General features: G+C 39.0%; 2 pseudogenes; one reads left to right on the plus strand and one right to left on the minus strand.

The window, feature by feature from the left end:
• Nucleotides 1–4,586: 4,586 nt before the first annotated feature.
• On the minus strand, nt 4,587–4,919 carry LOC122217590 (annotated as a pseudogene).
• A 12,533-nt stretch (nt 4,920–17,452) lies between these two features.
• On the plus strand, nt 17,453–39,799 carry LOC122218361 (annotated as a pseudogene).
• Nucleotides 39,800–72,089: the final 32,290 nt, after the last annotated feature.

Here is a 72,089-nt window from a genome sequence, read left to right on the forward strand (position 1 = left end):
TACATCCCTCCAATGATATGAGAGTTCCAGTTGCTCCACATCCACTCTAACATTTAGTGTTATCAGTCGTATAAATTTTGGCTGTTTAATTTTAACATGTAGTGATATCTTGTGGTTTTAACGTGCTTTCCCTTGATGACTAATGATACTGAGCACTTTCTCATGTGCTTATTGCCATTCATATATGTGTTCACATACAGATAAAAAAGTCTGTTAACATCTTTTACTCATATTTTAGGTTGGGTTGTTGTCTTTAGTTGAGTTATTGTTTTTTCTACGTCCTGGTGCTATGGACTCAGTTGTGTCCCTTCAAAACTCATATTGAATCCATAAGCTCCACATGTGATGGTATTTGGAGATGAGGACTATGGAAGGTAATTCAGTTTAGATAAAGTCATGAAGGTGGGGACTTTGTAATGAGGTTAGTGCCTGTAGAGGAGACCCAGAAAGCTCTCTCTTTCTCTCTCTGTCTCCTCTGTCTCTGTCTCTGTCTCCCCCATGTGAGGATGCAGTGAGGAGGCCAGGAAGAGAGCCCTCACCAGGGAACTGAATCAGCCAAAACTGTGATCTTGGACTTCTCAGCCTCCAGAATCATGAATAATAAATTTCTATTGTTAAGCCACCCAGGCAATGGTATTTTGTTATGGCAGCCCGATCTGACTAATATGCCTGGGTACCAGTCCTTGGTCAGATATTTGTTTCGTGAATATTTTCTCCCAGTCTGTGATGACTTGCCTATTTATTTCTTTAACCTGATCTTTGATGAGTAGAAGTTTTAAATTCTGATAAAGTCAACGTAACAGTATTTTCTTTTGTGAGTAGTACTTTCAGTGTCCTAAGAAATCTTTGCCTCTTGTCTTGGAGATATTCTCTCTCTCTTTTCCAAAAGCTTTATGGTTTCAGCTTTTATATTTAGGTGTCTTGTCCATATTGAATTAATTTCTGGGTATAATGTGAGGTAGGAACTGAGGTTTAATTTTTTTTTCCTCATATGAATATCCAGTTATCCCAGGACAATTTATTGAATAGACTTTCCTTTCCTTGTTGCTTTGGCATCTTTGTTGAAAATCAAATGGCTGTATAAGTGTGGTTCTACTTCTAGGAGCTTTATTCTTTTCCATTAATCTATTTGTCAATTCTTATGCCAGTACTTCTCTGTTTTGATTACAGTAACTTTATAATAAATCTTCAAGTAAGGTTGTGTAAGCTCTTGTTCTTCTTTATTTTTTTAAGATGGCTTTGGCTCTTCTAGGCCTCTACATTTCCATGTAAATTAAGAATTAGTTTGCTGACTTCTAAAAAAAATTTTCCTGGAATTATGCTTAGAATTGCATTAAATATATAGATAAATTTAGGGAGAATTGCAAGGTGAAAGCATTCGATTTTCTAATGTTTAAGTGTGGCATATCCCTTATTTACTTAAGTCTTCTTTAATTTCCCTCAGCAACATGTAGTTTTCTTTTCTTTATTTTTTTAAATTTTAGAGAGAGAGAGTGTGAGTAGGGGGAGGGGGCAGAAGGAGAGAGAGAGAGCAAAAGAGAAAGAGAGAGAGAGAGGAAGAGAGAGAGAGAGAGAGAGAGAGAGAGAGAATGTTAAGCAGGATTCATGCTCAGTGTGAAGCCCAATGCGGGGCTCGATCCCATGGCCTTGAGATGATGACCTGAGCTGAAGTCAAGACTCAGATGCTCAACTGATTGACTCACCCAGGTGTCCCAATGTGTAGTTTTCAATGAAGAGGTCTTGCCCATCTTTTGTTAAATTTATTCCCAAGTATTTTATATTTCTTGGTGTGATTATAAATGAAATTTAAAATTAAGAAATTTTCCTATTGATTGATGCTACTATATAAAAATACCATTGTTAGTCAACAGTATATTAAAATGTATCTGGAGTATGTAAGTCTGGGTCCAATCAGGAGAAAGCAACCACACAGTAATTTGAACAGGGACAGTTTAAGATAAAAATTATTAACTATAACAAGGGATTATAACAATGAGGGATTGACTAGTAAGAAATAAAAAGAATTCTAAAGAATATAGGAATGAAAGTTAAAAGCAGCAATCACTAATCCTAGCCCTGACACAGAGCACCTAAAGAAGAGACTCTCTCCCTCCCCAGGGCAGAGATCCAGAACTTGCAGGTTAGGACATAGTTGCAGCTCACTGGATGGCAGAGAATTTGCTGAGAGCAGTGCTGGAAGACTTGCTGGAAATCCACTCTTTAGGGTACCAGGAGAGCTATTCAGTAGGAGGTATCTCATTGGCTACTCACTACAAAACTGCCAAAGGTTCTAGAGAAGCTGTGAGCCCCTCACTAGAGGCATTTTGCTGCAAAACTGTCAGAAGAGGAGTCACAGTGAGGTTGCAGAGGAAGCTGCTGGCTGCTGAGGGCTGCTTGGCCCCTGCAAGAGAAGCTTTGTGTTTTAGCAGCCTGACGCTAGGGAAGCCGTACTCCTGATGAGAACGTGCCCAAGGAGCACACTGGAACCAGAAAACAAAACTCTTCTTCTTCTGTAATGTCTCTCCAGCGCTCTCTATTGACAAAACTTCAGTACCAACCGTCATGGGGAAAAAAATACTTAAAAGGCCCAGATCTATTTTCACAGAGCAGGCTAAAAGGAAGAATTTGGAGATTAGAAGCAATAAACTGATAACAGGCATGCTATGACATTATTAAATTCACTTATTAGTTCTAGTAATTTTATTTTGTAGGTTCCTTAGGATTTTCTACATAAACAATCATGTAATCCATACATAGAGACAATTTTACCTTTTCCTTTCCTTTTTAAGTACACAACATAACATTGTTGATCTGTATAGCAGATCCCTAGACCTAATTCATCTTGAATAACTAAAATTTTATATTTATTAAACAAAAATTTCCCATTTCCTCATACCCCCAGCCCCTGGTAACCACTGTTCTTTCCTCTGTTTCTATGATTTGACTATTTTAGGTACCATATGCAAGTGGAATCATGAAGTATTTGTCTTGTGGTTGGCTAATTTCACTTTGCATAGTGTCATCTGGGTTCATCTGTGTTGTCACAAATGCCAGAATTTTCTTATTTCTTTAAGGCTAAATAATATTTTATTGTATGTATATACCACATTCTCTTTATCCACTCATCTGTTGATGGACATTTGGGTTGTTTTGGTATTTTGGCTGTTATGAATAGGGTTGCCATTAACATAAGAGATTCTGATTTCAATTCTTTTGGGTCTATACCCAGAAATGAGTTTGTTGGAACTTATGGTAGCTCTTTTTTTAATTTTATTGAGGCACCTCAGTACTATTTTCCATGGTGGCTGCACCATTTTACATTCTCACCAACAGTGTAGAAAGGTTCCAATTTCTCCACATCTTCACCAACATTTATTTATGTGTTTTTAATGGTGGCCATCCTAACTAGTGTGAAGTGATATCTAACCGTGGTTTTGATTTGTGTTTCCCCGATGATTAGTGATGTTAATTTAAACATCTTTTCATATACCTGTTGGCCATTTGTATGTCATATTTGGAGAAATACCTATTCAAATCTTTTGCATATTTTTAAGTCTTTTTAAAATGTTTTGCTATTGAGTTGTAGGTGTTTCTTATATATTTTGGATTTTAGCTATCAGATATAGGGTTGAAAATATTTTCTCTCAGTCCATAAATTGCCTTTTTCATCGGTTTATTGTTTCCTTTGCCATGCAGAAGCTTTTTAGTTTGATGTAGTCCCACTTGTCTATTTTTGCTTTTGTTGTTTGTACTTTTGGTATCTATCCAAGTGTCAAAATTTCCCCCTGTTTTCTTCTAGGAATTTTATAGTGTCAAGTTTTACATTTAAGTCTTTAATCCATTTTGAGCTTGTTTTTATGTATCGTGTAAGATAGAGGTCCAATTTTATTTTCTTTTTATATAGATATCCAGTTTTCCCAATGCTCTTTGTTGAATGGACTATATTTTACCCATGTGTATTCTTGGCACCCTTTTGAAGACCAGTAGACTGTACCTGTGTGGGTTTATCTGGGCTCTCTGTTCTGCTGCATTTGTCTACATGTCTGTCTTTATGCCAGTACCAGAGTGTTCTAATTACTTTATCTTTGTAATATATTTTGAGATTAGAAAGTGTGATGCCTCCAGCTTTGTTCTTTTTTTCTCAAGATCACTTTGGCTATTCTGTATCTTTTGTGTTTCCATATGAACTTTAGGATTATTTTTCTTTATTTCTGTAAAAAATCTCATTAGAGTTTTGATAGGGATAGTATTGGATCTGTAGATTGCCTTCAATATTAAGTCTTCTAATCCACAAACATGGATGTCTTTCCATTTATTTGTCTTCTTTAAATTTCTTCCATTGATATATTATAGTTTTCAGTGTACACGTCTTTCACTTGGTTAAATTTATTCCTAAATATTTTTTATGCTATAGTAGAGGGATTATTTCTTTGATTTCCCTTTTGGATGGTTCACATTAGTGTATAGAAATGATTTTTCTATACTGAAAAAAAGTGATAGAAACGGATTTTTTAAAACAAAAATACAAGAAAATAAATCTACACCCTTGTTTATTTATTTATTTGTTTATTTCCTTTTCAGCTAATTTAAATACTTGAGGGGAACAGCATCACACAGGTTCTGTGGCCAATGGCTTTAGTAGGAAAGTTTATTTGTAATTTGGCACAAACTATGCCACTGTTTCCATGAGCATGAGTTACTTTTCCCCAGATGACTCTGGTTTTGTTCAGCTTGCCACCAGTAGTCACCATGTTTTTCTTTGCTTTGTACACATAAGCACATCTCTTGCCTAGATAGAATTCAGTTTCATCTCAAGCATAAACACTGTCAATTTTAAGAAGAGCTGTGTGCTCCCTCTGGTTCCACAGACACTGCATATAGCCAGCAAAAATGGCTTTGGACCACAGCCTTCTAGACATATTTGTCATCATAGGAGTCCTGTTCCCAGCAGGCTTCCACAGGTTCCAAGATGGTGGAAAGAGTGATAGAAACTGATTTTTGAATGTTGATTTTGTATTCCACAACTGTACTGAATTTGTTAATTACTTCTAATATGTGTGTGTGTGTGTGTGTGTGTGTGTGTGTGTGTGAAGTCTTTAGGATTTTTTACATGTGAGATCATGTCATCTGGAAATATAATTTTGTTACTTCCTTTTCAATTTAGATGCCTTTTATTTCTTTTTCTTGCCTAATTGCTGTAGCTAGGACTTCCAGTATTACATTGAATAGAAGTGGCAAGAGTCAGGAGTGGGCATTCTTATCTTGTTTTTGGTCTTTATTTTTATTAAAAAAATTCTTTTTAATGTTTATTTATGTTTTGAGAAGAGAGAGAGAGAGAGAGAGAGAGAGAGAGAGAGAGAGACAGAAAGAGGGAATGAGCAGGGGAGGGGCAGAGAGAGAAGCAGACACAGAATCCGAAGCAGGCTCCGGGCTCTGAGCTGTCAGCATAAAGCCTGACATGGTGCTCAAACTCAGAGACTGCAAGATCATGACCTAAGCCAAAGTCAGATGCTTAACTGACTAAGCCACCCAGGCACCCTTTGTTCTTGGTCTTTAAAGGAAAATCTTTCAGTTTTTCACCTTTGAGTATGATGTAAGCTGTGGGATTTTTATATATGGCCTTTATTATATTGAGATACATTCCTTCCATACCTAGTTGAGAGTTTTTCATGAATAGGTGTTGTCAAATACTTTTTCAACATCTATTGAGGTGAAAACTTTTTCCTTCATTCACATTAATGTGATGTATCACACTGAGTTTTTAATTTAAATTTTAGTTAGTTAACATACAGTGCAATATTGGTTTCAGGAGTAGAATTCAGTGATTCATTACTTACATTCAACACCCAGTGCTCATTACAAGGACCCTCCTTAGTACCCATCACCCATCTAGACCATCCCCCCTCCCTCCCTCAACCCATAGTTTGTTCTCTATCATTAAGAGTCTCTTATGATTGTTTCCCTCTCTTCTCTCCCTCTTACCCTCCCCACATGTTCATCTGTTTTGTTTCTTAAATTACACATACTAGTGAAATCATGGTATTTGTCTTTCTCTGATTACTTATTTTGCTTAGCATAATACATTCTAGCTCCATCCACATTATTGCAAATGGCAAGATTTTGTTCTTTTTGATGACTGGGTAATATTCCATTATATATACATATACCACATCTTCTTTATCCATTCATCAGTCAGTGAACATTTGGGCTCTCTCCATAGTTTGGCTATTTTTGATAATGCTGCTATAAACATTGGGGTGCATGTACCCCTTCAAATCTGTATTTTTGTATCCTTTGGGTAAATACCTAATAGTGCAATTGCTGGATCACAGGGTAGTTCTATTTTTAGTTTCTTGAGGAACTTCCATACTGTTTTCCAGAGTGGCTGCACCAGTTTGCATTCCCACCAACACTGCAAGAGGATTCCCTTTCTCTTCATCCTTGTCAAAACCTGTTGTTAATTTTAGCCATCCTGACAGGTGTGAGGTGGTATCTCATTGTGGTTTTGACTTGTATTTCCATGATGATGAATGAAAATGTGTCTGTTAGCCATCTGGATGTCTTCTTTGGAAAAGTGTTGATTCATGGCTTTTGCCCATGTCTTCATGGGTTTTTTGTTTTTTGAATGTTGGGTTTGATAAGTTCTTTATAGATTTTGGATAATAACCCTTTATCTCATATGTCATTTGCAAATATCTTTTCCTATTATGTAGGCTGCCTTTTAGTTTTGTTGATTGTTTCCTTTGTTGTGCAGCAGCTTTTTATCTTGATGAAATCCCAGTCGTTCATCACTGCTTTTGTTTTCCATGCCTTCAGCAACATGTCTAGTAGGAAGTTGCTCCAGCCAGGGTCAAAGAGGTTGATGCCTGTGTTCTCCTTAGGATTTTGATGGTTTCCTGGCTCATATTTTAGGTCTCTCATTCATTTTGAATGTGCTTTTGTGTTGGTGTAAGAAAGTTGTCCAGTTTCATTCTTTTGTGTGTCCCCATCCCCTTTTCCCAAAACCATTTGTTGAAAAAAACCATCTTTTTTCCATGGGATATTCTTTCCTGTTTTGTCAAAGATGAGTTGACCATATAGTTGTGGGTCCATTTCTGGCTTTTCTATTCTGTTCCATTAATCTATGTGTCTGTTTTTGTGCCAGTACCATACTGTCTTGATGACTACAGCTTTGTAATATAGCTTGGAATCCAGAATCGTGATGCCTCTAATTTGTTTTTCTTTTTCATGGTTGCTTTGGCTATTTGGGGTATTTTGTGGTTCCATACAAATCTTAGCATTATTTGTTCTAGCTCTGCAAAAAATGCTAGTCGTATTTTCATAAGGATTGCATTAAATGTATAGATTGCTTTGGGTGTATGGACATTTTAACAGTGTTTGTTCTTCAAATCAATGAGCATGGGATGCTTTTCCGTTTCTTTGTGTCCTCTTCAATTTCTTTCATAAGCTTCTATAGTTTTCAGAGTATAGACCTTTTACCTCTTTAGCTTAAAAATTTTTTTTTAAAGTTTATTTATTTACTTTGAAAGAGAGAGAAAGAGAGCATGAGTGGGGTAGGGGCAGAAAGACAGGGAGAGAGAATTCTAAACAGGCTCTACACTGTCAGTGCAGAGCTCAACACAGGCTTAAACTCACAAACTGTGAGATCATGACCTGAACCGAGATCAAGAGTCAGCCTCTTAACCAACTATGCCACCCAGGCACCCCTACCTCTTTAGTTAGGTTTATCCCTAGGTATCTTATTGTTTTTGGTGCAATTGCAAATGGGATAGATTCCTTGATTTCTTTTTCTGCTGCTTCATTATTGGTGTATAAAAATGCAACAGATTTCTGTATGTTCATTTTATATCCTGTGACTTTGCTGAATTCATGTATTAGTTCTAGCAATTTTTTTGGTGGAGTCTTTCAGGTTCTCTACCTAGAGTATCATGTTGTCTGCATATTGTGAAAGTTTGACTTCTTCCTTGCTGATTTGGATATTTTTTATTTCCTTTTGTTGTCTGATTGCTGAGGCTAATACTTCCAATATTATGTTAAATAGTAATGGTGAGAATGGACATTCTTGTCTTGTTCCTGACTGTAGGAGAGAGGCTCTCAGTTTTTCCTCATTGAGGATATATTAGATGTGGGTCTTTCACATATGGTATTTATTATGTTCAGGTATGTTTCATCTATCCTTACTCTGTTGAGTGTTTTTTATCAAGATTAGATGCTGTATTTTGTCAAATGCTTTTTCTGCATCTATTGACAGGATCATATGGTTCTCATCCTTTTTTTTTCTTTTCTTTTTTTATTAATGTGGTGTATCACATTGATTGATTTGTGAATATTGAACCAGCCTTGCAACCCAGGAATAAATCCCACTTGATCATGGTGAATAATTCTTTTTATATACTGTTGAATTAGATTTGGTAATATCTTGTTGAGAATTTTTGCTTCCATATTCATCAGGAAAATTGATCTATAGTTCTCCTTTTTAGTGGGATCTTTGTCTGGTTTTGAAATCAAGGTAATGCTGGCTTCATAGAATGAGTTTGGAAGTTTTCCTTCCATTTGTATTTTTTGGAACAGTTTGAGAAGAATAGGTATTACTTCTTTAAATGTCTGGTAGAAGTCCCCTGGGAAGCCATCTGGCCCAGGACTCCTGTTTGTTGGGAGATTTTTGATTACTGATTCAATTTCTTTGCTGGTTTTGACCTGTTCAAATTTTCTATTTCTTTCTGTTTCAGTTTTGGTAGTTCGTGAGGAATTTGTCCATTTCTTCCAGATTGCCTTGTTTGTCGGTATATAATTTTTCATAGTATTTTCTTATAATTGTATTTTGATGGTGTTGGTTGTGATCTCTCTTCTTTCATTCATGATTTTGTCTTTTGGGTCATTTCTTTTTTATTTTTGATAAGTCTGGCTAGGGGCTTATCAATTTTGTTAATTCTTTCAAAGAACCAGCTCTTAGTTTCATTGATCTGTTTTACTGTTTTGTTGTTGTTGTTGTTGTTTTGTTTCTATATCATTTATTTCTGCTCTAATCTTTATTATTTCCCTTCTTCTGGCTCTAGGCTTTATTTGCTGTTCATTTTCTAGCTACTTTAGGTGTAAGGGTAGGTTGTGTCTTTGGGACCTTTCTTGCTTCTTAAGATAGGCCTTAATTGCTATATACTTTCCTCTTAGGACTGCCTTTTCTGCATCCCAAAGGGTTTGGACTGTTGTGTTTTTATTTTCATTTGCTTCCATGTATTTTTTATTTCTTCTTTAATTTCTGGTTAACTCATTCATACTTTACTAGGATATTCTTTAACTTCCATGTATTTGAGGTCTTTCTAAATTTTTTCTTGTGGTTGACTTCAAGTTTCAGTGTTGTGAATTGAAAATATGCATGGTACAATCTTGACTTTTTTATACTTGTGTAGGGTTGATTTGTGACACACTTTGTGATCTATTCTGGAGAATGTTTCATATGCACTCAAAAAAGAATGTGTATTCTGCTGCTTTAGGATGAAATGTTCTGAATATATCTGTTAAGTCCATCTGGTCCACTGTGTCATCCAATCCAAATCCATTTTTTCCTTGATGATATTCTGTTTAGGTGATCTGTCCATTGCTGTAAGTGGGTGTTAAAGTCTTCTACTATTATTGTATTATCAATGAGTTTCTTTATGTTTGTGATTAATTGATTTATATATTTGGGTTATTTCAACTTGGGGGCATAAATATTTACAATTGTTAGCTCTTTTTGATAGCTAAACCCCTTATAATGATATCATGCTCTTCTTCATCTCTTGTTATAGTCTGTGTTTTAAAATCTAGTTTGTCTGATATAAGTAGGGCTACTTCTGCTTTCTTTTGACCTCCATTAGCATGATAGATGGTTTCCCATTCCCTCACTTTATTAGCACCATGCTCTAACCAACTGAGCTCACTGGCCACCTGCTCCATTCCCTCACTTTAATCTGCAGGTGTATTTAGGTCTAAAATCAGTCTCTTATTGGCAGCATATAGATGGGCCTTGTTTTTTTTTATCTTTTGATTGAAGCATTTAGTCCATTTACATTCAGAGTGATTATTGAAAGATATGAATTTAGTGCCATTGTCTTGCCTGTAGAGTTAGTGTTTCTGTTCATGCTCTTTGGTCCTTTCTAGTCTTTGTTGCTTTTGGTCTTTTTTTTTTTTTTTTTCCTTCACTCAGAGAATTCCCCTTAAAACGTCTTGCAGGTTGGCTTATTGGTCACAAACTCCTTTAATTTTTGTTTGTCTGGGAAACTATCTCTGTTTCTATTTTGAATGACAGCCTTCTAGATAGAGTATTCTTGGCTGCATATTTTTCCATTCAGCACGTTGAATATATCTTGCCACTCCTTTCTGGCTTGCCAAGTTTCTGCAGACAGATCTGCTACAAACCTGATCTGTCTTCCCTTGTAGGTTAAGGACATTCCCCCAACCCCCCTGCTGCTTTCATAATTCTTTCCTTGTCTGTGTATTTTGTGAATTTGACTATGATATGTCTTGGTGATGGCTGGCTTTTGCTGAATTTCACAATATTCTCTGTGCTTCTTGGATTTTGATATCTGTGTCCTTACCCAGATTAGGGAAATTCAGCTACAATTTGCTCACATAAGCCTTCTGCCCCCTCTTCTCTCTCTTCATCTTATGAGACTCCTATGATACAAATGTTATTATATTTTAATAAATTGCTGAGTTCCTTAAATCTGCCTTTGTGATACCTGACCTTTGTTTCCCTCTTCTTTTCAGCTTTATTATTTTCCATAATTTATCTTCTGTATCGCTAATTCATTCCTCTGCCTCATCTGTCCTCATTTTTATGGCCTCCATTTGAGTTTGCATCTTGGCTACAGCATTTTTAATTTTCACCTGATTAGATTTTTGGTTCTTGTCTCTCTGCAGAAATGGATCCTGTGGTGTTTTTTTCAAGCTCAGCCAGTAGCCTTATAATCATTGTTTTAAATTCTAGTTCAGACATCTTACTTATATCTGTGTTGACTAAAATCCCTGGCCATCATTTTTTCCTGTTCTTTCTTTTGAGGTGAATTCTTCTGCCTTGTCATTTTGGAGGAAGAAAAAAACAATAAGAATAATAGAATGAAATAAAAATTAAAAAAATTTAAAAAATCAAATAAAGGAAGCTAGATCCTAGGTGTATTTTAGTCTGCTTGTTAAGAGAAGCTAGATATAAAGAAGAGAAAAGAGAAAAGAAGAGAGAAAAAAAATAAAAATTAAAAAATAAAAAAAAAATTTAAAATGGGAAATATTGCTCCCTCTGTATCAAGAAACAAAAGAAAAGAAAAACAACAACAACAAAAACAAAACTAGAAGCAACAAAAATAAAAACAAATGAACAAGCAAACAAAAAACCCAAATGAAGCTAGATCCAGTTTTCCCTAGAGGTGAAACTTTGTAGCAGACACTAAGCTCATGGAAGGGATTTGTTCTGGTCTTCTGGGGGAGGAGCCTGTGGCTCTGATTCTCAGGCTTACTCACTCTAGTGGAGATGTACCCGGAGGGCACAGTGGGGCAGGGCTTGGTGTAACGGCTTCATTCTCCAGTTGGTGGCTCACTGGGGTCCATCAGTGTTGGTGGGCTAATGGTGAAAATGACTTCGCCCCACTCACTACTCCAGAGTGGGAAATTTGTGCCCTCACAAATGAGCAATCAGTCACCCCTCTTGTGTTCCCTGCTTCCAACAGCTCTCTGCATTTCCCATGTCTGTGTCTGAGCTGTCTCCCTACTAGGTGGCACCTTTCTCCAGAGTTTTATCTCAGATGTGGCTGTGTTTCTAAACTCCACAGTTCAGACCCTCACAGTTTGGACCCTCCGTGATCTTCTGGGAGAGGGTCTTGCCACACTGTGACCAGGGCTGGCTTGTCCCAGGAAATGGTTGTGCAACCATGCAGAGGCAACAGCTCAGAATTTATGGTAAATCACAACACACAGCCAGTGTCAGGGTTTGCTGCCCTCAACCAGTGTCTTTTGTTCCTATATGGGTGAACGTGGTTGCTTGATGGTGCCCTCTGTGTCTTTTGCCTGCGGAGAAGCCATATCACCTCTACCAAATGCACTCTAAGTAGGGGAACCACTTCTCCCTGTGCAACCTAGGGGATCCTCACACTGTGTTGCCCCCTACCGGAGCTCCATCTTTATTCCTTACAGGAGCACCACCAGGGCCTGACCTCTGAAACTTCAGACTCTGTGCCCCACTGTTTATAAAAACTGGCAGTATTGAAACCCTCTCCTTTTCCCCCTGTTAATGGTTTTGGGGAACTTCTCTCTTTCCCCTTCTGTCTTTCTTCTCTCCATGAAAATGGCTCCCTCCCCTCTGTTCATCTCCCCCAATTCACCTCTGCTCCACACCACATACCTGCTGTGTTCTCTCCCTCAAATTATGCAGATTGTTCTGTTAATCCTCAGATTGATTTCCTAGATATTCAAAATGGTTTCTTGTTGATCTAGCTGTGTTTGAGGGTCAAGACAAACCCAGGGTCCCTTTACTACTCTGTCATCTTAACTCCTCCTCTCCCTTAATTGATTTTTATGTGTTCAACCATTTTTGCTTTTCAGAGATAAAGTCAACTTGGTCATGGGATATGATCCTTTTAATGTGTGGTTAAGTTTAGTTTGCTAGTATTTTGTTGAGGGGTTTTTATATCTATGTTTATTAGAGATATTGGACTATAGGTGTGTATGTGTGTGTGTATGCATGTGCGTGTGTGTGTGTGTGTGTGAGAGAGAGAGATGTGTCTTTGGCTTTGGTAACAAGGTACTAAAGCCTTCAAAAATTAATTTGGAAGTGTTTTTTCTTCAACATTTGGAACAGTTTAAGAAATATTGGCATTAATTCTTCTTTAAATGTTTGATAGAATTTACCAGTGAAGCCATCTGGTCCTGAGGTTTTCTTTGTTGGGAAATTTTGCATTACTAATTCAATCTCCTTACTGGTTATCGGTCTATTCAGATTTTCTATTTCTTCATGATTCAGTTCTTGTAAATCATGTGGTTCTAGGAATTTATCCATTTCTTCTAGGTTACCCAATTTGTTGTTCATAGTAATGTCTTATGATTCTTTTATTCCTGTGGCATCAGTTTTAATATTTCCTCTTTCATTTCTGATTTTGAGTCTTTACTCCTTTTTCTTAGTCTACCTAACTGTGAATTTTGTTTATCTTTCTAAAAGACCATCTGTCAATTTCATTGATTTTTTTTTAATTGTTTTTCTAGTCTTTTTTTGCTTGTATCTTTATTCCCTTCCTTCTGCTGACTTTGGGCTTAGTGTGTCCCCTTTTTTTCTAGTTTCTTGAGGATAAGTTTAGGCTATTTATTTAAAATCTTTCTTAATGTAATCTTTCTTTTTTTAATGTAAGCATTTATTGCAATAAAATTCTCTTTTAGTACTGCTTTTGTTGCATTCTATAGGTTTTGGTATATTGTATTTTCATTTTGTTTGTTTCAAGGTATTTCCTAATTTCCCTTTTAACTCCTCCTTTGACCTAATGATTGTTCAGGATTGTATTATTATTTAATTTCCACACTTTTGTGAATTTTCCAGTTTTCTTTCTGTTATTGACTTCCTTCCACTGTATTCAGAAAAGATACTGGGTGTGATTTCAAAATTCTTAAATTTGTTGAGACTTTTTGTGTGTCCTAACATGATATCTCATGAAGAATGTTTCATGTTTATTTGAGAAAAATGTGTATTCTGGTTTTTTGTGTTTTTTTGTTTTATTTGTTTTTTTGGAGGGGGTGGAATGTTCTGTATGGGTCTGTTAGGAGCATTCAGTCTGTAGTGTTGTTTGAGTCCTTTGTTTCCTTATTGACATTCTGTCTGGATGGTCTATCCATTGTTGAAAATGTAGTTGAAGTCTTCTACTATTATTGTGTTGCTATCTATTTCTCTCTTCAGATCTGTCAATATGTGCTTTATATGTTGAGGGGCTCTAGTGTTGAGTGCATATATGTTTATAATTGTTATATTTTTGTTATGAATTAGCTTTTTAATTATATATCAACCTTTTTTGTCTCTTGTAACAGTTTTTGATTTAAATTTTATTTTTTTTTCTGATATAAGTACAGCCATCTGTACTCTCTTTTGGTTACCATTTGCATGGATTATCTTTTGCATGGAATATTCACATTCAGTCTACATATGTCTTTAATTCTGAAGTGAATCTCTTGTAGGCAGCATATAGTTGGATCTTGTTTTTATTTTATCTATTTAGCCACTCTATTTCTTTTGATTGGAGAGTTTAATCTATATATTTTTATTTTATTAAATGTTTATTTATTGTTGAGAGAGAGAGAGAAAAAGAGAGAGAGAGAAAGAGAGGCAGAGAGAGAGGGAGAAAAAGATGATTTGAAGTGAGCTTTGCACTGACAGCAGAGAGTCCAGCATGGGGTTTGAATTCATGAACCGTGAAATCATGACCTGAGCTGAAGTCAGATGTTTAACCTGCTGAGCCACCCAGGCGCCCCGATCTATTTATTTTTAAAGCAATTATTGATAGGTAAGAACTTACTATTACCATTTTGTTAATTTTTATTCTCTTTGATTTGGGTTCTTTTGTCCCTTTTTTCCTACTTTACCATTTTCCTTTGTTATGGTGACTATAGTGATATGCTTTGATTCCTTTCTTTTTTTCTTTTATGTATCTACTATAGATATTTTCTTTGTGGTTATCACAAGGCTTACATAAAATATTTTATAGTTAAAACTGTCTATTTGAGCTAATAACAACTTAACTTCAATTGCATACAGAAACTCTACACTTTTACCTCTCTCCTCCAATTTATGTTTTATGGGTATTACAATTTACATATTTGGTATTGTGTATTTGTTAATACATTCTGTATTTATAGTTATTTTAGTACTATTTTCTTTTAACTTTTGTGCAAGAGTTAAAAGTGATTTACACAACCCCACTACAGTATTACATTATTCTGTATTTGTCTGCATATTTACTTTTGTTAATGAATTTTATACTTTTGCATGCCTTCAATGTTTATGTGTAATATATATATATATATATATATATATATATATAGTTTCAACTTAAACAACTTCATTATGTTTATGTGTTATATATATATATATATGTATATATATATATATAGTTTCAACTTGAACAACTTCATTAACTCCATTTAGCATTTCTCATAAAGCAGAGTAGTAATGAACCCCCTCAGATTTTATTGGTCTGGGAAAGTGTTTATTTCTTCTTCATTTCTAAAGGATGGTTTTGTTAGATACAGTTTTCTTGGTTATCAGTTTTTATCTTTCAGTACTTTTAATATACCAGCCCATTCTTTTCTTGCCTGAATTTTTCTCCTGAATAATTTACTGATTATCTTCTGGGGGCTCCCTTGTATATGAGGAGTTGCATTTCTCTTACTGGTTTCAAAATCTTCTCTGTGTCCTTGACTTTTAACAATTTGATGTTAAAGTCTTTTAATGTAATCTTTGGATTCACCCTTTTTGGTTCTTTTAAGCTTTATGAATCTGGATGTCTATCTCCTTCCCAAGATTTAGGAAGTTTTCAGCCATTATTCCTTTAAGCCTTATGCTTCTTTCTTTATCTCTCTCTTTTCCTTCTGGGATTCTCATAACGTGTATCACAGTTTTATTGATAGTATTTCATAATTCTCTTAAGCGTTGTTTTTCAGTTTTTTAAAAATCCTTTTTTCTTTTTTTCTTCTGAATACATAATCTCAAATGATTTGTCTTCAAGTTCTCTGATTCTTTCTTCTGCTTGATCAATTCTGATGTTCAACTTCTTAGTGAATTTTTAAATTCAGTTATTATATTCATCAGCTTTATGATTTCTGTTTGGTACTTTTCAGTATTTTTAAGTCTCTGTTGATATTCTCATTTTGTTAATGTATTGTTTTTCCAATTTTGTTTACTTGTCTATCTTTGTTCTCTGGTAAGTCATTGAACTTCTTTAAGATTTTTTTTCAGGCAATGCATAGGTCTCCATTTCTTTAGAGTCAGTTACTTTCTGGGGGTTTATTTTGTTCTTTGATTATGTTGTGTTTCCTGATGCTTCATGTTTTCATAGTCTTGCATTGGTGTCTGCATATTTGAAGAAACAGCCAACTTTCCCCGTTTTTATAGACTGGTTTGACTGAGAAGACCAGTCTTCTCTGTCATCCTGGCTAGAGATTCTTGGCCTTTGTTTTTAGCTGCCCTAGGTGTCCAATCTTTCTTTTTCTTTCAAGAACCCATAATCTCTTGGTCTCTCTGGTGTCTGAGTATGTCACTTCCTTCAGAGCTCTGTGTGAGGTGAGGCAGAAACCAGCCCTTTGGGAAGTATGGGATGTTGGATTCAAACTCAAATCATCTCTCTCCTCTAGAGAAAAATCCTCTTTCGTGTGCATTTTCTGAACCTCATAGATCTGATATGGCTGCAAGGAAGATGCCTTTTGTTCTAGCTGACCCAGGGGTCTGAACTCTGCCAGTTCTTTCAGCAATCTCTTGTGTGAAGTGAGACAGAAACCAGCTCTTGGAGAGTGCCCTGAAAGTCAGCAGTAATCTGGAAGCCTGGGGAAATTGGATGTTCACCCCAATCTCTCACCCTTTTCCCAGGAAAGAGTAAGATCTCTCTTGGCACTGAGCTGTGCTTATTTAGGAGAAGAGCTGACCTGGGTAGAGTGAAATTTCTCTTGCCTATTAAAGTGTGTCTACTTTCATGTTTTACACATCTACATACTTCAATTTCTTAACTGGATTCTGGACTTCTTATAAAGGTATTTTGTTTCTTATGCAGTTGTTAAATCAGTGTTTCTGGTGGGGTGGGGGTGGGGGTGTGGATGAGAGCTAGGGCTCCTAGGACTCTCAGTTCCATTATTTTGCTGCTGCCACCGTCCCCCCCTTTTATTTCTTGGCTTGTTTCACTGGTTAGCACCTCTACTATAATGTCAAATAAAAGGGGCAAAAATAAGCATCCTTTTCTTATATCCGATCTTAGGGAGAAAACATTAAGTGGAATGTTAGCTGGAGGTTTTTCATGCATGTCCTCTAGAAGTGTGAGGAAGTTCCCTTCTATTCCCAGTTTTCTAATGGTTGGGTTATTCTCCCTCCTCACTAGTCCTTTGACAGCTGAATTTTGGGCTTCTTGCTTTGTATGAAGGTTCATGCTTGACTTTTCATTTAGTACAGACCTTGATTTCTGCCTTTATGTGAGGCTTATTGCATCTGAATTTCTAGGGTTTTGGAGATGGGCAAGTGCTCTGAGGAAAACCTTGAGTTTGAGCACCTTTTTAAAAAAACATTTTTGGCTGGATCCGGGGAAGATGGCGGTGTAGGAGAATGCTGGGCTCACCGTACGGCCTGCTGATCACTTAGATTCCACCTACACCTGCCTAAATAACCCAGAAAACCGCCAGAAGACTAGCAGAACAGAGTCTCCAGAGCCAAGCGCAGACAAGAGGCCCACGGAAGAGGGTAGGAATGGCGGTGAGGCAGTGCGCGGTATACGGGCGGGCGGGAAGGAGCCGGGTGGAGGGGCGGCCCGCCGGCCAAGCAGGGTCCCCGAGTCTAGCTTGTAAAAGTAGAGGGGCTGGACGGAGTGTGTTCCGACAGCAAGCGGGACTTGACATCTGGAAGGTTATAAGCTAACAGCTCTGCTTGGAGAACGGGAGGGCTGAAGGACAACAGGAGGGAGAGTTGTTGAGCCCCGAACGACAGAGCTCAGCTTGGCAGGGAACAAAGGCGCTTGCCAGCACCATCTCCCTCACCCATCCTCCAGCCAAAATCCCAAAGGGAACCAGTTCCTGCCAGGGAACTTGCTTGTACCACGCAAACTCCCAACGCTGTGCTTCTGTGGATCCATCCCTCCGGTGGGTCTGACTCCTTCCTGGTGCCACAGGACCCCTCCCAAAGCGGATCTCCAAAGGAAAAGTGAGCTGAGCCTGCCCCTCCTGCCACCCCATCCCCCCCCCCCCCCCGCACCATGCCAATCCACCCCAGCTAATACGCCAGATCCCCAGCACCACAAGCCTGGCAGTGTGCAAGTAGCCCAGACAGGCCACGCCACCTCACAGTGAATCCTGCCCCTAGGAGAGGGGAAGAGAAGGTACACACCAGTCTGACTGCGGCCCCGCCCACCAACGCAAGTTATTCAAGACAGCACAGGGGAAGTGCCCCGCAGTTCCGCACCACTCCAGGGACTATCCAAAATGACGAAACGGAAGAATTCCCCTCAAAAAAACGTCCAGGAAATAACAACAGCTAACGAACTGATCAAAAACGATTTAAACAATATAACAGAAAGTGAATTTAGAATACTAGTCATAAAATTAATCGGTGGGCTTGAAAACAGTATAAAGGACAGCGGGGAATCTATTGCTACAGAGATCAAGGGACTAAGGAACAGCCAGGAGGAGCTAAAAAATGCTATCAATGAGCTGCAAAATAAAATGGAGACAACCAAGGCTCGGATTGAAGAGGCAGAGGAGAGAATAGGTGAACTAGAAGATAAAATTATGGAAAAAGAAGAAGCTGAGAAAAAGAGAGATAAAAAAATCCAGGAGTATGAGGGGAAAATTAGAGAACTAAGTGATGCACTAAAGAGAAATAATCTACGCATAATTGGTATTCCAGAGGAGGAAGAGAGAGGGAAAGGTGCTGAAGGAGTACTTGAAGAAATAATAGCTGAGAACTTCCCTGATCTGGAGAAGGAAAAAGGCATTGAAATCCAAGAGGCACAGAAAACTCCCTTCAGGCGTAACTTGAATTGATCTTTTGCACGACATATCATAGTGAAACTGGCAAAATACAAGGATAAAGAGAAAATTCTGAAAGCAGCTAGAGATAAACGTGCTCTAACATATAAAGGGAGACCTATAAGACTCGTGACCGATCTCTCTACTGAAACTTGGCAGGCCAGAAAGGAATGGCAGGAGATCTTCAAATGTGATGAACAGAAAAAATATGCAGCCGAGAATCCTTTATCCAGCAAGTCTGTCATTTAGAATAGAAGGAGAGATAAAGGTCTTCCCAAACAAACAAAAACTGAAGGAATTCGTCACCACTAAACCAGCCCTACAAGAGATCCTAAGGGGGATCCTGTGAGACAAAGTACCAGAGACATCGATACAAGCAGGAAACCTATGGACATCACAATGACTCTAAACCCATATCTTTCTATAATGACACTGAATGTAAATGGACTAAATGCGCCAACCAAAAGACATGGGGTATCAGAATGGATAAAAAAATAAGACCCATCTATTTGCTGTCTACAAGAGACTCATTTTAGACCTGAAGACACCTTCAGATTGAGAGTGAGGGGATGGAGAACTATTTATCATGCCACTGGAAGTCAAAAGAAAGCTGGAGTAGCCATACTTATATCAGACAAACTAGACTTTAAATTAAAGGCTGTAACAAGAGATGAAGAAGGGTATTATATAATAATCACAGGGTCTATCCATCAGGAAGAGCTAACAATTATAAATGTCTATGCACCGAATACAGGAGCCCCCAAATATATAAAACAATTACTCACAAACATAAGCAACCTTATTGATAAGAATGTGGTAATTGCAGGGGACTTTAACACTCCACTTACAGAAATGGATAGATCATCTAGACACACGGTCAATAAAGAAACAAGGGCCCTGAATGATACATTGGATCAGATGGACTTGACAGATATATTTAGAACTCTGCATCCCAAAGCAAGTGAATATACTTTCTTCTCGAGTGCACATGGAACATTCTCCAAGATAGATCACATACTGGGTCACAAAACAGCCCTTCATAAGTATACAAGAATTGAAATCATACCATGCATACTTTCAGACCACAATGCTATGAAGCTTGAAATCAACCACAGGAAAAAGTCTGGAAAACCTCCAAAAGCATGGAGGTTAAAGAACACCATACCAAAGAATGAATGGGTCAACCAGGCAATTAGAGAAGAAATTAAAAAATATATGGAAACAAACGAAAATGAAAATACAACAATCCAAACGCTTTGGGATGCAGCGAAGGCAGTCCTGAGAGGAAAATACATTGCAATCCAGGCCTATCTCAAGAAACAAGAAAAATCCCAAATACAAAATCTAACAGCACATCTAAAGGAAATAGAAGCAGAACAGCAAAGACAGCCTAAACCCAGCAGAAGAAAAGAAATAATAAAGATCAGAGCAGAAATAAACAATATAGAATCTAAAAAAACTGTAGAGCAGATCAATGGAACCAAGAGTTGGTTTTTTGAAAAAATAAACTAAATTGATAAACCTCTAGCCAGGCTTCTCAAAAAGAAAAGGAAGATGACCCAAATAGATAAAATCATGAATGAAAATGGAATTATTACAACCAATCCCTCAGAGGTATAAGCAATTGTCAGGGAATACTATGAAAAATTATATGCCAACAAACTGGACAACCTGGAAGAAATGGACAAATTCCTAAACATCCACACACTTCCAAAACTCAATCAGGAGGAAATAGAAAGTTTGAACAGACCCATAACCAACGAAGAAATTGAATCAGTTATCAAAAATTTCCCAACAAATAAAGAGTCCAGGACCAGATGGCTTCCCAGGGGAGTTCTACCAGACATTTAAAGCAGAGATAATACTTATCCTTCTCAAGCTATTCCAAGAAATAGAAAGGGAAGGAAAACTTCCAGACTCCTTCTATGAAGCCAGTATTACTTTGATTCCTAAACCAGACAGAGACCCAGTAAAAAAAGAGAACTACAGGCCAATATCCCTGATGAATATGGATGCAAAAATTCTCAATAAGATACTAGCAAATCGAATTCAACAGCATATAAAAAGAATTATTCACCATGATCAAATGGGATTCATTCCTGGGATGCAGGGCTGGTTCAACATTCGCAAATCAATCAACGCGATACATCACATTAATAAAAGAAAAGATAAGAACCATATGATCCTGTCAATTGATGCAGAAAAGGCCTTTGACAAAATTCAGCAACGTTTCTTAATAAAAACCCTCGAGAAAGTCAGCATAGAAGGAACATACTTAAAGATCATAAAAGCCATTTATGAAAAGCCCACAGCTAACATCATCCTCAATGGGGAAAAGCTGAGAGCTTTTTCCCTAAGATCAGGAACACGACAGGGTGTCTGCTTTCACCGCTGTTGTTTAACATAGTGTTGGAAGTTCTAGCATCAGCACTCAGACAACAAAAGGAAATCAAAGGCATCAAAATTGGCAAAGATGAAGTTAAACTTTCACTTTTTGCAGATGACATATTATACATGGAAAATCCGATAGACTCCACCAAAAGTCTGCTAGAACTGATACATGAATTTAGCAAAGTAGCAGGATACAAAATCAATGTACAGAAATCAGTTGCATTCTTATACACTAATAATGAAGCAACAGAAAGACAAATAAAGAAACTGATCCCATTCACAATTGCACCAAGAAGCATAAAATACCTAGGAATAAATCTAACCAAAGATGTAAAAGATCTGTATGCTGAAAACTATAGAAAGCTTATGAAGGAAATTGAAGAAGATATAAAGAAATGGAAAAACATTCCGTGCTCATGGATTGGAAGAATAAATATTGTCAAAATGTCAATACTACCCAAAGCTATCTACACATTCAATGCAATCCCAATCAAAATTGCACCAGCATTCTTCTCAAAACTAGAACAAGCAATCCTAAAATTCATATGGAACCACAAAAGGCCCCGAATAGCCAAAGTAATTTTGAAGAAGAAGACCAAAGCAGAAGGCATCACAATCCCAGACTTTAGCCTCTACTACAAAGCTGTAATCATCAAGACAGCATGGTATTGGCACAAAAACAGACACATAGACCAATGGAATAGAATAGAAACCCCAGAACTAGACCCACAAACGTATGGCCAACTCATCTTTGACAAAGCAGGAAAGAACATCCAATGGAAAAAAGACAGTCTCTTTAACAAATGGTGCTGGGAGAACTGGGCAGCAACATGCAGAAGGTTGAAACTAGACCACTTTCTCACACCATTCACAAAAATAAACTCAAAATGGATAAAGGACCTGAATGTGAGACAGGAAACCATCAAAACCCTGGAGGAGAAAGCAGGAAAAGACCTCTCTGACCTCAGCCGTAGCAATCTCTTATTTGACACATCCCCAAAGGCAAGGGAATTAAAAGCAAAAATGAACTACTGGGACCTTATGAAGATAAAAAGCTTCTGCGCAGCAAAGGAAACAACCAACAAAACTAAAAGGCAACCAACGGAATGGGAAAAGACATTTGCAAATGACATATCGGACAAAGGGCTAGTATCCTAAATCTATAAAGAGCTCACCAAACTCCACACCCGAAAAACAAATAACCCAGTGAAGAAATGGGCAGAAAACATGAATAGACACTTCTCTAAAGAAGACATCCAGATGGCCAACAGGCACATGAAAAGATGCTCAACGTCGCTCCTCATCAGGGAAATACAAATCAAAACCACACTCAGATATCACCTCACGCCAGTCAGAGTGGCCAAAATGAACAAATCAGGAGACTATAGATGCTGGAAAGGATGTGGAGAAACAGGAACCCTCTTGCACTGTTGGTGGGAATGCAAACTGGTGCAGCCACTCCGGAAAACAGTGTGGAGGTTCCTCAAAAATAGACCTACTCTATGACCCAGCAATAGCACTGCTAGGAATTTACCCAAGGGATACAGGAGTACTGATGCATAGGGGCACTTGTACCCCAATGTTTATAGCAGCACTCTCAACAATAGCAAATTATGGAAAGAGCCTAAATGTCCATCAACTGATGAATGGATAAAGAAATTGTGGTTTATATACACAATGGAGTACTACGTGGCAATGAGAAAGAATGAAATATGGCCCTTTGTAGCAACATGGATGGAACTGGAAAGTGTTATGCTAAGTGAAATAAGCCATACAAAGACAGATACCATATGTTTTCACTCTTATGTGGATCCTGAGAAACTTTACAGAAACCCATGGGGGATGGGAAGGAAAAAAAAAAGAGGTTAGAGTGGGAGAGAGCCAAATCATAAGAGACTCTTAAAAACTGAGAACAAACTGAGGGTTGATGGGGGGTGGGAGGGAGGAGAAGGTGGGTGATGGGTATTGAGGAGGGTACCTTTTGGGATGAGCACTGGGTGTTGTATGGAAACCAATTTGACAATAAACTTCATATATTGAAAAAAAAAAGAAAAAAATTTTTGTGTACTATATGTAATTTACATATATATGCATACATTTCCATATTTTTGAGACATTTTTCATTAAACAATTTATCTTAGCTATGTTTCAGTGTCAGTATAGATCTACATTATCACTTTAAATGCCTTTGTATTATTTAATGTATGAATAAACAATAACTTATAATTTGAATTCCCTCTTTTTGAACATTTAAATTGTTTCAGAAATTTTAGTATTATAGGCAACACTGAAATGAACATTTTTATAATTGTTTTTGATCACTATTATTACTTGTTTTTTGTGGGGCTTGAACTCATGACCCTGAGATCAAGACCTGAGCTGAGATCAAGTCAGATGTGTAACTGACTGAGCCACCCAGGCATCCCACTTACTATCACTCCTTTAAAAAAATTCCTTGAAGATTTGTTGGGTCAAAAAATATGCACATTTTAATGTTTTTATTAAGTATTGCCAAATAATACTCCAGAAAATGTGTACCATTTTACCCTTTCACTTGCAGCATGTGAAAGGGTATTTTCTTCACATTATGGAACAATGATGGGGATTTTTAAATTTTGCCAACCAAACAGGTGAATAGTAGTGTCTCCTTGTTATTTTAATTTTCATCTTTTTTATTAGTAGTGCAAGAGAGCATTTTTATATCTATTAGCCACTATAGGTTTTTAAAGTTGAAATGGCCTTTAAGGTTAATTTAAGCAAATGGTTTATTTTATAGATTAGTAAATCAGGATCCTGAGATTTTATCTGAATTAATTTGATTCATCTGATGTCACGTATTGTACAAGTGACAACAGCAGTTCTCTAAATTGAGTCTTCTGATCCCAAGTCCAGTGTTCTTTTTCCTACCTTAAAGGCCAACAAATTGCAGCAAGAGGCCAATTTGGTTTGCCACCTGTCTTTACATGGTATGTGAGATAAAAATGGCACTTATATTTTTAAATGATTTTTAAAAATTTAAAAAGAACATTTCAGCGTACATAAAAAGTATGCAGAATTAAAATTTCAACATCCATAAATAAGTCTTATTGGATTGCAGCCACACTTATTCATTTATGGTTGTCTGTGGCTGGTTTTGTGCTACAATGGCAGAGTAATTGCAACAGAAATTGTATGACCTTCAAATCCTAAGATATTTGCTATCTGGCCATGCACAGACAAATTGTGGACTCTTTTTCTATACCACACATTGTCTTCACTTTCAGTGAAGCCAAAAGAACAAATTCCTAATTGGGCCTCCAGAGGGAGACATTGAGGAGGGTCTTCAGATAGGGTTCGGTTTGTTTTGAGTCATACCAGACACTAATGATTTTATATACAACTCATGTATATTTCAAAACTTACTCCTATATTCAAAGGCCATATAGCTCAAAATAAAATATCCATGAGAAACATGTGTAATGCTTTAGAAAAGCAGCTTAAAACCCCACTAAGATGATGGAAATCAGGCTGCATTGCTGTTTAACAGATGGAGAAGAGGAAGTGAGTTTGGGGTGTCATTGAGGGATGGTTTGTAGAATGTTATGATCAAGTTTTGGAGGTTGAGAACTTAAAGTCCACGTCTAGAATCAAGCTGATCTGGGTCTAATCCTGACGCTGCCATTTTAATACTTTGTGGTAGTAAATACACAGTTCCATTGAGCCTAATTTTTTCACATCAATAATATTCCATACATTTAAATATATAGGCCATCTGGAACATAAGGTGATTTTCTCATTTTACCAATAAAAAAATTTCTAAAAACTTGAGTATGTTTTTAGGAAAGTAAATGAAATAGTCAAATGTCTACCTGTAATAGTTTATTAATATAGTTTCAGACATTTTAAATCTCCTATATTAGATATATTAATTCAAAAGTAGTACTTCATTAATTCTCACACTTTAAGAAATAATTTTATTCAAAGTTTTCATAAATGGCTTTAATTTAATGGAATTGGCATCAACTAGAGTTATTTTTTGAGTTATTTAACACAGTTTTCAGGAGCATATACTCTTACTTTCATTATGTTGTTTGATATACAGTACCTTTGAATCTTAGTATGAAGCTATTCTTGGAAATTTTTTCCAGGCTACAGTTTCTCATTCACATGCTAGTATGGTAGATGGTCCTTTACACGTTTGTGATTTCCACCATCTAACTACTTGTTAGATTGTTTCCTATTTTTTTTTTTTTAATTTCTGTAGCTGGAGTGGAGGGCTACAACAGCACCTGGCTCAAAGGGACCCAAACCATCTCTGACAAAATCCAAAGGGCAGAGAGATGAGTCAGAAACCAGAAAGGAATGTATTTCTGTGAGGCCAACACCAAGAAGACAGTGAGCTGATGTCTCAAAGACTGTCTCCAAAATGCTGAAAATACTTCCAGGTTTATATAAGAAAAATGTGGGACAAAGCTCAGTGGGTACCAATGTGCAGGTGAGTAGTAAAGGTCAAGTTAATCACTGTCTTGGGGTCAATCACACAGGGTCTTGTTCGCTCCGGCAGTCCTTATTGCTTGAGGTGGCAGTTTGGTTCTCATCACCAGGATGCTCTGCCTGCAGGATATTTTGCCTGAGTTAAGAAACAAACTGGAAAGAAGAACTTACTCAGTTAGGAAGTACAGACAGAGGTCAAAATGGAGGTAGTTGAAATCCTCTTTCATTTAGCAATAATTGTATAGTTGCACACAGTTTTTAAAAATGATACAGAAGGATCCTGTGTCCCTTTACCCAGTTTCCTCCAAAATGGGAACACTTTGCAAAACTATGGTACAATATCATAATAAGAAAATTGACATTGATACAATCTACTGATCTTATTCAGATCTCCCAGTTACACATATACTCATGTGTGTATGTGTGTTTACCTCTATACAATTTTATTACATATAAGTTTGTGTGCCCACCATCACAGTCAAGCTACAGGACTGTTCCATCACCACAAGATTACTTCTGGTTGTTCTTTTATAGCCATGCCCACCTCCAAGCACTCATCAGCTATTCTCTTTGGCAACCAATAATCTGCTATTTCCATAATTTTGTTACTTCAAGAATGTTACATAAATGGAAACATACATATATAAACTTTTGGGGTTGACTTTTTTCCCACTCAACATAATTCCCTTGAGATTCATCAAAATAATTATCTGTATCATTAGTTCATCCCTTTCTACTGTATTTTTTTTTTAATTTTTAAATGTTTTTTTTTATTTTTAAGAGAGAGAGAGAGACAGAGAGCAAATGGGGAAGAGGCAGAGAGAAGGAGACACAGAATCCAAAGCAGGCTCCAGGCTCTGAGCTGTCAGCACAGAGTCTGACGCGGGGCTTGAAATCATGAACCGTGAGATTGTGACCTGAGCCAAAGTTGGCTGCTGAACCGACTAAGCAACCCAGGCACCCCTATTCCTTTTTACCATTGAGTTGCATTCTACAGTATGGATTTATCACAGTTTATTTAACCATTCATCCACTGAAGGACATCTGGGTCGTTTCCAAAATGTAGCTTTTATAAATAAATTTGCTCTGAACATTCATGATCCACTTTTGTCTAAAACAAGTTTTAATTTTAAAATGATCTTTAGGGACTCCTGAGTGGTGCAGTTGGTTAAGCATCTGACTTTGGCTCAGGTCATGATCTTGTGGTTAGTGGGTTCGAGTCCTGCATCGGGCTCCGTGCTGATAGATCAGGGCCTGAAGCTTGCTTCAGATTCGGCGTCTCCCTGTCTCTCTGCCCCTCCCTTGCTTGTGCTCTCTTTCTTTCTAAAAAATGAATAAACATTAAAAAATTAATAAAATGATATTTAGAAGGTTATTGACTACGAACATTTGCAATTTTGAATTCATGTCCCCAAGGAATGTATTCATTAATTTCTCAAATATTTATTATTTTCTATGTGCCAGGTAGTGTTCTAGGTGCAGAATACATAGGTAAACAAAGTTCCTGTTTTCTTGGAGTTTACATTCTAGTGAAAAGTGACAAGCCAAATATATGTATATAATAATTATAATTATAATTATTAAAAGGGTGCTACTTTTTTTGCTTCTTCTTCTCCTCCTCCTTCTCCTTCTTCTTCTTCTTCTTCTTCTTCTTCTTCTTCTTCTTCTTCTTCTTCTTCACCTGATCCTATCAGTTGACTTGTAGCCATCCACAACTAGTATTAGTTGGGTCTCTTCTGGCTCATGTGTCTTCTCTAAGCAGTAGTTTTTTATTCAAAATAAAGTTATTGAGAGAACTCCAGGTAATGTGAGGGACTTCATAAGTTTAGTGAAGGCAACTTCCTTTTTTTTTTCTGAGGGAAGCTTTGAGACAAAGTATTGCCTTATATTTAGGCTGATGCTGTCTTTTCTTGCAATATTACTATGATAGAACCCCATAGAGCTAATGCTGTTTTGGGGGATGAGAGTGTGTGTCTGTTGCTGTTGTCCTCATTTAAAGGAAATTGCTTTTGATCTTCCTTACTGCTAGGGTTTAAAGGATTGCACTTTAAATGCAATTTTTAAAAGTTACCAGAAGCCATGTTAATCTGTTCCAGTAAAGATATCATCAGTAGCTTTAAGTCTACTAATTGGTTAAATTTACAATTTACAGTGTGTTGTCATCTGCTTTAATCCATCTGATTTCTATAGGGCAATATAAGTAAATTACACATGGATATGGCGACAACCACCTTTTTGCATCCTTATGTCTTTGGTGGTGATGCCAATCTCTGCAATTCTTTTTGACATGAAGTTTTGCCTTTGATTTGCCTTCTTGGGAGGGGGACTTTAAGAGTGGGAACAGTTTTAAGAACTTATACTTGGTCCTTCTTAACAAGATGACCCTTACTTTACAGGACAGGGAAGCAGCATGAGGGTCTTGTTAGTTTTGAATATACTCAGTCACATTTATGCACTCAGTGGCCAAAGAACTAATCATAAGTTCCCTGTGAGATGAAACTGGCTGAGTGTTCCATATATCATCTGACATTCATAAGCTCCCACTCTGAATGGGAGGCCATAATGGTATTTTGTGTCCTTGGTATCTGTGCTGGCTCAGATGCTGTATTTAGTAGCCCTCTAAAGATTTGGTTATTCTCCTTTCTCATCTTTTGTGCTGTGGCCTTTTGTGTAACTCTGTTACGTTGGTAATGAAATCCTGGGCTTGTGGTCTGTCCTGCAGCTACGGAAGATAAGGGTATCTTTACACACTGCCAGGACTGCTGTCTGACTTTCACAGGAAGACTTGAGTTGATAGACTAACCTGAACCTAACATTTTTTTCAAGACTTCTGAAGTGTTTATAATAGTAAGCCAACTCTGCAACCATTATGAATACCAATGTCCCCATACCATTTAAAAACTATTGTTTCTGCCTGTGTCAAAGAGTCACTGTCATCTGTGTTTCTTTTCAATCCACCAAAGGTGAAATTGTTAGTTATTGTGATGTTACTGCATGCCAGGCATTATCCACCTCACATTTTGTATCAACTGTCAACCTAGATTCTCTTTAGGTAGAAAGCAGAGCCTGAGACAAGGGTTTGCATGTAGGTCGTTTGTTTTAGGAAGTGATGTCAGGGAGTAGAGTTGGAGGTCTTGGAGGAGGAAAGGAAGCCAATATAAGAGTATGCTATCAACTATCACCTTTATGGATAACTGGGACTCAGTACTGCTGTGACCCATTGATGAACTCTACATTCCTCAGAATTATCCTCCTAAGAGGCAGGGAGGGAGCACTGAATCCTGAATCCCTGCCAGTTAAGGATTGCTCCATGAGGTTATCTCCCTGCATTTGCATGTTTACACTCATGAATTATGGCTTTCCACAGACATCTCAAACATAGCTCAGAGAGGTGAGGGCAGAAAACAAGGATATGAATTTCAGTGGAGACAAGATACTTTTGGATTAGTCATGTGTGAAGGTGGTTGTCACAGCAAAGACTGGGGATAAAGGTGGGCCAAGAGGATATAAGGGGGCAAAAGGTGCCCTTTTCATCACCTTGTCCCTTTTTGTCCTTTTTCCTCATTTTAATTCTTTGTAGGTGCCAAATAATGTTGGATATCTTGCACTGGCCTCCTAACTTTCAAGTGGCTGAACTTTCTACCATTAGATTTACACTGTTTGCTTTAGGTTATAATAGTCAGCATTCAGTAGGAATATTTGAATGTATTGGGAAGGAGATCAAAACACATCAAGAACAGGGGCTTGTATACATGATTGGGCAGATTGGGACCAGACTGTGTAAATGTTTTCACTTATCCTAGGAAAATGAGAAAAATAAAGGCAATAGAGTTATTTATTCATGAAGTGAGAAATGAACAATTTAAAAGACCTGTACTTATCTTGAGATCATATCCTTAAGTATTTTGGGGGAGCCATGTCTGTTTTGAAAGATGAAATGATGTAAGCAAATATTTTCTAAAAAGCATTTTATATGACAAAATAGAAATTTGGAAACTGCAAGTCTGTCTCTTTGTTTTTCTTATCTTTAAAAATGTACTGGTCTGCAAGATCCCTAATTTGGACAATCCCTAATCTAGAGCATGGAGTCCCATCAGAGAGCAGGCCTGGAATTGGTCCCCAGGAAAAGGAAGAACTGGATAATTAGAGGTTGCTCTGGGAACAGTAAAGACTTGGCTATGAGAGAGAGAGAGAGAGAGAGAGAGAGAGAGATCGATCTTGTCCACCTTGTGCCCATGGCTAGCACTGGAGCCAGAATGGTAGATGTACAAGAGAGGATGGGCCTAGAGTAATTCTGATGGCGATAGAGAACACTTCTTTTTCTCTTGGCTCAGCAAAAAAGCTATCAAGGTGCTAAAGAAAATCTCATTTCTTACCCAGCTGGGTGGCTGTGATCAGCAAAAGACTGAGATGGGCTAGAGAAATTGATGTCTATCTATATTTCAGTACCAGCTGGCTTTGTGGTTGAGTGAAAGACCTGGCCCTCAGACTAGGACTTCCAACACTATGTTGAATAACAGTGGTGGGAGTGGGACATCCTTGTGTGTTCCTGACCCTAGGGGGAAAGCTCTCAGTTTTTCCCCATTGAGGATGATATTAACGGTGGGTCTTTTGTATATGGCTTTTATAATCTTGAGGTATGATCCTTCTATCCCTACTTTCTTGAGCGTTTTTATCAAGAAAGGATATATTTTGTCAAATGCTTCCTCTGCATCTGTTGAGAAGATGTTTCTTTTATTTTAACGAAGGAATTTTAATAATCTTTCTTTTGTTAGTGTGATGTATCACATTGATTGATTTGCAGATATTGAACCAACGCAGCATCACAGGTATAAATCCCACTTGATATTTGGTGAATAATTCTTTTAATGTACTGTTGGATCCATTTTGCTAGTACCAGAGAAATTGGTCTGTAGTTCTTCTTTGTAGGGGGGTCTTTGCCTGGTTTTGGAATCAAGGTAATGCTGGCCTCACAGAACGAGTTTGGAAGTTTTCCTTCCATTTCTGTTTTTTGGAACAACTTCAAAAGAATAAACTTTAACTCTTGTTTAAATGGTTAGTCGAGTTCTCCTAGAAAGCCATCCAGCCCTGGATTGTCATTTTTGGGAGAGTTTTGACTACTTATTCAATTTCTTTGCTGGTTACAGGTCTGTTCAAATTTTCTATTTCTTCCCATTTCAGGTTTCTTCCTGTTAAACATAGAAACATAGTTTATATGTTTCTGGGAATTTGTCCATTTATTCCAGATTGTCCAATTTGTTGGCATATAATTGCTCATAATATTCTTTTATTATTGTTTCTATTTCTGTGGTGTTGGTTGTGATCTCTCCTCTTTCATGTGTAATTTTATTCATTTAGGTCCTTTACTTTTTCTTTTTGTCCAATCTGGCTAGGGATTTATCAATTTTGTTAATTCTTCCAAAGAGCCAGCTCCTGGTTTCATTGATCTGTTCTACTGTTTGTTTGTTTTTAATTTCAATACCATTGATTTCTGCTCTAACCTTCTATTCTTTGTTTTTAAAATTTTTAAAAACGTTTTTTATTTATTTTTGAGATACAGAGAGACAGAGCATGAGCAGGGGAGGGGCAGAGAGAGAGGGAGACACAGAATCTGAAGCAGGATCTAGGCTCTGAGCTGTCAGCACTGAGCCCAATGCGGGGCTTGAACTCACAGAGTGTGAGATCATGATCTGAGCCGAAGCTGGACACTCAACTGACGGAGCCACCCAGGTGCCCCTGCTCTAACCTTTATTATTTCCCTTCTTTTGCTGGTTTGGGCTTTTTTTGCTGTTCTTTTCCCAGTTCAATTTGGTGTAAGGTTAGGTTGTGTATTTGAGACCTTTCATCCTTCTTTAGGAAGGCCTGGATTGCTATATACTTGCTTTTTAGTACTGCCTTTGCTGCATCCCAGAGGTTTTTGACTGTTGTGTTTTCATCTTTATTGGCTTCCATGTACTTTTTAATTTCCTCTTTAATTTAGCAGTTAACCCATTCATTCTTTAGTAGGGCATTCTTTAATCTTCCAGTATTCCTGGTCTTTCTAAATTTTTTCTTGTGGTTGATTTTAAGTTTCATAACATTGTGGTCTGAAAATATGCATGGTATGACTTGATCTTTTTGTACTTGTTGAGGGATGATTTTTATGTAATCTATTCTGGAGAATGTTCCAAGTATACTTGAGAAGAATGTGTATTCTGCTGCTTTAGGATTGAATGTTCTGAATATATCTGTTAAGTCCATCTAGTCCAGTGTGTCATTCAAAGCCCTCATTTCCTTGTTAGCATGATAGATGGCTCTCCATCCCCTTTCAATTTGCAGGTGTCTTTAGGTCTCAAATGAGTCTCTCTAACAATAAGCTACATATAGATGGGTCTTGTTTTCTTACCCATTCTGATACCTTATGTCTTTTGATTGGAGTGTTTAGTCCACTGATACTTAGAGTGAATACAGAAAGATATGAATTTAGTGCCATTGTGTTGCCTGAAGGGTTGGTGTTTCTGGTGATGTTCTCTAGTCCTTTCTAGTCTTTGTTGCTTTTGGTCTTTTTTGTTTTGTGTTATCTTTTCTCCACTCAAGGAGTTCCCCTTAAAATTTCTTGCAAGGCTGGTTTAGTGGTCACAAACTCCTTTAGTTTTTGTTTGTCTGGGAAACTATCTCTGCTTCCATTTTGAATAGCAACCTTGCTGGAAAAGTAATCTTGGCTGTATATTTTTCTGACTCAACACATTGAATATACCCTGCCACTCCTTTCTGGCCTGCCTAATTTCTGTGGATAGGTCTGCTGCAAACCTAATCTATCTTCCCTTATCAGTTAAGGAATTTTTTCTCTTGCTGCTTTCATAATTCTTTCCTTGTCTGTGTATTTTGTGAATTTGACCATGCTATGCCTTGGTGATGGTCAGTTTTTGTTGAATCTAATGGGAGTCTCTGTGCTCCTTGGGTTTTGATGTTTGTGTCCTTCCCCAGATTAGGAAAATTTTCTGTTATAGTTTGCTCATGTAAGTCTTCTTCCCTCTTTCCTCTCTCTTCATCTTCTGGGACTCCTATGATTCAGATGTTATTCCTTTTTTAAAAAGTCACTGAGTTCTCTAAGTCTTGTATCATGCTCTTTTGCCTTTGTTTCCCTCTTTTATTCTGCTTCATTATTCTCCATAATTTTATCTTCTAAATTGCTGATTTGTTGCTCTGCTTCATCCGCCCTTGCTGTTGTGGAAATTATTCAAGATTGCATCTCAGTTATAGCATTTTTAATTTTGGTATGACTAGATTTTATTTCTTTTATCTCCACAGAAAGGGATTCTCTGGTGTCTTCTAAGCTTTTATTCAACCCCAGCTAGTAGTATTATTATCGTGGTTCTAGTTCAGATATCTTACTTTTATTTGTGTGAGTTAAGTCCCTGGCTGTCATTTCTTCCTGTTCTTTCTTTTTGGGTGAATTCCTTTGTTTTGTCATTTTGGAGGAAGAAAAAAAAAATAATAAAATAAAAATTAAAATTAAGAAATTAAAATCAAAACAAAAAATCAAATAAAGGAAGCTATATCCTAGGTGTGTTTTGGTGTGCTTGTTGAAAGAAGCTTGATAGAATAGAAAAAAAAAAAAAAAGAGAGAGAGAAAGGAAAGAAATAAAGTTAAGAAAAAATTTAATAATTAAAAACAATTTTTAAAATTTATATAATAAAATTGAATAAAATAAAATAAAGAAAATGAAATAGAAGAGTAAATTTAAAAAAAAGTAAAAAAAAAATGTTTCTCTTTCTGTATCCAAGAAAGAGCAAGAAGAGAAATCAAGAAAAAAGAAAACAATTTAAGTAAAAACAGAAGCAAAGAAAATGAACAAATAAGTGACCAGCAAACAGAATGAAACCTGAATGAAGTTACATCCATTTTCCCCTAGAATTGGAACTATGAAGCCTTCTATAATCTGTACACTAAGCAGGTGGAGTGACTTATGCTCATCTTCTGGGGGATGTGCTTGGAAGGCTCAGTTGGGCAGTCTCCATTCTCCACTAGGTGGCGCTGCTTAGCTTACTGGGGTGGATCAGTGTGTGTGCATGCATGCGGGGAGAGGTGGAAATGGCTTTACCCAGCTCCCTAGTCTCTGGTGCAGGAACTTCACACTCTTACCCGCGATCAAGCATCCCTCCTTTGGCTCAGGCCTCTGTCCACTCCCCACCTCTACCCTGTCTGTGTCCAAGCTGTCCGCCTGCAAAGCAGCACTTCCCTCCAGAGTTTTATCTCAGATGGGGTTGTGTTTCAAAATCCCACACTTCAGAGACCCCTGTGCTGGACCTGTGCTGACTCTCTGGGGGAGGGTCTCACTGAGCAATGGCTGGTGCCAGCTTGCCGAAGAAAAATGGTTTGGTGCTGACCTACCTGCATTTCAGAGATGAGACAAGTTCAGAGTCTCCATGCTACTTTCCCATCTTAACTCCTTCCTCAGAAGTCACACACTTTAGGGGCACCTAGGTAGCTCAGTTGGTTGAGCATCTGAATCTTGATCTCAGCTCAGGTCATTATCTCATGGTTTGTAAGTTCGAGACCCATGCCAGGCTCTGTGCTGACAGTGGGGGCCCTCCTTGGGATTCTTTCTCTCTCTTCCTCTTTCTCTGTCCTTCTCTGGGTGGCTCTCTTTCTCTCTCAAAATAAATAAATAAACTTAAAAAAAAAGAATTCACACATTTTAGGTTAATCATCTTCCCAATGTTTAACATTTTTATTACCAATGGATTTACAGCTTACTGACCTTTAAATTAGCTATACTTTCTTGTTTGCTTTTAATTTTTTAAAATAATATGGATAAATTATTTTTTCTGGCTTAAAAAAAGTTTCCTATAAAAAAGTTTTCCTAAAGATTGCAAAAACAGTTGTTATATTTTGGGAATTTTAGCATTTCTCACAATGTCAAGTACGTTAAGAAAGCTTTCATATTTAGAAAGGGAACTGAAAAAAAAGAGAATCTACCTTATAATTCTTTCTTCTATTTTATTGAGTTTAACTTTTGACACGTTTTATCTGATATGTCTCATTTCTCAGATATCACAATCAGTAGTTTCTCTTCTCTGAAGCTTAGTTTTTATTTTGCCATCAAGCTTCTTCAAACAGATTGGTATGATTTTTCAATTTTTAAAATCCTAGATTATCTGTCTTTATCTCCAAGTTATCTATGAGTATTGCAAACACAGATAAGCTTTTTTTCCCCACACAATTCAGATGATGGAGAAATGCAAAGCCGATGGAAAGATAAGGAAGAGAGAGTATGTGACACACAAAAGGTACAAGGCAGAAAGAACAAGTTTATCAGAATCTCAGCCTTAGATCATTCATGTGAAAATGTTCTCAATTTAAAAATACAGAAGTGTCTTCTCCAACATCAAATTCTTTGTTTTCTGTCGTGTATAGTAGTTTTGATAACAAAATGTTTCTTGGATCGAACAAAAGAAATCCCCATCAAATAATTTTGTTTTCTTTATTAATCTAGTTTTTTGCCTTAAAAAATAATTATAAGTGAAACAACCTTTGGTCTTTGTAGGCAAAGATGCCTCAGACATTGAGAAATTGTAGATACTTTACAATAAAAAGAATTACTGATAATGGACACTTACAGGTTTTGCTTCTATGAAGAACCTTGACTAAGATTTTGGTAATGAAAGAGGTTCTAGAGGAACAGAATTTTAAGAATGGATTTTCTGAATTGGTTCTGGGGTTTATGGAATTGATTCTCCAATCTGATTAGATTTAAAGATGCTAATGATTCTATTTCTAGTAGTAAAGGGAACATAGCATAGTCCATGCTATGATCTGGCTTTTGAGATATACAAAATAGCTCCATTGTCCACTCCTAATCACTCACAATAAACAAGAATCTGGATGCCTGTGTATATGATACTTCCAAACATTTTTGTTAAACTAATGAATATAATGAGATTTGTTGTTTGCTCCTATTGTCACTGGACAAAGTGGGGAAAGAAAAGAATGAGCTCAGAGATTTGAAGCTCAGCTCATGTGCCACATAAGTGACCTGAAAACTTCTATATGTACCCAGAAGGAGACATTTATCTTCTGTAGCTGCAGGGCTGAAATTGCTGAAAGTCAAATCCAGGATCTTATCTTGTAACTGACTGAATTACAAGGAAAATGGAACTCCTAGATTTGCAGTTTGTCTACTGTTAAAGTGATGGCATTGTTAGGGAAGAAATGGGATCTTAAAAGTTGGAATGGGAATATGTGGGAAGACCCTGATAAAGCTGGGGATATTGGGTAAACTCTAGTAAGTTTTATCAGTGGAAGCAGCTTCTCCACTCCCCATAGAAGTGGCCTGTCTACCCATTTGAGGGAATTAAGCTTGCATTGCCTGAGGAAATGGTAATGGACTCCCCTGATACAGTGGCCATTCAAGACAATGCTGTTGCCCTCACTGTTTTTTTGTTTCACAACCTGTAACTAGACCTCAAGTCCCAGCAGGTCTCTAAAGGTGAAGTACAAAGTATGACCTATGAGGAGGTGCACTACACTCCAAAAAAACTACTTGAATTTCCTAATTGGAATGAACAGAAACCTGGAAGACATGTGGGAGAACAGATATGAAGGGTGTGGAATAATGGTGGAAGGAAAAATATGTTGGATCAGGGGAATTTATTGATATGGGTTCACAAACAGATTCTGCATTTAATGTTCTGCAGAACAGGGAATTAGAAGGGGCTCCAACTGTTTGTAAGATTGGCTGGCTGAAACACAAACCAAAAGGTGGCCACAATGAGCAAGTTAGAAATGCTGGGCCTGCCCTTGGTCTTATGTAGAGGAAGGGAATCAAAGGCTTAGGGAAATTGGAATGTTATAGTGGACTTGTCATGTAAGACCTACTCACCCACACAGGGAGGGTCCAGAAGACACATCTTTCTCCCTATGAGAAATGTATTTGTAAGGGAGACCAGAATCCTAATGAGCTCTGTGATCATTCTTCTATGTAGGCCACCTTACAGTGGGAACTGTGGTCACTGAATTGAGATACCTAAATGCAATGGGAATCACTGAATCTCAGGATGCAGGGGCTGGGTGGTGGCATGCAATACCAAAGGCAAGGTGAACATGGCTGTCATCACGGACAACAGCATCAAAGCAGCAATCAGAACAATGTGACTCACACCCAGACCTATGGAATTGCCTAAGTACAACTAGAAGAAGAGGTCTACTAAGTTCCTACTTGGTTTGTATATGCAAACAAGTTATAGGTCAAGTGAACAAAGGTTTAATCTGAATTGTATAAATGGAGTCATGGCCCCTCAATAAATTCTGACTTAAGCCAGCTTACAAACCCAGAACCCCTTGAAGGAGGGAAGGCCAGGTTCCCTTGAGGAAAGATGCTGCTACACTGTCAAAGACTTATATTGTTAATCTTTCTCTTAGTATTTCCAAATGGGACCTATGAGCTTTTACCAGGGTAACTATGAATTAAGGAAAAGTAAAATAATCAGACCTTTCAGGGACTACTGGACACTGGCTCTGAATCAGCACTGATTTCAAGAGACCCAAAAGATCATGGTAGCCTATCAGAGTACGGAGTTATGGAGTTCAGGTAATCAACGGAGTTTTAGCTCAGGTCCACCTCACTGTATGTCCAATGGGTCCCCAAACCCATTGTGGTTATTTCCCCAGTTCCAGAACCATGAATAGAGCAGACATAATCAGCAGCTGGTAGAATCCCTCACTGGTTCCCTGACATATGAAGTGAGGGCCATTATGGTAAAAAGATCAAGTGGAAGCTATAGAACTGCCTCTACCTAGGAAAATAGTAAAGCAAATGCAATATCACATTCATGGAGGGATTGCAGAGATTAGTGCCACCATCAAGGACTTGAAAGTTGCAGGGATGGTTACCCTATCACATCCTCATTCAACTCACTTATTTGGCCTGGGTCTTAGAGAATGACAGTGGAATATCATAAGCTTAACCAGGTGGTGACTCCAGTTGCAGCTGCTGTACCAGATGTGGTTTCATTTCTCTAGCAAGTGAACCACATGTCCTGGTACCTGGTATGCAGCTATTGATATGGCAAATTCTTTTTCCTCTATACCTGATAACATAGACCACCAGGAGCAGTTTGCTTTCAGCTGCCAAGGCCAGTGATACACCTTCCTGAGGGGTGTATCAATTCTCCAGCGTCATGTCATAATTTGCCTTTCTCTTCCACAAGACATCATACTGTTCCATTACATTGATAACATGCTGATTGGAACTAGTGAATAAGTAGCAACTACTCTGTATTTATTGGTGAGATATTTGTGTGTCAAAGAGTAGAAAATAAATCTGACAAAATTTCAGAAGACTTCTACCTCAGTGAAATATCTAGGGTTCAGTGGTGTGGGGCATGTTAAAACATCTTTTCTATGGTGAAGGATAAATTGTTGCATCTGGCCCCTCCTGCAGCCATAAGAGGTACAGTTCTTAGTAAGCATCTTTGGATTTTGGAGACATGTTTCTCATTTGGGTGTGTTACTCTGGCCCACTTACCAAGTGACCTGAAAAGCCTCTGGTTTTGAGCGAGGCCCAGAACAAGAAAAGGCTCTGCAATAAATCCAGGCTGCCATGCAAGCTGCTTTGCTGGTGCAGACAGATGATCCAACAGATCCAGTTGTGCTTGAACTGTCAGTGGCAGATAGGGATGCTGTTTGGAGCCATTGAGAGCTCTCCATAGGTGAATCACAGCACAGATTTTTAGGATTTTTTAAACGAAGGCCTACCATCTTTCTTTTGAGAAAGAGCTCTTGGCTTGCTATCTGGGATTTTATAGAGACTGAACACTGATCTATGAGCTACTGAGTTACCATATGACCTAAGCTTCCAATCATAAACTTGGTGTTATCTGACCCACCATGCTATAAATTTAGGCATGCACAGCAACACTCCATCATCAAGTGAAGATGGTATATACATGATTGGGCCCAAGCTGGTCCTTAAGTGAATGGCCCACTCAAATGCCCATGGCCTGCACTATTGCGACACTGCCTTGTCTCTCCCAGCCTTCACTTATCACCTCATGGGGAAGTTCCTACTTAATTGACAAAGAGAAGACTCAGACCATTTTTATGGGTGATTCTGCATGATAAGCAGACTTTACCCTAAAGTGGACAGCCCTTTTGTGGGACATTTCTGAAGCACCGTGGTGAAGGGAGATCCTCCCAGTGGACAGAACTTTGAGTAGTGCACTGGTTGTACACTTTGCATTGAAGAAGAAATGGCCAGATGTGTAATTACATACCATTTCATCGACTGTGGCTACTGGTTTGGCTGAATGGTCTGGGACTTGAAAGGAACATGATTGGAAAATTGGTGGCGAGGAAATTTGGGGAATAGGTATGTGAATATACCTACCTAAATGGGCAAAAAACTTGAATATATTTATGTCCCATGTGACTGTTTACCAAAGGGTGACTTTAGTAGAGGAGAGTTTTAACAATTAAGTGGATACCAGTCAGTTTTTTCCCAGCTCCCCCTATCATCACCTAATGGGTTCATGAATTATGTGGCCTTGGTGGGAGTGATAGAGGTTATGCATATACTCAGCAACATAGACTCGTATTCACTAGACTGACCTGACTATGGAACTGCTGAGTGCCCAATATGCCAGCAGCAGAGACCAAAACCAAGTCTCCCTACTATGACACTATTCCCTGGAGTGATCAGCTCCTACCTGGGCAGGTTGATTACATTGGACTGCTTCCATCATGGAAGGGCAGCATTTTATTCTTATTGGAGTACACACTTGCTCTGGATATGAATTTTCTTTCCCTGCATAAAATGCTTCTGCCAACTTTATCATCCATGGACTTACAGAATGCTTTATCCACTGTCATGGTATTCCACACAGCATTGTTTCTGATCAAGGAACTCAATTCATAGCAAATGAAGTGTGGCAATGGGCTCATGCACATGGAATTCATTGGTCTGAGCATGTTCTCCATCATCTGGAAGCAGCTGGCTTGATAGAACAATGAAACAGCCATTTGAAGACTCAGTTACAGCACCAGCTATGTGGCAAAACCTTCATAAAAATTGACCAAAATGAAAAAAGTAGAGCTTTTATAGGACATATTCATTATCATGAAGCAATGAAATTAGAAATAAGCATAAAAAGGGGACTAACAAATCATAACTACTTAGAAATAAGAACCACAGTCCTAGATAACACCAGAATCAGAGAGGATGTATAAAAAAAATTACTATCTAGAAACAAAAAAATGGAGAATTACTGAAATGGAAAACCAACAAAAAAAGCAGAAGACCAAAGAATCTCACCAGTGAATTAGAGAAAAACCATCTGAACATAATAATGCCAGAAAGGCATTGGATTAAATTTATCAGTCATTCTTTTTTTTTTTTTTAATTTATATTCAAGTTAGTTAACATACAGTGTAGTCTTAGCTTCAGGAGTAGAACCTAGTGATTCATCTCTTACATATGACACTCAGTGCTCATCTTGAAAAGTGCCCTCCTTAATGCCCATCACCCATTTAACCCGCCCCCCTGACCACCCCACCACAGCAACCTTCAGTTTGTTCTCAGTATTTAAGTTTCTTATGTTAATATAAATAGAAAGAAGAAAACTCTGGAATATGAAAATGACTAAAAACCAACAGCAAATATTACCCTAAAGTGAAAGGCACTAAGACAATTTCAGTTACAGTAAAAAACTGGAGAGAAGGATGCCTACAATCACCATTATTATTTAATGTCATTTTGAAGGTGTTAACAAATGTAGTAAGGTACGAAAATGAAATAATAGGCATAAGTATTGGAAGAATGGTAAAATCACCTCTTCTTGTTACTAATAAGATTATACCAAGACAATCTGAGGAATCATGGGGAAAAACTTACTGGATTTAATAAATAAATTTGGATGCAAGATAATTATATTAAAAAACAAGAAATTTTCCCTACTCTGACAAGTAATGGAAATGGAAAAATTATATCATTTAAAATAACATTAAAAGTGACAAAATTATTTAATAGTAAAGACATAGAATCTATATAAAGAGACCTGAGATATCTTACTAAAAGACATAAGATCTGAATAAATGGAGAGACACCTTATGTTTTTGGATGGGTAATATAATAAAAATAATAAATCTCCCAAATTGATTATAAAAATTGCCATTTCAATTTAAATTCTTAGTGGGGTTTTTCTTAGAACTGGATGCAAATACCTTAAATTCCATATGGTAAAATGCTTAAGAATAACTAAGATTATTATGAGGAAGGAGAACAATGAGGCATGACTTGCCTCCTATACAATATATACAAAAAAGCTTTTATAATAAAATCAATATGGCATTTATATAAGAATAGACAAGTAGGTCAGTGGAACAGAATTAACAGTGCAGAATTTGTTGGACAACATAGGAATTTAACGTAAGACAAGTGAGGTAGTTCAATTCAGAGGAAGAATAATGTACTCTTTCATAAATGATGCTGACATAACTGCATATCCATCTGGAAGAAAAAAATGGATTCCATTCTTATATCAAAAACAAAAATAAATTCCAGATGGATTAAAGACAATTGTAAAAAAAATAGAGCTGCAAGAAAATGTAGAGTTAGAGAGATTCTATCAACCAAGATTGGAAACCCAGAAGTAATAAAAGACTTACTTAGCTATGTAAAAATGTAAAGTTTTTGGATAGAAAACGTTTCCATATACAAAGTCTATAGATTAATAATAGACCCGGGAAAATATTTGTAATGCAGATGTCAAAGAGTCAATTTCTATAATATACAAACAGCTCTAACAAATTGTTGAAAGACTTACCAATCATCAGAAAACTAAGCAGTGTGTTTGGAAAGACCCTTTATAGAATGAACAGTAAAAGACTATATGAAAAGATGCTCAAATTCATCAGTAATCAGGAAAATGCAAAGTAAAACAATGAAGTACCAGTTTACACCTATTAGGCAAGGAACTCTTAAACTCATTCTTTTCAGGTGTGTGTGTATGACACTTATACTTATGAAAATGTAAAGTGTTATATTTGGAAAGTAACTGGGACAATCTATCAAAATTTAAACTATCACACACCCTTTGAGAATGAGCATTACACTTCCAGGAATTTACTGCATAAAAACAAATGTACACAATTCATGAAGGCATATATGTTTGCTAATTGCAGTATTGTTTGAGTGGCCAAGAACTGGAAAAAAAAGTGAATTTCTTGTCGATAGGGATGTGACTGAATAAATAATGATACAGCCATACAATGAAATATTGTGCAACCATAAAAAAAATTAGAGTCACATCAAATGACTTGGAATTATTTCTCTAAGGAAATGTTTGAGTGAATAGTGCAACAGGCAGAAAACTGCAATAGAGCAAATGATGCTAGAAAAAAGTCTTGTGAATATGAATGTGCTTGTGAGCATGCTCGTGCACAGTGTGCATGTGTGAGTGTGTTTGTAGGATTATCTGACTGTGAAGAAAAGTACAGAAAAACACCCATACATTTTTTTTTAAGTAGGCTTCACGCCCAGCATGGAGCCCAACATGGGGCTTGAACTCATGCCCTTGAGATCAACATTGGAACTGAGATCAACAGTTGGGTGCTTAATGCACTGAGCCACCCTGGTGCCCCAACTCCCATACATTTTTAAACGCAGCTTATGTGGGGCATGGGGAATGGGGAATGGGGTGTGAGATGCAGAGAAGGTGAGGAGGGGGCCAGGAAAAGGTATCAAGGAAAAATGGCATATATATTATTTTCCTAATTGTGTAAAATTATCTAAGATTCAGTGGCAACAGATCAAAGTGAGGACACAGTTCTGATATGCACGAGTGTCATATGCATATGTATGTAAAATGTAAATGCTTTCCCATGAAACAAAATGCAATGAATAGTGAAGAAACTTCTGAAGAAAATGTTACAACTCTTTGAAAAGACCACCGGACTGTATGATCCATAAAGGCAGGTACCAGGTCAATTTTGATGATCATTTTATCTCCAACATGTAGTATGAGGGTGACATTTGGTTTTTGTTGGATAATATTGTTGAATAAAATGAAAAAAATTGTAACTACCATTATTTTTGCCTCTCCAGTTGGTAATGATTAAAAATTACAATATTTAGAGATATGGGCATGCATGGAAGGGGCTGATGGACGTGTAAATCTGCTGATTACTTCTGAAGGGTGAGTTCTTCCAGACTTTCAAGGAATGAAAAATTCCCATGATATGTAATCTCCAGAGTTTAAAAAATCTATTCACTAACTTTATGAAACTCCTTTTAGGAGCCCTTTCTTATAAGTCCTGCTGTTTTCCTTCATGCCCTTTACCATAATTTTTAACTTTATTTAAAAGATCTATATACTGAACTATACTGTACTATATTCTATATTGTGCTATATCATTGTATATTATTCAATACTATACTATACTATACTATACTCAGAGAGATGAAATCACCATTCATTCATTTATTTCTTCCTTCATTAAAAATTCATGGAGGGGTGCCTGGGTGGCTCAGTCAGTAGAGCATGAGACTCTTGATCTCAGGGTCATAAGTTCAAGCCCCATGTTGGGCATAGAGCCCTTACTATGTGACATGCCTTATTCTAGGTGTTTACATATATTATCTCATTTAGTTTATGGTTAACTCACACCCAGTGCTGTACTGATCTATATTAGAACTAAAACAAAAGGGAAAAAAAGAGGGAAGATGGCGGCGTAGGAGGATGCGGGGCTCACAGCGCGTCCTGCCGATCACTTAGATTCCACCTACACCTGCCTAAAGAACACAGAAAACCGCCAGAGGATTAGCAGAAGGGAGTCTCTGGAGTCAAGCGCAGACTAGAGGCCCACGGAAGAGGGTAGGAAGGGCGGCAAGGCGGTGTGCGCTCCACGGACTGGCGGGAGGGAGCCGGGGCGGAGGGGCGGCTCGCCGGCCAAGCAGAGCCCCCGAGTCTGGCTGGCAAAAGCGGAGGGGCCGGACAGACTGTGTTCCGACAGCAAGCGCGACTTAGCGTCTGGGAGGTCATAAGTTAACAGCTCTGCTCGGAAAGCGGGAAGGCTGGAGGACAAAGGGAGGGAGAGCTGCTGAGCCCCCGGACGGCAGAGCTCAGCTTGGCGGGGAACAAAGGCGCCAGCGCCATCTCCCCCGCCCATCCCCCAGCCAAAATCCCAAAGGGAACCAGTTCCTGCCAGGGAACTTGCTCGCTCCGCGCAAACACCCAACTCTGTGCTTCTGCGGAGCCAAACCTCCGGCAGCGGATCTGACTCCCTCCCGCTGCCACAGGGCTCCTCCTGAAGTGGATCACCTAAGGAGAAGCGAGCTAAGCCTGCCCCTCCAGCCCCCGTGCACCTTGCCTACCCACCCCAGCTAATACGCCAGATCCCCAGCAACACAAGCCTGGCAGTGTGCAAGTAGCCCAGACGGGACACGCCACCCCACAGTGAATCCCGCCCCTAGGAGAGGGGAAGAGAAGGCACACACCAGTCTGACTGTGGCCCCAGCAGTGGGCTGGGGGCAGACATCGGGTCGGACTGCGGCCCCGCCCACTAACTCCAGTTATACACCACAGCACAGGGGAAGTGCCCTGCAGGTCCTCACCACGCCAGGGACTCTCCAAAATGACCAAACGGAAGAATTCCCCTCAGAAGAATCTCCAGGAAATAACAACAGCTAATGAACTGATCAAAAAGGATTTAAATAATATAACAGAAAGTGAATTTAGAATAATAGTCATAAAATTAATCGCTGGGCTTGAAAACAGTATACAGGACAGCAGAGAATCTCTTGCCACAAAGATCGAGGGACTAAGGAACAGTCACGAGGAGCTGAAAAACGCTTTAAACGAAATGCAAAACAAAATGGAAACCACGATGGCTCAGCTTGAAGAGGCAGAGGAGAGAATAGGTGAACTAGAAGATAAAGTTATGGAAAAAGAGGAAGCTGAGAGAAAGAGAGATAAAAAAATCCAGGAGTATGAGGGGAAAATTAGAGAACTAAGTGATACACTAAAAAGAAATAATATACGCATAATTGGTATCCCAGAGGAGGAAGAGAGAGGGAAAGGTGCTGAAGGGGTACTTGAACAAATTATAGCTGAGAACTTCCCTGAACTGGGGAAGGAAAAAGGCATTGAAATCCAAGAGGCACAGAGAACTCCCTTCAGACGTAACTTGAATCGATCTTCTGCACGACATATCATAGTGAAACTGGCAAAATACAAGGATAAAGAGAAAATTCTGAAAGCAGCAAGGGATAAACGTGCCCTCACATATAAAGGGAGACCTATAAGACTCGTGACTGATCTCTCCTTTGAAACTTGGCAGGCCAGAAAGGCTTGGCACGATATCTACAGTGTGCTAAACAGAAAAAATATGCAGCCGAGAATCCTTTATCCAGCAAGTCTGTCATTTAGAATAGAAGGAGAGATAAAGGTCTTCCCAAACAAACAAAAACTGAAGGAATTTGTCACCACGAAACCAGCCCTACAAGAGATCCTAAGGGGGATCCTGTGAGACAAAGTACCAGAGACATCACTACAAGCATAAAACATACAGACATCACAATGACTCTAAACCCATATCTTTCTATAATAACACTGAATGTAAATGGATTAAATGCACCAACTAAAAGACATAGGGTATCAGAATGGATAAAAAAACAAGACCCATCTATTTGCTGTCTACAAGAGACTCATTTTAGATCTGAGGACACCTTTAGATTGAGAGTGAGGGGATGGAGAACTATTTATCATGCTCCTGGAAGCCAAAAGAAAGCTGGAGTAGCCATACTTATATCAGACAAACTAGACTTTAAATTAAAGGCTGTAACAAGAGATGAAGAAGGGCATTATATAATAATCACAGGGTCTATCCACCAGGAAGAGCTAACTATTATAAATGTCTATGCGCCAAATACCCGAGCCCCCAGATATATAAAACAATTACTCATAAACATAAGCAACCTTATTGATAAGAATGTGGTCATTGCAGGGGACTTTAACACCCCACTTACAGAAATGGATAGATCATCTAGACACACAGTCAATAAAGAAACAAGGGCCCTGAATGATACATTGGATCAGATGGACTTGACAGATATATTTAGAACTCTGCATCCCAAAGCAACAGAATATACTTTCTTCTCGAGTGCACATGGAACATTCTCCAAGATAGATCATATACTGGGTCACAAAACAGCCCTTCATAAGTTTACAAGAATTGAAATCATACCATGCATACTTTAGACCACAATGCTATGAAGCTTGAAATCAACCACAGGAAAAAGTCTGGAAAACCTCCAAAAGCATGGAGGTTAAAGAACACCCTACTAACGAATGAGTGGGTCAACCAGGCAATTAGAGAAGAAATTAAAATATATATGGAAACAAACGAAAATGAAAATACAACAATCCAAACGCTTTGGGATGCAGCAAAGGCAGTCCTGAGAGGAAAATACATTGCAATCCAGGCCTATCTCAAGAAACAAGAAAAATCCCAAATACAAAATCTAACAGCACACCTAAAGGAAATAGAAGCAGAACAGCAAAGGCAGCCTAAACCCAGCAGAAGAAGAGAAATAATAAAGATCAGAGCAGAAATAAACAATATAGAATCTAAAAAAACTGTAGAGCAGATCAACGAAACCAAGAGTTGGTTTTTTGAAAAAATAAACAAAATTGACAAACCTCTAGCCAGGCTTCTCAAAAAGAAAAGGAAGATGACCCAAATAGATAAAATCATGAAGGAAAATGGAATGATTACAACCAATCCCTCAGAGATACAAACAATTATCAGGGAATACTATGAAAAATTATATGCCAGCAAATTGGACAACCTGGAAGAAATGGACAAATTTCTAAACACCCACACTCTTCCAAAACTCAATCAGGAGGAAATAGAAAGCTTGAACAGACCCATAACCAGCGAAGAAATTGAATCGGTTATCAAAAATCTCCCAACAAATAAGAGTCCAGGACCAGATGGCTTCCCAGGGGAGTTCTACCAGACACTTAAAGCAGAGATAATACCTATCCTTCTCAAGCTATTCCAAGAAATAGAAAGGGAAGGAAAACTTCCAGACTCATTCTATGAAGCCAGTATTACTTTGATTCCTAAACCAGACAGAGACCCAGTAAAAAAAGAGAACTACAGGCCAATATCCCTGATGAATATGGATGCAAAAATTCTTAATAAGATACTAGCAAATCGAATTCAACAGCATATAAAAAGAATTATTCACCATGATCAAATGGGATTCATTCCTGGGATGCAGGGCTGGTTCAACATTCGCAAATCGATCAACGTGATACATCACATTAACAAAAAAAAAGAGAAGAACCATATGATCCTGTCAATCGATGCAGAAAAGGCCTTTGACAAAATCCAGCACCCTTTCTTAATAAAAACCCTTGAGAAAGTCGGGATAGAAGGAACATACTTAAAGATCATAAAGGCCATTTATGAAAAGCCCACAGCTAACATCATCCTCAACGGGGAAAAACTGAGAGCTTTTTCCCTGAGATCAGGAACACGACAGGGATGCCCACTGTCACCGCTGCTATTTAATATAGTGCTGGAAGTTCTAGCATCAGCACTCAGACAACAAAAGGAAATCAAAGGCATCAAAATTGGCAAAGATGAAGTCAAGCTTTCGCTTTTTGCAGATGACATGATATTATACATGGAAAATCCGATAGACTCCACCAAAAGTCTGCTAGAACTGATACATGAATTCAGCAAAGTTGCAGGATACAAAATCAATGTGCAGAAATCAGTTGCATTCTTATACACTAACAATGAAGCAACAGAAAGACAAATGAAGAAACTGATCCCATTCACAATTGCACCAAGAAGCATAAAATACCTAGGAATAAATCTAACCAAAGATGTAAAAGATCTGTATGCTGAAAACTATCGAAAGCTTATGCAGGTAATTGAAGAAGATATAAAGAAATGGAAAGACATTCCCTGCTCATGGATTGGAAGAATAAATATTGTCAAAATGTCAATACTACCCAAAGCTATCTACACATTCAATGCAATCCCAATCAAAATTGCACCAGCATTCTTCTCGAAACTAGAACAAGCAATCCTAAAATTCATATGGAACCACAAAAGGCCCCGAATAGCCAAAGTAATTTTGAAGAAGAAGACCAAAGCAGAAGGCATCACAATCCCAGACTTTAGCCTCTACTACAAAGCTGTCATCATCAAGACAGCATGGTATTGGCATAAAAACAGACACATAGACCAATGGAATAGAATAGAAACCCCAGAACTAGACCCACAAACGTATGGCCAACTCATCTTTGACAAAGCAGGAAAGAACATCCAATGGAAAAAAGACAGTCTCTTTAACAAATGGTGCTGGGAGAACTGGACAGCAACATGCAGAAGGTTGAAACTAGACCACTTTCTCACACCATTCACAAAAATAAACTCAAAATGGATAAAGGACCTGAATGTGAGACAGGAAACCATCAAAACCTTAGAGGAGAAAGCAGGAAAAGACCTCTCTGACCTCAGCCATAGCAATCTCTTACTCGGCACATCCCCAAAGGCAAGGGAATTAAAAGCAAAAGTGAATTACTGGGACCTTATGAAGATAAAAAGCTTCTGCACAGCAAAGGAAACAACCAACAAAACTAAAAGGCAACCAACGGAATGGGAAAAGATATTTGCAAATGACACATCGGACAAAGGGCTAGTATCCAAAATCTATAAAGAGCTCATCAAACTCCACACCCGAAAAACAAATAACCCAGTGAAGAAATGGGCAGAAAACATGAATAGACACTTCTCTAAAGAAGACATCCGGATGGCCAACAGGCACATGAAAAGATGTTCAACGTCGCTCCTTATCAGGGAAATACAAATCAAAACCACACTCAGATACCACCTCACGCCAGTCAGAGTGGCCAAAATGAAGAAATCAGGAGACTATAGATGCTGGAGAGGATGTGGAGAAACAGGAACCCTCTTGCACTGTTGGTGGGAATGCAAATTGGTGCAGCCGCTCTGGAAAGCAGTGTGGAGGTTCCTCAGAAAATTAAAAATAGACCTACCCTATGACCCAGCAATAGCACTGCTAGGAATTTATCCAAGGGATACAGGAGTACTGATGCATAGGGGCACCTGCACCCCAATGTTTATAGCGGCACTCTCAACAATAGCCAAATTATGGAAAGAGCCTAAATGTCCATCAACTGATGAATGGATAAAGAAATTGTGGTTTATATACACAATGGAATACTACGTGGCAATGAGAAAGAATGAAATATGGCCTTTTGTAGCAACGTGGATGGAACTGGAGAGTGTGATGCTAAGTGAAATAAGCCATACAGAGAAAGACAGATACCATATGGTTTCACTCTTATGTGGATCCTGAGAAACATAACAGAAACCCATGGGGGAGGGGAAGAAAAAAAAAAAAAAAAAGAGGTTAGAGTGGGGGAGAGCCAAAGCATAAGAGACTGTTAAAAACTGAGAACAAACTGAGGGTTGATGGGGGGTGGGAGGGAGGGCAGGGTGGGTGATGGGTATTGAGGAGGGCACCTTTTGGGATGAGCACTGGGTGTTGTATGGAAACCAATTTGACAGAAAATTTCATATATTAAAAAATAAAAAAAATAAAAAAAAAATAAAAAATAAAAAAAAAAAAACTAAAACAAAAGGAAAAATCAGTAATACCAACCCTATTTTGTTCATCATGGATCTCTTTGCATTAATTTTATTTAAAAATATTGCATTAAAATGTTATTTATCTTGATTATTCTGCTTTTTGGTACCCCTTTAAATTTTGTGTCTGAGGCAAATGCCTCGCTCACCTCCCCCTGGTCTTAGCTCTGCTTATAATCCTGTGAGGTAGGTATTATCCTAATCATGTTACAGAAAAAGAAATTTCAGCTCAGGGATATTAGCTAACTTGCCCAAGTTTACAAAACTAATAAGTAGGAAAATAATAGTTTAGATCCAGTTCTATGTGACTTTATGCCACTACAGGAAAAGTCCTTTAAAATCTAGAAAATGCTATTTAGTATTGCCACTCTAAAGCTTATTTATACTCTGTGTGTTTTGTTTAGAATCAAATGCTCCTGTAATTTAGAGACCCTCATTTTCTTTGTATGGCACGGCATTATATACAGATAGGAGTGTGATTAATGTCAATTACATATGTATCATCTACAGTGTGCTTCCACACATATTAGCTGTTTGTTCTTCACAAGCCAGTGAAATAGAATAGATGGATATATTTCTCCATTTATTGGATGAGGAAGCTGAGGTTTACCAGGAATCAATGACTTACAGAATTCCACACTTACCTTCCTTTTTAAAAATTTTGTTATCATAACAGGTCAATAGGTGGGTAAAGTGATTATCCTCATGCTATTTTTGGAGAAACTGGGGCCAGAGAGATGTGCCTTGCCTGAGGTCACAGAGCTGAAAGTGGAGAGGGAGATTTGGATGCAGGTCTCTCTGGCTCCCGAGCCCAAAGGCCCATCTCCACCATCTACCTGGTATTAGCTGAAGAATTGGGCAGTGTGGCTGAAGGAGGAGGGGAGTTCTGACTCCTGCTCCCCTTGTCTTCCAGACAGATGAGAAGGTGAGTGTGTGTCATTCTGGGGCTGTGGGGAGCCACCATGGACAGGGAGTAGTGTTTGTTGGGGAGTGTACTGAGGGGTAGAGAACCCATCCTGGCCATGCTAACTCCTAGCAGGAAACACTTTTGTTTATTCAGCCAGGCTGTGGGCAGAGGGTAGCAGTGTGGGGTACCCACTGGCACAAGCTGGAGATGGTGATTAAGGGCAGAGGGTAAATAATTGCCCCGGTTACTTGGGTGTGCACCTGGGATGATGGGTCAGCTCTAGAATATTCTGGGATGGTATACAGTCTCTGCAATGTTTTTTTTTTAATTTTTTTTTTTAATTTTTGGATGCTAATAATGGCAGGGGTCTCCACAGTTCTAGAGTGGGAAACCCTAGGAACAAACTTAGTACATTAAATCAACAGTGAGATGATACTGTAAGAGTCTGAACCTTCATGGAGATCCATGTCAACCTGTTATTCATAATCACAGAACCCCCTGACACATAGCAGGTCTGAGGAACTTCCTGTGGATTAGTACTCTCTGGAAACTTCTCAGAGACAACTTACAGCTGGAATGGGGTGTTTATTCTAAGTGTGCACAGTATTATCATCACCCTCATCAAGAATCCCTCCACCAGGGAGGAGGAAAGAATGTGTCTTGTCTTTGCCCACATCTTTCAAGTTGTGTGGTGTGTGAAGCTCCAGACCAGTAGAGGGCACTCCTGCCAGTTGGCAAACCACTCACTTGTTGACATGCCCCATGAATCTAAGAGGAGTTATTTCATGAATACCAGCCCCAGTCTCATGAAGGTCAGCAATGTGACACTGTCTTTGGGCACAGATCTAACTAGAGTTTGAAGAGGGAAATCACCACAACAACCTCCTCTGTGGTCTGTGTCCAATTTTACTCTTCCAAACTCATTCTCCAAACCATAGCTAGAATGATCTTGGTCTACTTCAACGTTTTCTCTTCCCACTTTCCCTTAGATAAAATCCAAACCAGAATGGCTCTTTACAAATATTTACAACCCCATTTCTTACAGCTCTCATCCTCACATGTTATGATTCAACAATTTGGAGCCATTTTCAAAAACCTGAATTCACTGACCTGTCTCTTCAAGAGCTGTGCACGGGTTATATTTTCTGCCTAGGTTCTCTGTCCCCGGGACACCTTTTGCTTGGCTAACTTCTCGTCAACTCCTAGTTTAGATGTTATATTGTCTGGAAAAACTTCTCTGTCCCCTAAGATGGGATGATGGGAGCTTCTCACATGTTCCCATGCCCCCTGCCTTGCCCAGGTGTGGCACTCCTGTGTCATAATCATGCGTTTCTCTGACCCCTCCACTCAACTGTAAACTCTGGGGTCTTCCAAACCACCGGTCTTCATGTTCCTTGGTTACCTCTCCAGGACAATTTCTCCATTCTGTCTGATCCTCCTCACTGGAGACCCCATCCTCCAAAGAGAAATGCCCTTGCATTTAGCAGACGGTTCCCATCAGGTATGGGCATGACCATGGAGAAAGGGGCTTTGTTCTTTTAGGGAGAAGGGCCTCCTTTGGTGGGAGCCAGCCTATTGGCTAACATGTTGACTCTCCATCTCCAGATTATTTCTCCCTGTGTGTGCTAAGCACTTTGTAAATGTGATAATGAGGGGTCCAATTTGCTGTGCTTACAGATAAAACAGGGGAGCTGAGCGGCAGGGTTCTCTGGGAAAGCAAATATCTTGCTCATATTATTCCCTCATTTCCCCCTGCCTTTGCTACCCGCCCCTCAGCTTGAACTAATCAGGCCACTAGCACTTTATAATGAATGTTAATAAACGCCTAATGGATAGTCTTGAACAAATAAGCCTTAAGGGCTAGAGCAAAGCCTGGGCTCCCCATCTCTGTGCTCCTTGGGAATTAGGCCCCTGCTGGGAGCCAGGACAGGTGAAATGACTCAGAAGCTCCTCAGGCACCTAAGGCCAGAGTCTGGGCCATGGGAACGATATGACCGATATGACTGTCCCTTTCTTTGCTCAGCCTTAGAGGATATGCCAGTATAGCCAAGGCTCTTGTATTGGCCAGACCTTAGTTTGGAGAGACAGAAAAACAGCTGCCCCTCCATGTGCGACCACCTCCCCTGCCCACCCCCATGTCACCTGATAACAGGAGTTGGGAGAGGGAAGTGTCAAACTCACCCTCCCCCACCCAGGCTCTCTTTTGTGCTCGCAGAATAATCGAGTTTCAAAGAAGAGAACAGATGGATTGCATTTTCCTAACTTTTAGCTGGTTCCAATGTGCAAACGGTTAAGATCATAATGTTAACATTTTCTCGATGTTTTATGTGCATATAAAATATTCCTGAAGAATGTGCTTTTGAATGCAAAGTTTGATCCAATTACAATTTTATAGAGTTTATAAAAACATAAAAAGTATGTTTTCTGGGTGTCTGAGACCCTTTTGGCCTTTACAGTAAACTTGGAAGCTTGCAGGGAAACATAATTGCCACCATGTCAGAGAGGGCCCTATGGAGCTTAAAATGATGAGCCCATTATGTAAATATGGAAACATCCCATAGTCTCTTGGGGTGAATGAGATACTGATGAATGGAATTAAAAACAATCCTGTGGTCTGGGATCAGATTGGAAATGGTTGTTGTTTTCTGTCTTTGAAGAGCCGTTTAAAAAAAAAAAAGGAAAAAGAATCTTGCAAACTTAACTTCTGTGGTTTAGAAAACATAAGGTGGCTCCGTGCAAAATCAGGCAGCTTCCCCATTCATGGGGCAGAAGAAACAGCCCCATAGCAAAAAGCACAGACCAGAAGACCCTTTTCAGCATGAACTCAAATGTCTGCAGAACGTGCAGAAAGCTTCCACTTGAGGACGAAGTGTAAGGGGATGCTCCTGGGAATAGAGACAAGCTCTTTCCAGTCTCATTGTCACTGTACCTGGGCAAATAACTCCAGCAATCTGAGCCTTGACACTTTGCTTGTAAAAAGAAAAGGTTGGGTTTGAGGATCTCTCTTCAAGCTCCAAACGCTGTGATTACTTACCACCGCACCCCCGCCCCAAAGTAATTACAAGCTGTTGGGATACATGAGACAATCAGCAGCAGCATGTCTGGAGGAGGAGTCCATTAACGAATGTCCAAAACTGAGTCCCCAATCAGAAGGCTTGGTTCCTGGAAAATATAGTTGCATAACAATCCTGTGTCTGAGTTGATTTGCTTGCTGTATTTTCTGGTTCCATATGTAAGTAGTTCATAACGTTTCCAGACTGTTCCCATTCTGAGATGTTGATTAGGAAAAGCTCTTGATACCCATAGTGAGAGCATGCACAAGATTGTAAATAGTTTTGTTAAGCAAATGTGGACTGGATTTTGTTCCAGGGACTGGTCCAGCTCCAGCAGCTTCCCTGTGGCATTCAGGTGCCTTACGAGGGTGAGAATTTTTCCAATGCAAACATCTGGGGCAGGTCTTCTAGCTCTGGAGAAAACCAAGGTCATCTAATGAGAATTGCCCTCAGTGTATGGATCTGAGTCTATATCATTTATTAGTAATAGTTGCAGCTTTCAGAAAGAAATCTAGATAATGTCATGCCTTGTACATAAGGAAAATGTATGAAGCTTAGAGAGGTCAAGAGACTTGGGCAAAGTCACACAGAATCTCTCTGCCGTTTTGATATAATACTGTTGGCATCTTCCACATCCATATGGGGCATTTGAGGAACCCCATATAACTGGAACTCAATGAAGGAGGGAGAGTATGTGAGTTTCATAGTGCTGCCATTAGAAATTGTCATCAACTTGGTGGCTTAAAACAATGGAAATTTATTCTTTCACAGATCTGAAGGTGAGAAGTCTGAAATCAAGGTATCAGCAAGGCCGTGCTCCCTCTGAAGACTCTAGGAAGGAATCCTTCCTTATCTCTTCCAGCAAGCATGGCCCCAAGCATTCCTTGGCTTAGGCAGTATAACTCAACCTCTGTCCACCCCTGTTTTCACATGGCTGCCTTCTCTGTCTCTGTGTGAGTATTCTTTTCTTCTTCTAAGGATATTAGTCATTGGATTTAGGGACCACCCTAATCCATTACAGTCCCATTTCTATGCTTAACTCATTATGTCAGGCTATTTCCAATAAGGTCACATTCTGAGGTTCTGGGTCAATAAGAATTTTGGGGAACAGTATTCAACCCACTATAAGTGAGTGGTAGGAAAGGAAGTCTGAGAGAAGAGCAGGATCCTAGCTATTTCTGGGACATGCCAAGTGCATTCTCTCCTCACAGCTTTTGTACTAGATGTCTTTCCCCAGACATCAGTGTGGCATGCTCCCTCACTTCCTTCAGATCATGTCCTTCCTCACTTCATTCAAGCCTTCTTGATGAGGTCGAGTCTTATAGGCCACTTGTAACAATTTTATTAGCTTTTATTCTATGAGATGAGGAGAACTTTGAAGATTTTGAGCAAAAGAGTCCCATGATCTGACATGTTTTGTAAGATTCATTTTGGTTGGAAAATTGGCTATAGGAGGTTAGGGTAAAAGGAGAGAGAGAGAATGATATGGTTTCTCTGTAGATTAGGGGAAAGATGCTCAGAGTTGGAAGTGGTGGGAATGTAGGATGTGATTAGATTCTAAATATATTTTGAAGATATAGTTGGAGTTTTGGTCATTAGTGTTTGAGATGCCTATAGACATCCAAATGGAGATGTTGATTAAGCAGCTGGATCTATAAGTCTGGAATTAAGGGGGAGAGGTATGCATTAGAGATAAATATTTGGGAGTCACAGCAGTTAGATGGTATTTAAAGCCATGTCACAAGAGGAGCTTACCTGAGGGGTCAAATGAAGATAAAGGAAAAAGAAATCTGAGGTTTGTGTGTTGGGAATCTGCATCATTTCGAGGTTAGAAATATGAGGAGGGTTCAGCAAAGGAAACAGACTACGTGACCAGTGAGAGACGATGAGAACAAGAGAAAGGGGTGCCCTGCAAGCCAGGTGGAGGAAGGTTTCAAAACGGAGGGAGTCATCACGTGTGTCAAGATTGGTTGACAGGTCAAAGAGGATGAGGCCTCAGGACAGTGGGGGTCGGTGCTGACTTTTACGTGAGAGAGGTGTGATGAGGATTAAAGCGTAATTAAATGCCTGCCCTGCCAGACTTCTGGGTCAGGTGGAAAATTACTGTCACAGAATCCACCCCTCCTACTCCAGGGGTGGATCCAGAGCTGCCTTGACCATCAGCAGTCTCACTGCACTCACCAGTGAGGTTAGGGGCCATGTGACCTAACACTGCACAATGAGACCAGAGGGGAAGTTGGCTGAGGGGATCAGGTGAAAATGTGTACTCATGTCTAGAAAGGACTAGCCAGAAGACAGACACTCTTTCTCTTTGTGGAGATGACACATGGATGAGCAGAGCCCAGGCCTGTGGAGGGGTTCCTTTTCCGTCTGAGCACAGAGAGGCTAACTTGCTCTCTCCTTTCACCTCCAAGACTTCTCTGAGGAAGGAGGCCAGAGCAGAGGGTAACCCAGACCTGATAATTTTGTCTCCTACATTTTGAGCATCATTGCATGGCTACAGCTTCCCTTCTGGTGTCTGTCCCAGTCTCCTCCAGTCTCGAGCATCCAACCAGCTCATGTCCTCATTCACAGACACTCCATTCCTGCCTTGGTAGGACTTGCTCCTCAGAACCTCTTTGCAGTTTAAGAAGGGGGTTCCTGAAGTTGGAAAAATCTTGCCACAACATTGATATCAGAATGGAAGATTCCTAGGCCTCCAGGTGGCCCCCAGGAGATTCATTCTGGAGCTGACAGGTTCATCCAAGGGGCCTCAAACACATCACCCAGAGGGAGCAAGCCACTTCATTTTCTTCAGACCTTTCTGTCTCCCAGGCAGACTCCCCCGGGGTTCTTCAGACCAAAGTACTTCACAGGAAGCTAGAAAAGGAGTTCTTGGAAACATACAGAGGCCAACTACGTGGGGGTGAGCAAGAGGTAAAAGATTTTTGCTCCAAAGGGAGGAAGCCTAGTGGAGGATGCTTTCATTTAGCCTGTGATGACAAGATAAGGAATTAATAGCTTTAAGTTGCATTGAGGAACGCAGAGATAACAGTGGGCGATAAACCTCCCAACCAGATGGTGCTCCAGACAACACGGGAGGGTCCCTGGGCTCCAGCCCAGCTTCCCTCAGAGTTACAAGAGTTTTAGAGCATTCACAAGGCCAGCTCATGGCCTTGGGAGTGTGTGGAAAATAACAAAGCAACCTGTAGAGACCTGGAAAAGAAACGCATGCAATAAGGAAGGTTCTGTTCCAGCCTAGGGAAGCACAGGGGTAAGCCAAGACTGACCTTGTGCAGGAGATTTGCTTATACCCTTCAGGAGACTAAAAACTTCCCAGGTTCCACACTAAGAATCCAGGATCCCCCAAAGTGAATTTACAGGGAAGTGACACAATTTATTAGAAGTCTAATAAATTAGGGCACTTGGGTGGCTCAGTCGGTTAAGTGTCTAACTCTGGATTTCAGCTCAGGTCATGATCTCACAGTTATAAGATCAGCCCCGAGTCTGGCTCTGTGCTGGGCACGGAGCCTGCTTAAGATTCCTAATCTCCCTCTCCTTTTGCCCTTCACCTTCTCTCTCTCTCAAAAAAAAAAAAAAAAAAAAAAAAAAAGGAAAGTCTGTGGAATTGCACACTTGGTCTTGATATTTATGGGATCAGTGGGAAAAAGGAAGATGGAGAGAGTTCTGCTCTCTGAAGCTGGACATGTGCAGCCTCCAATTCAACTGTCTTATGAGCAGAACTTAGCAAAAGTGTGTACCTTCTCTCTAGAAGCAAGGATGGGGAGTCCATTTTGGACTGCTCAGTAATTTTAGGAAACAAATTCTGGCCACCATGGCACTCACTCTTGTGATTCATTTCTCCTATCTAGAATGGATCATATTGTCTAAACGTCAGGCCTATCCTTTGCACCCCACCAAAAAAAGAAAAGAAAAAAGAAAGGAAGAGCCAAACCAATGCAGCAAGTGGATTTACAGGATGCATTTGGGCAGCAGCCAGTGTCTCAAGAAGCTGTCAAAGCAAGTGTCTCCACGGCACAGAGCAGACCCTGTTGGGGCCAGAGTGACTCACCAGCATTCTTTTTCACCTATTGTTCTGGGAGAGGGAAGCTCCCTACTCCAGATGCTCTTTCTTACTCTCTTGATCAGATTCAGGCTCCCATTCCCCAACCATCAACCATCACCCCCACCTGAGTCTTCCTTCATCACTACTATTCTGTCCTCTGTTCTCATCACCCCCACCTCTGGGAGGTGATGAGAACAGAGAGGCATCTTCCTTTCTCTCACTCTGTCCATTAACTCTTCTGAGGCCCACCCCAAAACCCCCACGCTGAGCTCTGGAACACTAGGGTAATTTGAACCTGCATCTGTGGATAGCTTCGTCTGTGTTTACAGATAGAAGACAAGCTGCAAGAAACAGGATTGGATTTGTTATTTGTAAGTCAAACCAGCTGTGATCTCCTGTCTGTGGCTGCTTCCTTTGCAAATGCCAAATGTCACTTGTGGTTGGAGACACTTTTCTTCCCAGGGAGTTGTTTTCCCCTCCTGTAGCCAGCTCTCCTCCTGTGCCTCTTCCTCTGCCAGCTGCTCTTCTGCAAGGTGTGTGGAGCCAGCCTGTGCCCCACCCCCAGCTGGCTCCTGAGAGAATTCTATGGCTCAGGAGTTCCAGCACCTTTTGGAAGTCTGCTTAGCTGGGGGGAGTGGGGTACTGGGCTGGATTAGACTAACTCCTTTCCAGAGTCTTTCTTTCCCCTCCACATTTTAGAAGTCAACTTGAAGTGTATCTCCATGGAGTTCTAAACTAAGAATCACTTTGGGGAAAAAAAAAAAGAAACACTTGGCCTAACTTACTACCCCCCTAGGAGGGAGCATCAGAGTGAGTTTATATGTGTTTGGGGACAACTGCATTTCAAATTGGTAATATTTAAATCATCAACAAAAAGAAACTTTTACATTTAAGTTGGTCAGTATCCATCCTTTGGATGCAAGCTTCTTGGGAACAGGGACATGGTCATGTTATCTAGGGAGTTCCATATACAGATCTCCATTCAGCATTTGTTGAATACCTACCAGGTACTCAGCTTATGCTGTTAAAGAGCACACAATCTACAAGGTAGAAGAAAAGTATATAGCCATGGGAAAAGGTTTGTTTTATTCCCTTGCACTATTAACCAAGGGCTAGTTGAGGCTTATTGGCATACAATGCAATGGGAGTTTAGTGTGGGGAACGATATTAGGCTGGGGGTGATCAGGGAAGGTTTCATGGAGGAGGGAGGGCTTAAACTGAGGCCCAAAGGAGTGACTCCATGTTTATAATAAAGGGATGTGTTGGAGCACCTGGGTGGCTCAGTTGGTTAAGTGTCTGACTTTGGCTCAGGTTATGATCTCACATTTCGTGAGTTGAAGACCTGTGTTGGGCTCTGTGTTGACAGCACGGAGCCTGGAGCCTGCTTTGGATTCTGTTTCTCCCTCTCTCCCTGCCCCTCCCCTGCTCGCACTCTCTCTCTCAAAACAAACAAACAAACAAACAAACAAACATTAAAAAAAAGATGTGGAAAAATGGGGTTGGGGAGTGTGGTTAAATTTCAACAACTAGCTCCCCTCAACCTTGCATAAAAAGACATAATTACCAGTGTTGGCCAATTTCCATGGTGTAAATATACCCAGCATGGCTAATTTCATGGCCAATTTCAAGGTACTAATGTGAAGTCACTGAACTATGAGCCAGGAAAACATGCATAGTAGAGCACCATTAAGTAGCACTTTTGCCATACAGATACAATAAAAGTAAATCATGATGTGAATAAAATGCAGTAAAATAATTAGGAAGTGATGGGTTTTGAGCATTTAGTACCTTTGCTTTTTTTAAAAAAAATTTTTAATGTTTATTTTTGACAGAGAGAGAGAGACAGAGCATGAGCAGGGGAGGGGCAGAGAGGGAGGGAAACAGAATCAGAAGCAGGCTCCAGGCTCCGAGCTTCTAGCACAGAGCCCAATGTGGGGCTTGAACTCACAGACTGCGAGATCATGACCTGAGCCGAAGTCAGACGCTCGACTGACTGAGGCACCCAGGCACCCCTACCTTTGCTTTTAACTTCAAGTTTATATAACTTACTTTTTAAAAATGTTTATTTATTTATTTTGACAGAGAGAGAGATAGAGAGTGAGCAAGTGGGGGAAGGGGCAGAGAGAGCGGTAATCCCAAGTAGGCTCTGTGCTGTCAGCTTGGAGCCCAACATGGGGCTCAATCCCATGAACTATGAGATCATAACCTGAACCAAAACCAAGAGTTGGGTGCTTTAACGACTGAGCCACCCAGGATCCCCCAATATATAACTTACTTTTTAAGTGATGTTGGGCTTAACAATAAGATCACAAATTCTGGAATATTTTAATGGTTGGCTCTCATGAGTCACTATGAGCCAACTCCAGCACACCACTGGTACAGTACAGATAGAAGTATGGAATGGAGATTGATATGGGGTGTTTGGTGGATGTTGTACCAGTGAAAGGCTTTGCTAACACTAGTGATGATTAGTCCAGCTTTGGTGTTCCTGTTCACATTCTATTCTCTTCTCATGTAGATCTAATCTAAATTAGACTAATCTAAATTAGTTTCTAATCTTAAGAGACTCAAACTGCTAGGAATTCCAGCTGCCTATCTCTAAAGCTCCAGAGAAAAATCTTATGAACAGAATTAAAAAACATTTTTTTAAAGTTTATTTATTTTTGAGAGAGAGAGAGAGAGAGAGGGAGAGAGAACAGTGGAGGGGAAGAGAGAGAGGGAAATCCAGAGCAGGCTCCAGGCTCTGAGCTGTCAGTGCGGAGCCTGATGTGGGGCTTGAACTCACGAACTGTGAGATTGTGACCTGAGCTGAAGTCAGACACTCAATTGACTGAACCACCCAGGTGCCCCTGAACAGAATTTCCATCTTTCTTTTTTTTCTTTTCTTTTTTTTTTTTTTCTGTTTGAGACTCCATGAAAGAATGCTATTGAAGCACCCATTGGTCAAAAGTCACTCACTCTTTTGGACAAGTAGAACTTCCCCAGGGAAAATGCCAAACATTTCTGCCTCCTTTTGCTTTCCTCCCATGGCTTACTATGCTTGGGCCTGTTCACAGAACAGCTGAAAGAAAGGATCACCACATTCCATGAAAGACCCTTTTTGGAAGGCGTTTGAACGGGGAAAAGAGAGATCCCAAGGGAGGCTGCTTTCACTTTTCTCTGGGAAGGGTGGCCTTAGATGTGTTTAAGACTTGTGCATATGCTGGTTTTTAAAATGATTTCTGGACATCAATATATGAATGTTAGCTCAAGAATGATGATTATTTATGTATTTATTTATTTTAATGTTTATTTATTTGAGAGACAGAGAGACAGAGCACAAGGGGAGGGGCAGAGAGAGAGGGAGACACAGAATTGGAAGCAGACTCTAGGCTCTGAGCAGTCAGCACAGAGCCTGACACTGGGCATGAACCCATGAACCATGAGATCATTACCTGAGCTGAAGTTGGACACTTAACTGACTGAGCCACCCAGGTGTCCCAGGAATGATGATACTTTAAAGGAAAGTAAGAGAATCAATGAGTCTGTTAGACATTAACCTACAAGTTGTTTCCATGTCTCAGTTGCTGAACAAATCTTTCTTTTTTTTTCCTGGGACAGGATGGGATGTTAATTGAAATGATTTTAGTGGGTGACCACCCCACACTTGAAATCCCATCTGCCAGAGTTTTCTTCTAGAATTCTATAGGCCTCTCATCTCAAGTTCCTCTGCAGCCCCTTAGAATTGAGTTTATAGGTAATGATGACATTTGTCCTTGTGGTATAATGTTTTATTTCCCCCTGCTCTTTCTTTCCGATTGCAGTGGTGGGGGGAAGAACCAGCACTGGATTCTAGTGTTATAAAGAAAAGTGTAGGTAACGTAGAGAAGAGGTCTGAGCCTTAGCTCTGGGGCTGATGAGAAAGATCCCACAAAGAGACTTAGGTGTGGCCCATGACCCAGAGGAAAACTATGGGAGACTAATACCTGAAAACACGGACAGAACATTTTTTTCCTTTAAGTTTCATTGGGACATAATTGGCATATAGCACTGTACACATTTAAGGTATAATGACTTACATATATTGCTAAATGACCACCAAAGTAACTTTAGTTAATATTCATCACCTCCTGTAGATGCAAAAAACAAACAAACAAACAAACCAAAAACAAAAACAAACCCAAAACTTTCTTTCCTGGAGATGAAAACTTTTTTGGATCTCCTCTCATTGCAACTTTCGAGTATACCTTACAGCAGAAGCACAAAACATTTTCGAAGAAAGAGGATGTGATTCATTTGTGTCAAATGTTGGTAAAGGTTGTAAGAAGAGTGCTGAGAATTCATCATTGGATTTGGTGAAGGTCCCTCATGACCTTGTGTGTTGTGTTAGGGCTTTCCAGAGGACCAGAACCAATGGCATGTGGGATGTGCATATATCTATAGAAAGAGATTTATTTCAAGGAATTGGCTTAGATGATTATGGAGGCTGGGTAGTACAAATCTTCAGGATGAGTCTGTAGGTTGGAGACCCAGAGAAGAGCTGATGCTATGGATCAAGACTGAAGTCCATCTGCTGGGATATTCTTTTTTTTTCAGGGGAGGTAGGTCTGTTTGATTAGATGAGTCCCCTCATGTTATAGAGGCAATCTGCTTTCCTCAAAGTCCACAGTATTAAATGTTAATCTCATCCAAAAACACTCTCACAGAAACATCCAGAATAATGTTTGACCAAACATTTGGGCACCATGGTTCAGCTATCCTGACACATAAAATCAGCATCACGCTTTGACAATAGCAGTTTTGGTGATGGGGTGGGAACAGAGGCCTTATTAGAGTGGGTTCCAGAGATAATGGAAGGGAAAGAAGGAAGACAGTAGAAATCACTTTTTGAAAAATTTTTGCCATAAAGGGATATAGAGAAATGAAGCAGTAACAGTGGGGAGACATGAGATTTCTTTTTAAAGAGAGATATTGTAGGATATTTACATATTGATGAGAATTATCCAGTAGGAAGTAAAAAATGTTGGAAAAAAGAGAGGGGACAATTGTAAGAAAAGAGTCTTTGATCAGATAAGAAGCAACAAGATCCTGTATACACCTGGAGGGGTGGCCTTATGGATAGATTTGGTAGAGGGGGCATGTGGAAGATCTCTTCTGATTGCTTTAGTTTTCTCATTGAAATAAAAATAAAAGTTATTATTTAAGGATGGGGTAAGGGAAGGGGCTATTATAGTATGGAAAGTGATAGCAGAGACTAGGTTGCAAGCTCAGGAAAAATGATGTTTATTTGGAATTACACTGAGACCTCTCGTTGTAGCTTTCTCAAAGGAAGGAGAAGGAGGCAGGAGAGAAGAGGTGAAGAAAAGTTCAAGTATTTCTTCTTTACGTGGGGAAATATTGCGTATGTCAGTAGGCTAAGAGGGGGGTGGTGTGGGGAGACTGATGTTCTTTAAGACGATGATCAATTACACAGGTTCTAGATTGTTGAAGTCATTTCCTATTCACCTTTGTAGTCAACAAGTAACTTGTCTAATGTCCTAATTATTATAGATTCTTAAAATTTTCAGCAAATGTTTAGATTAGTTTCCTCATTTAGTAAGTGACAGAGGAGAGATTTTTCATCTAATCCATTTCATTTATTCACTGCCTGCTATGTATCAAAGGCCATGGACTCAGAGAAGCCCTAAAACTGAGTTAGACATATGCAAACATTTCTTTGATTTTTCAAGCATAGCTGATTTTTTCATTCTACCTTATCTTTTATTCACAAAAACGACTCTGTTTTTAGTCTTGCAGGAATTTAAAAAAATGTGTAGCCTGACAATCAGAAAGTGCTTCTTTAATTTTTAGGTTTCAGTAGAGGCTCAAAATGTGGCTCTTAATTTATGTGAAGGATGGTATGAGAAGATTGGGGAAGAGGTAGTAGGGTAGGGGATTTCATGCAGGCAAGTAAAGGATGCTTTCAATTCTCATCATGATCTCCATTTGGTCAACCCACTCAATATTTTTACATCTTAATTTGGCTTAACTTCTTAGCAGCATAGGAATTAATGACCCCTCTTCCTTTTCAGGCTCAAAGCCCTCTGCATTGTTCTAAATGTCTGACATCTTCAAAGCTTTTCCACTATGCCTGCTACTCTTCTTGATGTCTACTCCTTCACTAGGCCATCTCCTCCACACAAATACTAGCTGTAGGCAGATTAATATATTCAACCCAGATATCTCTTTGGACCTTCAGACCCATAAATTGAAATGCCTACTTGGTATGCCTTTGGAGGTCTCCAAAATACCTCAAATTCAAGTCTCAACCAGCCTTGATGACCCAAGTTAAAATAATTAGTCCTTCCTTTCTGTTGCCACTACATCTTATTGCAATTATATGTATACCTGTGATCATTACTATCAGCCTGGGAGTGCCTAGAGAAAGAAGCTTTGTTTATCAGTGAATCCCTAGCTCTGGCTCCAGTGCTTGGCACAGGGTGGATAGATGAAAGAATGAATAAATGAATGAATTATTTTCTATCAGTGAAAGACCCTGTGATTTTTTTGAAATTTCAAACATAAATAGTTGAGGAGTACATACTATTTGGTTTCCATCTTCATTATTTCACTGAAACTTTTCCTGTCAAAGTCACCAATAACCTCTATATAACTAAGTTCTGTGGACATTTATTTCTTAAAAATTCATTTTTTACATTAATTTTTTTTTCTTTTAGAGAGAGAGCAGGTGGGGGAGAGGGGCAGAGAGAGAGAGAGAGAGAGAGAGAGAGAGAGACTTTTAAGCAGACTCCATGCTCAGCACAGAACTCAAAATGGGGCTCTATCCCACAGCCCTGGATCATGATCTAAGCTGAAATCAAGAGTTGGATGCTCAACTACCCAGGTGCCCCTCTGTGGACATTTCTCTAGTCTCATCTTATGTGGCTTCTCACTATCATTCCACATGATTTATCCTTCCTCTTGGCTTTCATGGTATTGTATACTCCTGGTATTCTGTCACTGGGTACTCCTTTAAAAAAACTTAAAAAAATGTTTTTATTATTTATTTATTTATTTATTGAGAAAGAGAGGGAGAGAGAGAGAGAGAGAGAGAGAGAGCATGAGCAAGGGAAGGACAGTGAGATAGGGGGAGAGAAAGAATCCTAAGCAGGCTCCATGCTGTGAGTGCAAAGCCCAATGCAGGCTCCATCCCAGGAACCATGAGATCATGACCCGAGCTGAAATCAAGAGTCAGCTGCTTAACCGACTGAGCTACTCAGGCACCCCTAAAAACACTTTTTAATTTAATTTAATTTAATTTAATTTAATTTAACTTAGCTTAGTTTTATTGCATGTAATTGACAAATAGAAATTTTACAAATTTTAGGTATGCAACTTGATGTTGTGATATATGTATACAGTAGTCTCCCCTTTTCCATTTCCATGGGGAATGTTGTCCAAGACCTCCAGCTGATGACTGACACTGCAGATAGCACTGAACCCTATATATACTGTGTTTTCCTACACATACACACCTATGATAAAGTTTGATTTATAAATTAGGCACAGTAAGATATTAACAACAACTAATAATATAATAGAACAATTGTAGCAATAGATTCTAATAAAAATTGTGTGAATACGGTCTCTCTCTCTCTCAAAATATCTTGTGCTATACACTCACCTTTCTTGTGATGATGTGAGATGACAAATTTCCTACATAGTGAGATGAAGTGAGGTGAATGATGTAGGCATTGTGATGTAGTGTTAGGCTACAGTCTAACAGGGGTGGAAGGTTAGGGAGAGGGCCAGTCTACATTGTGAGATAATCACCAGAATCAAGCTAGTTAACATATCCATTACCTCATATAGTTACTTTTTTGGCTGTGTGTGTGATGAGAGTTCTTAAGATCTACCCTTTTAGCAAATTTCAAGTATACAATATAAGTAATATTAACTAGTCACCATTGGTATATTAGATCTCCAGAACTTATTTATCTTGCATAACTGAAATTTTGTAACCCTTGACCAACATCTCCTCCCCATTTTCCCCACTTCTATCCCCTGGTAACCACCATTCTACTCTGTGTGTCTATGAGGTCAACAATGGTAGAATCCGTGGATACTTCTTTTGAATCTTCTTGGCTCGATCCTCTTCTCTTTGGTCTCTAGATCTTGGTTGGCCTCTAAGTCTTGTAGTGTCACAAGATTGTAATGTAGGCCTCATTGTCTTCTTTCTCCACACTTTTCTCCTAAGTGATCTTATTTAGTTCCATGACTTTAACAATGACTGTCTTAATGCTTTTTAATTTTTATCTCTGATGACATTTTAAAACATTAGGTTTATATTTTACTGCTTGCTTGATAACACCATTAGAATGATAAATATCTCAAATGTATCCAGGATAAAATGAAATTATTAATTTCCTATCTTTTTCCCATCTCACATGTTTCTCCTAGTCTTCCCCAACTCATTATGTGGCTTTCCTATTTATTAAGCCAAACCCTAAGAAGGGGCCTTGATTTCATTCTAATTTACCTCCCACATTCATAGTTTTGTCTCTATAATACAGTGCTTTGCACAGAGTAGTAATAAAACATATTCATTAAGTGAATATTTTATAATATAATACATAGTAAAATGCATCCCTAGTTCTAAACAATTAATAAATGAAGTTTGGAAAAATAACGTTGCTGTTAGTTTTTGGCCTTTTTGTTTTAGACATGGCTTATTTATTTACTTAGGGTCTTCCTTATTGATATGTCATTCCTTGTCATGTTAGTCTTTCCATTTATCCTGTTGAGTGTTTATTTTCCAAGTATTGCTGCCTCCCTCTTTCGAGAATGGAATTGGAAATTCAGATCTGGGCACTAGATGTGTTCATTGCTAGTGTAGTATTGTTATTTCTAGGCCTTCTCAGTTGAAAAAGCAAGGAAATATAAATGAGTATACTAACTATTTTATATACACATATCTTTAAATATTTCTATATGGAACCATGTAACCTATATTAAGCTAAACAGGAGTACACATTGATGTCTCCAACTCCAATCCATCACCACATGGATCATGGATCATTTTGGCTTCCTCCCCTTGCTTATCTGTAATTCCCTCTCATACAATGAAAAAAATGGCTCCCACCACCCACCATACATTTACTTATTTGTTCAATTACAGTATACATGTATTGTAGCTGTATCAGAATTGTTAACCCATACCCCTGTGGAAAACAAGTTTATCAACTAGAGTACAGTGTTTATGTAAACTTCCTTTTCCTATTAGGTTTACAGACTCCATTCATTTCTAAAGTTAGTTAGGTTCAATAATATCTCTTCCTTTCAGTAAGATTGTTTTGTACATATATTTTAAAATTATTTTAATATTTATTTATTTTTTGAGAGAGACAGACAGAGACAGAGCATGAGTGAGGAAGGGGCAGACAGAGAGGGAGACACAGAATCCAAAGTAGGCTCCAGGCTCTGAGCTGTCAGCACAGAGCCCAATATGGGGCTCAAACTCAAGGACTGTGAGATCATGACCTGAGCTGAAGTCGGACACTTAACCAACAAGTCGGCACCCCGTTTTGTACATATTTAATACCTGAGATCCTTTGACCTCCCAAATGATTTAATTTTTTTAAGTTTATTTATTTATTTTGAGAGAGAGAGAGAGCGCAGAAGTAGGGGAGGGGCAGAGAGACAGGCAGAGAGAGAATCCCAAGCAGGCTCTGCACTTTCAGCACAGAGCCTGATCCCGGGCTCAATCTCACAAACCATGAGATCATGACCTGAACCAAAATCAAAAGCCAGGCACTCAACTGACTGAGCCACCCAGGAGCCCCAATGATTTAATTTTTTAAAAATTTTGCATACATTCAGGTTGGCTTTTTGTGGAATAAAATTCTATTGCTTTTAACAAATGCATATCATGTATACACATTACAGAATCCCACAAAATAGTTTTGTTGCCCTAAAAATCCTCTGTGATTCACCTACTCAAACCCTGTCCCCATCCCCCTGGCAGCCACTTATCTTTTTACTGTCTCTATAGTATTGTCTTTTGCAGAATGTTATATAATTGAATTATCTAGTATGCGACTTTTCCAGACTACCATCTTTCACTTAGTGATATGCATTTAAGGTTCACCCATGACTTCCTGTGGCTTGATTGCTCATTTAAAAAAAAAATCATGAAATAATATTGTATTATGTTAATGTACCACAGTTCATCCATTCGTATACTAAAGGATATCTTGGTTGCTTCTAGTTTGTGGGATTATGAGTAAAGCTGCTAAAACATTCATGCTAAAATATTTCTGTGTGGTCAAAAGTTTTCAAATCAGTTGGGCAATAGGGAGATAGAGAGCCAGGAAGAGATTTCCAGCCCAGTGTTACCTTTCAGACATAAAAACCCAACTTCTCTTGTTTGTGTCCCTAAGCCAGCTTCAGACAATACACTTAGAGTTTCAAGAATAAAAATCTGTCTTGGGGCACCTGGGTGGCTCAGCTGATTAAGTGTCCGACTCTTGGTTTTAACTCAGGTCATAATCTCATGCTTTATGAGATTGATCCCCTTGTCTGGCTCCATGTTGACAGCATGGGGCCTGCTTGAGATTTTCTCTCCCTCTCTCTTTGCCCCCCCCCCCCCAACCTTGTACATTGATATCTCTCTCTCTCTCTCTCTCAACATAAACAAATAAACTTTAAAAAATCCGCCTCTACTGCGCTTCAAGGACTGTCATCTGGAGCACTGGGTCAGCACTGAGTGAGACTCACCAAATGATCTCTGATCAGTCAGCCAGGAATGAAGACAAAGTTGGCAAAGGTGCTCACTTGAGAGCTCTGGGGTGGGGGTGGGGCCAATGATAAATTGGATTTGACTGATGGCATTATAAATGCTGAAGAAATAAATTGTTTATGATACTTGTTAAAGATTATAAGGAAAATTTTATTCAGAGGGAGCTAACACAATGGGGTTTTGTAGTAAGGGAGAGAGATTGGGTCAAATATGAATGTGACAAAGAAAAGTAAAGATTTATAGCCAAGGATTCATAGAAGCAGGGTTCTAGTAAGTGAAAAATTACTAAGAGATAGCATAATTCTTTGCTAAATTGACCTAACAGGATTTTGGCTGACGGCAGCCAAGAGGATAAGATACACAGGGTAGGGAATGAAAAATTTGATCAGATATCAAGGGTTATTAGGCCAAGGTTGGGTATTTTCACTTAAGTAATTCAGTGAGATTCTTACTAAAACTTGAGTAGGTGGACCAAGGACAAGAGTTCAAGGTTGAGGCTTAGTCAGAAAGATGACTCCAAGGAGCCTGATTCAAGTTTGGTCAAAAGAGAGTATTGTCACTTAATAAATGATGGAAAGAAGGAAGGAAGGAAGGAAGGAAGGAAGGAAGGAAGGAAGGAAGGAAAAAATAAGTATATGTTAATGTCTACAGACACACACACACACATAAGTTGATAATGGAGGTTAGCCCAGTGTATGAGACACAGAGGCAGTGGGATTAAGCCTGCCTGAAGGAGTCAGGAATGATTTTAGAGAGGAGGTGACGGAAGCTTGGGCTAATTCTTGAAGGAAAGCATTTGTCCTGGTATGGGAAGGAATGTTGTACTTCAGACTGGAGGAGAGAGTACTTGTTGGAATGGAGGGGGGTTAGAGGTGTGCTGTGGGGAGATGATGCTAGGAAGTGAGTTTCAATAGGTTAGGAGAGGGGTTGATGCCAAAAAGAGACAGGAAAGCCTGCAAATGAGATTAGTTTGTGTCCTGTGGATAGAGGGACAAGGGAGCCTGGGCATTCAAAATGTGACTCAGGTATAAACAGCATCTCTATCACCTGGGAGCTTGTCAGACATGAAACTCTTGGGCCCCACTCCAGATCTACTGAATCAGAATCTGCACTTGAACAAGATCCCAGGGGATTCTTAGACACCTCAAGGTTTGAGAAGTACTTCTCTAGGAGTTCTGTGCAGGGATTACTGTGGCTAGAATTGAATTTTGAAATTCTTTCATCTGTGACAATTAAATTTTTCTAGTGCAAACTCATCCAGTTTCTTGTGTGGGGGGCATATACCTGGCAGCAAGTGTTCGGGGAGCAGATAGGGGATGACTGCTGTGTCCTTAGCTCAATATTCAGGCTTTAATTTTATCTGTCTGCTTTCAGCATCATGCCCCATCCCTACCATTTGGACATTATTTTGCACAATCTTGACCCTCTCCTGAGAATAAACTTCTGGTTTCTTGAATAGGGTGAGTGTGGATATTGTTTGGTGGGGGAAAGAATCCAGGGGTCCAATTGTTGTATTTATTTATCAGTATCCTTACTCTCAGCCCCACACCTCATTGTCTGTAGTGCTTCCACATTCAGAAGGATAAATTGGCTTATTTCTCAAGGGACCACCACTCTCCAGGATTGTACCTTGCTCTACTGAGAGAGAGGCGATACTTCTTTATCCACTTTACTATTTCCTAAAATTCTCCTAAATTCTCACAAGCACTATTACTGTCTGTCTTTTTTGTACTTGAAGATTTATATTCCTTTAGTGACTCTTCAGTTGAGTTTGGGAGAAAACAGACGATTCTTCCACATTTAAAGGAAAATTTTCGAGATTATGCTCTAGTTTCTTTTTTTTTTTTTTTGAAGTAACTTGACTTTAAACAAATCTATACATATAATAAAATGCACCCATTTAAGCATACTCTCTGATGAGTGTTTATTCTCAATCAAGATGTACAATATTTCTATCAACTCATAAGTTTCTTTCCTGCAGCAGGCAGTTTCTAAAAAGGCTCGTATTGATTGCTACCTCCTAGTACTCTTTCCCTTGTATAATTCCCTCCCATTGAAGGTGAACTGCACCTAGGGACTTGATTCTAATGAATAGAATATGGGAAATGTGATGAGATATTGCTTCTGAGATTAGGTTACAAAAGATTGTGACTTCCATCTTGCTGGCATTCTCTTGCCCTTTGTCCTCTTGCCAGCTTTCTCTGGCAAAACCAGTTTCAATATTGTGAGCTTTCCTGTGAAGGAGCCACCATGTCAAAGAACTGGGGGCATAATCTGGTCAACAGTTTATGAAGAATTGAGGCCCTCAATCCAACAACTGGCAAGGAACTGAATCCTGCCAATAACCACCTGAATGAGCTGAGAAGTAGATTCACTCTAAGTTGAGCCTTAAGAAGATTATAAACCCAGCGGACAACCCTGATTGCAGCCTGTAAGACATCCAGAGCCAGAGGAACCAGTTAAGCCATGCCCAGATTACTGGCCCACAGAAACTGAGAGATAATAAATGTGTTATTATCTTTTAGTTTGGGGGTAATTTATTAATAGATAACTAATATGCCTCCTGACTGTTTGCAAATGGTCAGTCAAGTATCCACTGATCAGCAGATTACTTCAATACTGTAGAGTTGTCTTCCTCTTCTAGAATTTCAGATAATATAGTATGTATTTTTGTGATCTACCCATGTTGCATATATTAGGTATTGGTTCATTTTTATTGAATAATATTCCATTGTATGGATATAACAAAATTTATTCTCCCATTCGTCTATTGTTGAACATTTGTGTTGCTGCTAGGTTTTGGTTATTGTGAATAAAGCTGCTACAAGCATTCATGTATAATCTGTATGTGAAATATGTTCTATTTCTCTTGGGTAAATACTTACAATTGCTGGATCATATGGTAAGTGAAGCCTTGTATATTGTTCTTTTTAAGATCTGTTTCTTAAAGTGTTTGTAACTTTTTCAAGATCCCTTTTTCTCTTGGGCTTTCAGCAGTTGACAGTTATGCACCTTTGTGTGGTTTTCTTTGTATTTGTCATATTTGGGAGCATCAAGTTTCTTGGACTTTTAAGTTAATACTTTCTTTTCATAATTTGGAAAACTTCTCTGCTCTTTATTTAAATATTTTTGTGTTCTTTTCTTTCTGGGACTCCAATTACACATTTGTTAGACTGGTAGGCTACATATCTACAGGCTTGTAGCCTGTAGGCTACATATCTTGTAGGCTCTTTTAATATTCAAATCTATTATTTGAACTAGATAATTTCTACTGATTTATTTGCAAGTTCATGGATTCTTCCCCCATCTTTATTCTACTGTTGAACTCATCTAGTAAATTTTTCATTTCAGTTGTTATGCCTTTTGGTTCTAGAATTTCTCATGATTTCCATTTCTCTATTTAAATTCTGTTTTCTCATTAGAACTCCATTTTCCTTTAATTATTAGTTCTTATTTTTCTTTAATACTTTAAAAATACTTATAAAAATGATTTTAAATCTTTGTCTGCCAAATCCAACATCTTGGGCCACTCAGAGTCAATTTCTATTGACTACTTTACTTTCTTATTTCTTCATATCTAGTATTTTTTTTGAAGTTTATTTTTATTTATTTTGAGAAAGAGAGAGAGAGCAAGTGGGGGAGTGATAGAGAGAGAGGGAGACAGAATCCCAAGCAGGCTCCTTGCTGTCAGCACAGAACCCAAATGGGGTTTGAACTCATGAATCATGAGATTATGACCTGAGCTGAAGTCAAGAGTTGGACGCTTAACTGACTGAGCTACCCATGTGCCCCTGTATCTAGTAATTTTTGGTGGAAAATTAAGTAGCATAGTACAATGTTGTAGTGGTTCTAGGTTCTATTATATTCTTCTAAGAGTTTTTGTTGTTATTGCTGTCGTTCTGATAGTTAACTGTCTTAACTCAGACTGAAAATTCTGCTTCCTCCATGGTGTGCAGTAATTAATGTAACTGCTCAGTTCTTTTAGTTTCCAATTGCTGTGTTTTTTACCCTGGCCTCCCGAGTGGGTTTTTTTTCCCCCAGGTGCTTTGCCTCCTCCCCACACATGC

The sequence above is a fragment of the Panthera leo genome, chromosome B1 (assembly GCF_018350215.1).
Source record: "Panthera leo isolate Ple1 chromosome B1, P.leo_Ple1_pat1.1, whole genome shotgun sequence".
In the NCBI taxonomy this organism is placed as follows: Eukaryota; Metazoa; Chordata; class Mammalia; order Carnivora; family Felidae; genus Panthera; species Panthera leo.